The sequence below is a fragment of the Mobula hypostoma genome, chromosome 6 (assembly GCF_963921235.1).
Source record: "Mobula hypostoma chromosome 6, sMobHyp1.1, whole genome shotgun sequence".
NCBI classification, from domain to species: domain Eukaryota; kingdom Metazoa; phylum Chordata; class Chondrichthyes; order Myliobatiformes; family Myliobatidae; genus Mobula; species Mobula hypostoma.
In genome coordinates this window covers 155,759,982-155,820,929 of record NC_086102.1, presented here as the reverse complement: position 1 = coordinate 155,820,929, position 60,948 = coordinate 155,759,982, and the positions used below count along the sequence as shown (strand labels likewise).

General features: G+C 41.8%; 1 protein-coding gene and 1 long non-coding RNA gene across 3 annotated transcripts; both read left to right on the top strand.

Moving 5' to 3' along the window:
- The first annotated feature begins 1,115 nt into the window (after positions 1 to 1,115).
- Positions 1,116 to 55,487, top strand: fam171b (family with sequence similarity 171 member B). Of its 2 annotated transcripts, none has more exons than XM_063052027.1 (8): positions 1,116 to 1,431; positions 31,993 to 32,226; positions 33,130 to 33,222; positions 41,513 to 41,671; positions 44,527 to 44,697; positions 46,584 to 46,700; positions 50,689 to 50,809; positions 52,257 to 55,487. In XM_063052027.1, the coding sequence occupies exons 1-8, from the start codon at positions 1,260 to 1,262 to the stop codon at positions 53,635 to 53,637; spliced, it is 2,448 nt and encodes an 815-aa protein (XP_062908097.1). In that variant the 5' UTR covers positions 1,116 to 1,259; the 3' UTR covers positions 53,638 to 55,487. The 2 variants fall into 2 exon arrangements, with proteins under 2 accessions (XP_062908097.1, XP_062908096.1); XM_063052026.1 differs by having other exon boundaries at positions 1,116 to 1,506.
- A 565-nt stretch (positions 55,488 to 56,052) lies between these two features.
- LOC134347696 (uncharacterized) lies at positions 56,053 to 60,374 on the top strand. Its single transcript, XR_010018234.1, has 3 exons — positions 56,053 to 56,236; positions 58,901 to 58,990; positions 60,329 to 60,374. It is a non-coding gene; the product is annotated as an uncharacterized LOC134347696 (long non-coding RNA).
- Positions 60,375 to 60,948: the final 574 nt, after the last annotated feature.

Genomic DNA, 60,948 nt, shown 5'->3' with positions numbered 1-60,948 from the left:
AGTAGTCTTACTGCTGCAATCCAATTGAGAGTTGAATATGTATTTTGGTTAATTCCCTGAATTACTAAGCGATTACACTGATAATGCCTACACCATCATAAAATACCCCAAGCTACTTTAGCATTGTGTCTTCAAGTAATTTGATACTGAGCTAATAAGAAGGAGTTAGGAGAGATGACTATTTCTGTACAATGTATAAGATTTTAAGGAACATCTCAAAGGAAGAAAGGTTTTGGAAGGCAATTCCAGAACTTGATAGAGGCATATCTGCTGCAACTGAAGCAATTAACATTGGAATTTGCCCCAGCTGAGAATTGAATGTGTGCAAAAACCTGAGAGTTGTAGTACTACAGAGTGATAGAGAAAGGAAGGAACAAGGCAAGTGTTCTTTTTAAACCAGGGTGAGAATCTTAACATCCTTTTGTTGCTAGAACATGAGTGTAAGTTTTGGGAAGGAATGTACTGAGGAAGAACTTATTTTTCACAAAATGCGGTTATGACCTGTAACTCAATATTTGTATGGGCAGTGAAAGTAGAACCCATTGGATATGTATAAAAGGAAATGGAAACATACATAAAGGAGAATCATTTACAGGGCTATAGGGAAAACTGGAGGGTTAGTCCTGCTGAGCTTGTCATTTGAAGACTTGGTATTATTTGGATAATTTGTTTTGGACCTATTCCATAATACTTGAACAATTTAGTGAGATGCTTAAGCTGCTCTTTAGAGTAAATTACGACAGAGAAACTTTTTGAGGTGCTCAGGCGGGAGGCTGGATGGGATGCACTGGAATAAAGAAGTCTAGGGTGGGAATTTCAGTCACCCATAAGCAATATTACGGATTGGATGCGGTAATGGCAACATTTTGACGTCAATTTTCAATTCACAGAGCCAGTAAAGGAAGGAATGGAAGATGATGACAAATGCAGGTTTAGTCCCATCAGTGCAAGAGTTATTCATAGCGTCAGTTCTAGTAAAACGGTAATTATGACATTTGTTCAGCGCGCTGTTTTGGTCATTTTCGCTCCTGCGTAGGCTGCTCGGATGGACAGGTGTTATTGCACATCCGGGAGTTTCCTGTGGAGGGCGCCAGCTCCGCCGCCCCTCCAATCAGTTCCCTCCAGAGAAATTTCCATCCTACAGCAATGAGGATCGCACCGAGCAGCAGATAAACAAACATGGGAACGTACCGAGCCGCGCCGCTTCTGCTGCCTCCCTGATGCAAACACCTACCCCGTCCGACCGCCGCCCTTAAACCATGTCCGATTCGCTTGGTTACCTAGCCTTATTTGTCCTGCTTTGCTGCAATGGGCTGAACGGTTCCATCCGGAGTAAGCCGACTGCAAAGGCTGGCGTGGAGGCGCACAATAAAACGGGGAGACCGCACGCCCAGCATCAGCAGTCGTTGCAGCTGCCGGGCCAGAGTCCAGGTGAGGGTCGCAGCGATGTTTCTGACGGGGTTCATGCCGGACAGGCGCAGCTCCGGAGCCGGAGCCGGAGCCCAGGTAAGGGTCGTGCTGTGCGCTCCGGGCCGGTTCCGAGGATGCGAGGGACGGGGCTGGCGTTGAGGAAGCAGCGCCTGACTCCAGTGCTTGTTGCGATGACAACCTGTTATTCCGCTTCATATTGATACCTCCGGGATGGAGAGTGCTATTTCTGTATGATGGTTTTTTTAAAAAACCCACGAGTTAAAAAAAAACATTAGCCCTACAAAATGTATTTTTTTGTATCCCGCTCAACCAATAAAAGGCTTCCAATGATCCTGTGCTCTTTCCTGGGGGCCTGTAATCCAAACCATTTTTGTTTGGTTAAATCTTGTACCCTCGGTATCGGGTTTTGACGCTTTGCCTGTGTGAAATGTGCGAACCTGGCTGGAAAGTCGCTCAAATACTGTTTCACATGCATGATTCTAGTTTAGTGTTCCAATTACAATGACACGCAATGTTAGTATTAGAATTCGTGAAATATAAGTCCGGGCATGGTTTGATATTACAACAGAAAACCTCTTTTTATGTTTTTTTTTCGGGCTGAGTGCTGCCATTTCAGCAGTTGTATTTATTTGTTAATTTGCATGTGGTTTTGATTTAAAGGTGCATGTTAATTATTATGCAGGGATTTTAGTTTTGAATATTTGTGATTATAAGATGGAAATTATGAACAATCAAGTAGACAAGCATATGGAAAGGGAGTAGTAATTCTGACTTTTGGCGCAAGGTTTAATGTCTTGGGTTTACATACGGACAGAGACGTGGGCCACGGTGATGTTCATCCTGTAGTCTCGTCAGGGCCTGAATAATTAGTCAAATTATGTAAGGGTATCTTCTACAGCTTGCACAATTTTGCCAACTACTTTAATATTTGTAAAAGGATAAGTGGGGAAAACGGTTTTTTATTGATTAATTTGGAATTATTGATTGCCCATTTTTCCTGAATGCAGAAATATAAGGTAGATTTTAAAACGTTAACACACACAAAATGCTGGAGGAACTCAGGAGGTCAGGCAGCATCTAGGGAGCAGGATTAACAGTAAACAGTTCAGGCTGAGACCCTTCATCTTCAGGACTGGGTGAGTTGTGGCTAAAGGTTGTGGTCTCTGAACCCAGCAATGGCACTTTCAATAACTCCTCGCCCCAGAAATGGTAGAAGAGCCTTGGTTTAGCATCAGGTCTTACCTGAAGCTACAAATTTATCGGTGTCGGGAGAAAGATGCTTTCAATTGTGTAATTTCTTCCTCAAATTTCCCAAACTGCTTCATTTTGAATTGTAAGTATTTTTTGTTTTTGTGGGTGTAAAATGACTGCTGTACTTGACTACACAACTGGATCCCAAAAAACTGAAGTGAGATTTAATTGTCTTTTGCATTTATTTGGTGTAGTTTTAGAATTAAGTGTTCAACATTGTAAATTGTTGAACCAACTTTAGAAAAGCAGTTCCTTGATAGTGAAGCAAATTAAATTCTAATAAACTAAAATGAAGTGGTACCAAAGCCAGTAAGCAATATTTTAAAAGATATCAATATTCATTGTGCTTTTAAGATGTAGATAATTTGCGGCTAGGCATTGTATTTTTTTTTAGCCTTTGTGGTTTCAGATCTTTGTAAGAGCTTGGGCTTTTGCATATCAAGGTTTAGAAAAAAATGCAGTGACATCTGCTGCAATAATTATTCAGGATTATAACAGTATTGTACCGGATCTTTGAAAGTCAGGACAAAGACTTTGCTGAATGAATGATTTACCAAGCCGCATTTATCTACATGCATTTGTAGGAAGCTAGGAGTCAGTCTTCAAAGGAGCCTGCTAGCCTCCTGCATCTATTATACTGACTAGTGGCCATTTGGGGAGGAGGTGAAACAAATGGATAAGAATTTTTTTAAGATTAGGTATTGATTTCCTCAAGTAAAACTAGGAAGGATGTAAATAAACAGTAAATTAAGCATGTAGATACAGTGTACAAGGATATATGGCTGGAATATACAAATATGACTTTAGAGGGTATCTTTGTTTTTAATTTGAGGATGCTTGAGTGTGGTTTTACCCTCTTCTCATCCTGTTAAACCTGCAAGTTTGAAATTGTGACTTCTTTTTAAACTAAAATATCCTTATGGCTTTGATTATAAACATTTTACGCTATTAACTTTATTGTATGGTTATCACTTGCATATCCAGGAGCAGTAATGTAAGGAGGTTAAATGAAGAATAACCTGCCTGCTTGTGTTATAATGCTAATAATTCCATCAACAAGCTACAATCAGAAAGACACATTAAAAAAATTGATTATATTTAAACTTACTGATTTAATCAATGACATTTATGAGACTGGAATAATACCAGAAGAGATGAAAAAAAATCAGTATTTATCACTCTTCCTAAGAAACCTGGAGCAATAGAATGTGAATTACATAGGACCATAAGTTTAATGAGTCATATCACCAAGATACTTTGAAGTATTTTGATGACAAGAACTAAAAGTAAGTTACAAGCTGGAATAGGTAAAGAACAATGTGGTTTTGTGAAAGACAAAGGTACAAGAAACACAATATTGATGTCAAGGATACTATCAGAGCGAGCTATTCAAGTGCAAAAAGAATTGTTTGTTTTATCAATTACACAAAAAGCATTTGATAAAGTGAAGTATAATAAGTTATTTGAAATATTACAGAAAACTCTAGATCTAGATTCGAAAGATCTCCGCCTAAACAGAAATCTGTACTGGGAACAAACTGCCGCTGTAAGAATAGATGGAGAAGTGAGTCAGTTTACGAAAATCAAGAGAGGCGTTAGACAAGGGTGTGTTTTCTCCCCTGATTTATTTAATGTGTACAGTGAAAGAATATTACAAAAAATAGGAGACATTTTTGGAATCTTGGGAATTTTAATTCCACGTTCCATTCCCATTCTGACATGTCTATCCATGGCCTCCTCTACTGTAAAGATGAGCCACACTCAGGTTGGAGGAACAATGCCTTATATTCCATCTGGGTAGCCTCCAACCTGATGGCATGAACATTGACTTCTCAAACTTCCACTAATGCCCCACCTCCCCCTCATACCCTATCCATTATTTATTTATTTATTTATATACACCCATTTTTTTCTCTCTCTCTCTCCTTTTTCTCCCTCTGTCCCTCTCACTATACCCCCTGGCCATCCTCTGGGCGCCCCCCCCCCTTTTCTTTCTCCCTGGGTGTCCCGTCCCGTGATCCTCTCATATCCTTTTTGCCAATCAACTGTTCAGCTCTTGGCTCCATCCCTCCCCCTCCTGTCTTCTCCTCCTATCATTTCGGATCTCCCCCTCCCCCTCCCACTTTCAAATCTCTTACTAGCTCTTCTTTCAGTTAGTCCTGACGAAGGGTCTTGGCCAGAAAAGTTCGACTGTACCTCTTCCTAGAGATGCTGCCTGGTCTGTTGCGTTCACCACCAACTTTTATGTGTGTTTCTTGGCAATCAAAGTTGGCGGTGAAAGCATCAATAATTTCAGATATGCAGATGACACTGTCTTAATTGCAAGTACGGAGGAAGAACTACAAAACTTAATTGATATAATTGTTGAAGAAAGTGCAAAAATGGATCTATCTATCAATTGCAAAAAGACAGAATGTATGGTGATATCCAAAAAGAAGGAAAATCCTATCTGCAGGCTGAGAATAAACGGGGAAGACATGAAACAATTACAGAACTTTTGCTACTTAGGAAGCTGGGTGACATCAGATGGCAGGTGTGACATGGACATCAAAAGAAGATACGGGATGGCAAAAGACACCTTTACAAGAATGACGAGTATACTGACCAATACTAAACTAGGCATGACAAACAGCCTCAGGGTACTGAAATGTTACGTTTATCCAGTTATGTTATATGGCTCAGAATGTTGGACAATAGCTAGTAACATGAGGAAACGAATTGAAACAGCAGAGATGTGGTTTTTGAGGACGATGCAAAGAATATCATGGACGAAACAAATATCTAACGAGGATGTCATGAACAGAGCAAACGCAAAAAGAGAAATAATGTAAGATCATGAAAAGGCAACGTAACTTCATTGGACATGTGATCCGGAAAGAGGAGTTAGAATTATGGGAAAGATTGAAGGGGAGAAAGCAAGAGGAAGACAAAGACACATGATGATGGAGATGGCAGCCAGAGAACTGGAAATGAATACCAATGAATTGATCCACTTGACCCGAAACAGAAGTGTGTGGGCCATTGCAGTCAAAGCTCAAACTGGGCATGGCACCTGATGATGATGATGATAGTTAAACTGGCCAATGACACATGAGTGATTCTATCATGATTGCCACTTTAAATGTGGGTGAACATGTTGTAGATGTATACTGCACTCTGGTGGGTATCTGTTGATGTGAGACAGGAGGTTGTGGATTCTGCCACTTTCCAGAGAACGCAGTCATTTCAGGTTGACATTTCACAATAGTGAGGAAGTGCCTCAGTGTTGGAAGTTCTGTTTTCAGCTATTAAGTAGAGGCTTGATCTGCATGGTTAGGTTTATTTGAAGGACAGGGTGTAAGCCCACACCTTAAGCAACCAGCCTACCAAAAATTCAGTGGATAAATGGCCTATTATTTTCATTGGTGTTTTTAGATATAATGGTGTGAGAATTGGCTGTGAAACAGAAATTACAGCACCTGGATTCGGAGCCCTTTTAAAGTGGCTTCAAATTATGTGGCAGTTATGTTGGTTACCTTTTAAATTATGAGAGGCAACAGCTTTGGTTAACTTGTTAATTTTTGATTAATTCTGGTGCTCTCAAAAGTTTCAAAGGTTTATTTATTATCAAAGTACTGTATGTCTGCAGTATACAACTCTGAGATTTGTCTCCTCCAGACAGCCACGAAACAAAGAAAACCCTCCCTCTCCCCCCCCCCCCACACACACACACACATGCAGGAAAGCAAATTAGGAATTGTGATAGCATCAAACCCCAGGTCCCCTCTTTACACAAAAAAAGCTTACAAATTTAACTCGCAACCAAATGGAAAAGATTTTTATCGGAGTTTATAGAACAGTAATGAGATTCAGTGGGGCTTCGTGTCGTATCTCAGCCTATGCGATGTGGAAGCTGGGCAAAGCAGACAGAACGACAGATGCCCGTTGATGTCATCTTAAACACCCTATGGTCCAGTGTGACCAAGACTTGCATTTGTTGGCTGTCCTGTTTATGGTACGCAGTGAAGGCTGAGAGTAGTCCGGTTTGGGGTAAGCAAGTTGATGTAGGGTCAGTGAAGGAGTGTGGGCTTAGCAGCTACAAACACTGTTGGTGTTTTAAACCTAGAAAGGAGATGATTTTGGCACTTCCCAACATTACTGCCTGATAACAAGGGATGTGAAGAACAGACCAACTGAAAACTAGGTTCTGCTGGTCCAAGGTACAGTGGCCTGCGAGACTCATTAACATCAGGAGGCTTTATACTGGTGTTTGAACTGATGGTAGTGACACCTGAAGTTGTGGGATTGCAACTGTGGCATTCAGTGGCAGCAAAATGAGTGGGAGGATAGTGGATTGGCGATCAGAGATCATTATGTGGCCAAGGGAATGACTTCTAAAGCAGGGGTCCCCAACCTTTTTTGCACCGCGGACCGGTTTAATATTGACAATATTCTTGTGGACCAGCTGACCGGGTTGGGTGTTCAAGTAGGGTTAAACTCACCTCGACATGTCTTTTACAGTTAGGGTTGCCAACTTTCTCCCTCCCAAATAAGGGACAAAAGTAGCAGTCAAATCCTGGGACACTTTACCCCGGGAAAAGACTACCATGACTGTGAAGCTTTGCGCGGGCACCTGTGTGCGCATGCGCATAAGTGCTGATTTTTTTTTCCCCACAAGTCGGATTTACCTTCATCTTCCGGACTATACTATACATATATTATTTCTACTTTATATAGGCTGTGTTAGTTATCATATCATTCCTGCTTTTACTATATGTTAGTGTTATTTTAGGTTTTATGTATTATTTAGTATGAGTTTTTAGGTTATTTTTTGGGTTTGGGAACGCTCAAAAGTTTTTCCCATATAAATTAATGGTAATTGCTTCTTCGCTTTCCGCCATTTCGGCACGAAAGGTTTCATAGGAATGCTGTACCTTAGCAGGGGAAATGCGGGACAAGAGCAGTCCCGTATGGGACAAACCAATTTAGCCCCATATACGGGATGTCCCGGCAAATACGGGACAGTTGGCAACCCTATGTTTAAGTTCAACAGTGCGTGACAGGGAATGAGGAAAGGTGCAGATGACTCATATCGTTTCCTCGCAGCCCAATAGCACATGCTTTGCAGCCTGATGGTTGGGGACCGCTGTTCTAAAGAGTCAGAAGAATAGCAAGGAAAGTCCAGCATCTCCGTGTGGGCCTCGTGGGAAGAGTGTTGATTTTCTGTGTGTGAGGAGATCAGACTTTCGCTGGATAGAATTTATATTTTCAATCTTTTACCACATGGGATAGGGGATTATTTGCATCTAGAGCTCTTGGGATTTTTTTTTTGTTTTGTTGTGTGGTTTCAAATTTTTACTGAATCTACAAGTGTTTTAGAGCAGGAATCAGACAGACATGGTGCTTGATGTTTGTTCTTTAATTTCAGAAAGCTAATTTTTAAATGGGTGAGTGAGTAGGTTACAGGGTTGGAGTGGCCACTGACCCTTCCCGTGCGACCTCTACACAGGAATGTGGAACAACACCAGTTGGTTATGCCTAAAAATTCCATAGATTTGTGCAGCTGGAAAGCACCACTACGATTTAGGTGAAGCTGCTAATGCTTATACAGGTTGCAAGAGGAGTGTGTTAGTGGGGTGAAGCAGGCTTGGGGAGGTGGGGTTGGTTCTCTTGATCAGCCCACGAGGAAACCTAAATTTGCATTTTGGTTCTGAAACACACTAGCAGTTAGCAGTGTATGCATTTGCAGGCACTGCTCTTCACTGGGCAGTAAACCTGTGCCAACTCTAGCTGCTTTGTTTCTCTGTGATGCTATCTCACCATTCTGATGAAAGATACTTGACCCAAAACCTTTATTTTGTTTCACTTCAGTGACGCTGTCTGACCTGCCAAGTGTTTAACAGCACTTAAAAAAAAAATTAATTTCTTTACACAGTATCGCATCTGACTCATGTAGATCAATTTCCACACGGACCACTGTTTAATGTCCCAAGAGCATGACCATTTTCGCTATATTGAATGTTGTGGAATAAAAGAGATGCTTGCCACATGGAAGAAAAACTGACACCCACAACACGCTGGAGAAACTCAGCAGGTCGGGCAGCATCCATGGAAACGATCAGTCAACGTTCTGGCTCGAAACGTTGACCGATCTTTTCCACGGATGCTGTCCGACCTGCTGAGTTCCTCCAGCGTGTTGTGAGTGTTGCTTTGACCCCAGCATCTGCAGTGTATTTTGTGCTTGGAAGAAAAACTGGCTCCCTAATGGAGAACAGACAAGGGTTCGCGGTGACGAAGGGATGACTTTTCCCAGTCTGGAAGGAGCCTCCACTAAGTCGAAATTTTTTTTTTAAAAAAAAAAGCAATGCTGCATATACTGAGCAGGTGTTTAAATTGCAGGGAGGGATGGAAAGGGTAATGGGAATATCACTGACAAGGTGAGACCATATTGCAATGACATGTATGTATGAAGTTAATTAATAAAGCATGTCATAGGTGTTGCAGGATCCTGAAACCAAAAGAGAGATGCTGGAAATGCCCAACAGTTCGTGCGGTGTTGGTGGAGAGACAATATATAGACAGATAAAAAGTGAACTTGAGAGTTATTTGCAGTAATTAAATCTTGCCAGAAGGAAGGTGTAGTATTTTCCATCAAATTAATATTGGGCCTTGGTAGAAGGGGGCAGGGATTATGGACTGACAGACCAGAGTTGAAACACAACAGTGAATGAAACAGTGGCTATGAATTGCGTTACCCTTTTTTGGGGCAGCGTGGTCACATAGCACTTAAGAGTAACGCTTTATAATGCCACACTGATGCCAGTTCAATTTCTGCCGCTATCTGTAAGGAATACGAATGTATGTTCTCCCTGTGACCACGTAGGTTTCCAGTGGGTGCTCCAGTTTCCTCCCGTATTCCAAAGATGTACGGGTTAGCAGGTCAGTTGGTCACTTGGATGTGTTTGGGTGACATGGGCTCGGTGAACCAGAACGGCCTGTTACCATGTTATTAATGATAAAAATAAATATCTGTTACCTTTTTAATATGTTATGGACATGATTTATTAATCCACATTAAACTCTGTTTAACCTTGCCTCAGTTTGTGATCTCGCAAATTCTTGTTGTCCTCATTTTATTTTTCCCCTTTAAGGAGGTAGTCCCAGCACCCCCACAAAGGAAAGCTTGGGTCTTTGTAAAGCTGTCGACATGTGGGAGCTGCAGGAAACCACAGTTGCTTAAGTATCTCATTATTTTATCAGGCATCCATCTCACGTTTCAGTAATGTGTTTCCAGTCCAAGTCAGATGAGTCTTACAGATTGCTAGGATCTGATCAATGTCTTGTTGCAGTTCAGACTTGGTATTTTCTACTGCTTGGTGTTACTGGAATTTGCAAAAAGCAAAATTGATCTGTCTTTCAGGGACATTGTGGTGAATGATGTGCTGTTTAAAACCCCTCCCCCACCCCTCACCAATGTACAATCCTTAAACAGTGTTTTTTATGATTGTCCATGATTTGAGAACTAGGTTAAGTAGTGAAGAGATACTTCAGCCTTGGTAAATCAGTTCTGATTACAGTTAATTTACAATGTCATATTCCTTGGGATATGAAATCCCATGGATGTGTTTATGCTTTAATGCAGATTCCATGTAAAATCTATTTTACTACCTCCCTCTCAGCATCAGAATGATACCACAGAAGAATCTCTTTATGGGAGATCCTCCTTTAAAACCTGTTTAATAAGTGTTCAGATTTTCAGCTTGCTCCACTGTCTTGATAACATGGACTCTTTCTGCCACTCAAGCTATTAAAGATTTAACAGGCAGACGTGATCTGTAGTCGCACTGTCAAATGGATATGTGCCGAGTTCTGCTGTTTGGTTGAGAGAATAATTGTACAAGTGAATGTGAGCAAGACAGTGCCTGTTTAGAGCCAGTGATCTCAGCCCAGCGGCTACTGTATTGCTGTAGCCATAAAGTAATCAAGGCTCTGCATCTTTCAGTGATTTGCAAACTTACCTACAACCCGCCATAAAATATGCGTAACGTTCTTCAAAGATTGAAAGTTCTTTAATTCTTCCTGTGTTGGGTCAAAATCTAAATGAGTTGTTCTGCCCCTGATAGTTTACTGTGTAAATGTCACAGCTGTGCAGAGGTTCCAAGGTTAGACCTGCTGTGTATTCCAAAGCTACCATAAAATTGGCTTCCAGCCAGCATGTCTAGAGCAGCCCTTGGTGTCATCAAAATAACAGGGACAGATTTGCCACAGCCGATGTGTGAACGCATGTCCCCCGCCCCCCAATTGCTGCTAGTCTTCAGAACATTCTGACCTGAACTCAGCATCTGTGACTGCATTCTGACTTTGGAAGGCACTGCTCGTTTACTGATTCTACTCCATCACTGTTGCACTGTTCACTACTACCGTAGACGGATGCAAGTAGTAGATAGGCATAGTCATACTTTATTGATCCTGGGGGAAATTGGTTTTCATTACAGTTGCACCATAAATAATAAATAGTAATAAAACCATAAATAGTTAAATAGTAATATGTAAATGATACCAGGAAATAAGTCCAGGACCGGCCTATTGGCTCAGGGTTTCTGACCCTCCAAGGGAGAAGTTGTAAAGTTTGATAGCCACAGGCAGGAATGACTTCCTATGACGCTTTGTGTTGCATCTCGGTAAGTGAGGGAGAGCAGGAAGAGTAGGGAAGTGAGGGGAAGAGATTAAATAAGACCATAAGGTTTAGAAGCAGAACTCGGCTATTGAATCTGTTCTGCCATTCAGTCATGACTGACAGTTTTTTCTCTCTCAACCCCATTCTCCTGCTATCTCCCTGAAACCCTTAATCCCTTTACCAGACAAGAATGTATCCATCTCTGCCTTAAATACACGCAGTGACTTGGTCATCACACAAGGAGATCAACAAATTGGTCTCCATAACTTGGTTCTGGAACCATTAATATAGACTAGTAGGAGTCTGGTACATAAATATTGGCCAGTTCAGCTTTTGCAGTTGATATTTTCCTGTGTTGCATTTCCTAAATAAATGCCAAGATGGCACCGGTGAACCACGGTGACATGTTGTGGAATTGCTTACAAAACTTCTAAATATACCTCTTCTGAATTACTCTGACTGCAATCTGCAGCCTATACTTTCCTTTTAAGCAATGTACTTTTGAACCATCTTAATGAACTTGCGATTTCACTATTTTCTGAAGGACTTGGTGGACTTAACTCTCAAGCATGTAGGTACTGCTCCTTTAAGTAGACAAAGTTACATCGTCAACGCTGGAAGAGAGGGAGGAGGGGGAGGACTCTGCGTCAGACTGAAACCCAAAAAATGGAAGTTCCTTTAGCAAGTCACTGGAGAACAATATTGAGGGCCTAAGGGCAGGATAGTTGTATTGACGGAAGATGAAGAATTGCTACATTCTGTGTTTTATAGAGAGATGGCTCACTTTGGACACACTGGATATGTCAGTAAGACCTTAAGGCTTCTCAATACACGGTGTGGACTAGACTGCTGATTGAGACAAGGCAAATGGTGGGGGTTTGTCTTTCATGATAAGCTCTTTGTGGTGCTTTGATGTAGCGGTCGTGTTGCATTTTTATTCTCCCGACCTGGAACACCTAATGATTAGTTGCTAACCATTCTGCTTGTCAAGAGAGGTTTTTCAGCCTTTTCCCAACTAGAAATCCTGGATGAACCATGATATCTGCTGAGGGCCAGATTAGTGGTATTTAGATCTGGTGATCGAGTAAGATGCAAGAGTTTCAGGTATGATCTCCAGAAAGCCATCTTGCATGTGAAGTGGCATTTTCGAACGAAAATTTGAATTACTGAAGGATGGTTGAAAGCTGTGGCAGTGTTTGAATGCCATCACCTCGTACAGTGAAACCAAGTGACATAGGTAAGCTCATCCCAGATGAGCTCAGTGCCTTCTATGTCAAAACATGGAGGGATCTTCATGAACTTCCACAGCTCCCCATGACCCTGTGAATCTGAGGCTGGCATGAGAGCACCCTTCAGGAGGGTGAAAAGATCTGTGCTGATCAACTGGCTGAAGTGTGCACTGATATCTTTAACCTCACACTTTGGTAGTCTGATGTACCTACCTGCTTTAAGCAAGCTTCAAATATACCTGTGCCTAAGAAGGAAATGGTAACCTGCCTGAATGACTATTGTCTAGTCCCACTTACATCCACGGTGATGAAGTGCTTTGAGAGGTTGGTGATGAAACATATCAACTCCTGCTTGAGAAACAACTTTGATCCACTCCAATTTGCCTACTGTCACAACAGGTCCACAGCAAATGCTATTTCATTGTCTCTTCACTCAATGCAGGAACATCTGAACAGTAAAAATGCATACATCTGATGTCTTTGTTGGCTACAGCTCAGCATTCAATACTATCATCCCTCAAAACTAGTCAATAAGCTTGAAGACCCTGATCTCAATACCTCCTTGCAAATGGATCTTTGGTGTCCTCACTTGCTCACTGCAGTCAGTTCAGATTGGGAACAACATCTCCTCCAATATCTCCATCAGCACAGTGTAACTCAAGTTTATGTGCGTAGCCCCCTGCTCTACTCACTTTATTCTTAAGACTGTGGCGATGCACATCTCCAATGCTATATTCAAGTTTGTTGATGACGCCACTGTCGTTGGCCACATTAAAGGTGGTGACAAATCTGCAGATGAGAGGGAGATTAAAAATCTGGCTGCAACCACAACCTGTCACTCAATGTTAGCAAGACCTAGAAGCTGATTATTGACTTTAGGAGGAAGAATCCGGAGGTCCATAAACCAGTCCTTGCTGGGGGATTACAGGTGGGGAGGGTCAGCAACTTTAAATTCCTTGGTGTTTTCATTTCAGAGGATCTGTCCAAGGCCCTGCATGCAAGTGCCATTACGAAGAAATCTCGACAGTACTTCGGCTTGCTTTGAAGCTGGTGAATATGTCATGCCGAATCTAAAACTGGCAGACTTCTATAGATATGTGATGGGAGAGTATATTGACTGGTTGCATCATGGCTTGGTATGGAGACATAAGTGCCCTTGAATGAAAATTCCTACATGCTCTCTTCTCGCTGCTGCCACCTGGAAGATAGTACAGGAGTCTCTGGACCACACCATCTGGTTCAGGAATAGGTATTAATTACCCCTGAACCATCAGGCACTTGAATCAAAGGGGATAACCTCACTCAATTTCACTTGTCCCAGCAACTTATGGACTCTCTTTCAATGTCCTCTCATCTCATGTTCTTGATACTTATTTATTGCTTATATATTTATTGATTGTGTATTTGTCCATTTGTTGTCCGTCCTGTTGTTCTTTTATTGATTCTATTGTGTTTCTTGAATTTACTCTGTATGCCCTCAAGAAAATGGATCTCAGGGTTGTTTATACTTTATTGTTGCCAAACAATTGATACTAGAACTTACAATCATCACAGCGATATTTGATTCTGCACTCCCGCTCCCTGGATTACAAATCGATAGTGAATATTAAAAATTTAAATTATAAATCATAAATAGAAAATGGAAAGTAAGGCAGTGCAAAAAAACCGAGAGGCAGGTCCGGATATTTGGAGGGTACGGACCAGATCCGGGTCAGGATCCGATCAGCAGTCTTATCATAGTTGGAAAGAAGCTGTTTCCAAATCTGGCCGTATGAGTCTTCAAGCTCCTTAGCCTTCTCCCGGAGGGAAGAGGGATGAAAAGTGTGTTGGCTGGGTGGGTCGTGTCCTTGATTATCCTGGCAGCACTGCTCCGACAGCGTGCGGTGTAAAGTGAATCCGCGGACGGAAGATTGGTTTGTGTGACTGCTGCGCCGTGTTCACGATCTTCTGCAGTTTCTTCCGGTCTTGGACAGGACAACTTCCATACCAGGTTGTGATGCACCCTAGAAGAATGCTTTCTACGGTGCATCTATAAAAATTAGTGAGGGTTTTAGGGGACAGGCCAAATTTCTTTAGTTTTCTCAGGAAGTAAGGGCGCTGTTGGGCCTTCCTGGCAGTGGACTCTGCTTGGTTGGACCAAGTCAGGTCATTTGTGATATTGACCCCGGGGAACTTAAAGCTTTTGACCTGTTCCACTTGCGTACCACCGATGTAAATTGGGTCGTGCGGTCCGCTACTCCTTCTGAAGTCAACAACCAATTCCTCGGTCTTGCTGACGTTGAGGGATAGCTTATTGTCTTTGCACCATGCCACCAGGTTCTTAATTTCCTCTCTGTACTCAAACTCATCATTACCCGAGATACGGCCTACAATTGTTGTGTTATCAGCAAACTTATATATTGAGTTTGATGGAAACCTGGCTACACAATCATGGGTGTACAGTGAGTACAGCAGGGGGCTGAGTACACAGCCTTGTGGGGCACCGGTGCTCAGAGTGATTGTGGAGGAGAGCTTGTCCCCTATTTTTACAGCCTGGGTCCTGTCTGTGAGGAAATTGAAGATCCAGCTGCAGATCTGAGTGCTAAGGCCCAGGTTCCGGAGCTTAGGAATCAGTTTATTTGGAATGATGGTATTAAAGGCAGAGCTGTAGTCAATGAAAAGGAGCCTTACGTATGCATCTTTATTCTCCAGGTGTTCTGAGAAGGAATGTAGGGCCAGAGAGATGGCATCTGCCATTGACCTGTTGCTCCGGTAGGCGAATTGCAAAGCACTGAGGTTGACCGGTAGGCTGTGGTTGACGTGTGCCATAACCAATCGCTTGAGGCACTTCATAGCAATTGATGTCAGAGCAACAGGTCGATAATCATTCAGGCATGCCACCTTGCTCTTCTTCGGCACCGGGATTATTGTTGCCTTCTTAAAACACGAGAGGATCTTAGACTGAAGCAAGGAGCAGTTGAAGATGTCAGCAAACACTCCAGCTAGCTCGCTTGCACAGGCCCGGAGAACCCAACCCGGGATGCCATCTGGGCCTGTCGCCTTCCTTGGATTTATCTGCAGGACATGGTGACATATATATACTTTGATAATAAATTTATCTTGTGCTTTCTAATTCTATAATTCACTTCACCCAGTGATTTCCTTTCCTAGAGATTATTCATTACCTTCAGTTGGTTCTGACTCTAAATCCAGTGTCTCAGATCATTGATGACTGCATCATTGCTGCACTTAGCCTTCAGCTGAGTGTGATGTCAAACCCCCACCACCCCACCCTTTCAGAGCTCCAGAGGCTCCATGTAGTCTATAATTGTCAAGCTGAGCCTCTGAGCGATCGAACAACAAGGATAAACTGTGGGAATGGAATGGAGGAGCCCTCCCTGTCAGTAAGAGAGGTATTGCCAAGCTGGAAATCTGTGATGCTTCTCTTCTGGGAAGCAATTATTGAGATCTATTTACTCCGAAAGATTCTGCAACTCTTCTTGCGCTATGATTTTGGGGGAGGTTTAGGGTCAGGGGTCATGTGCTTGGCAATGACAAGTGCCCATCTGTCAGTTTTATTTCTACTCTAGTAATATCGGAATAGTACACAAGCTGAGTGGTGCTTCCCATTAAAGGCAGCAAATTTAGCAGGAGGAGCATGATAACGGTTGCAGCCAGTAAATATACTTAGGACATATTGGCGCTGTACGGTGAGCTAAGTGAATTCTAAATGCTTGTTTACATTATTGGAGGCCCAGGCAAGTAAAAGACCTGCAGCAGAAAACTTCAATGGCTCTGCTCAGAATAAGAGCAGAATTTAAATAAGCCTGGAGCATTGAGTAGTTTCCTCTGATTCTCTGGATTAATTGTTTGAAAGAAAGAGGCAGGACCATATAACATTTGACAGATTCTTAAAAAATATACCACATGGGTCATATTAAAGTAATTGGAAATAAAGTTGGGTAATTTTAATAGGCTGACTATGTATATTGCTGTGAAATACATCAAAGGGAGAGGTAGCTTGGGATATCTATTGAACAGAACAAAAACTGGTTTGCTGCCAGCACATGTCGGAAGGGTTTGTTACTTGAAGTCTCATTCAGTCTCCACATCTTTTGCGGCACATCCTCCACAGCTCCGTGTTTGCCCAGTTAGCACAGTTTCTGCAAACATTGCTTCTCGCTTTTAACAAATATTGACGCAGAAATTAAATTTTCAGTAACAGTTATTGTCCTTTTCCCGAGGGATGATGAGAGAGATCAGGTCTGCTCCTGGGATGTTGCTGCCTGCCCCCTAATATGTGGTATTTGATCAGTTTTTATTTTCTCAATGTCTTTATTTCATTTTGTTATCTATTGCTGGGTGCTGATATATATCCCACATGGATAGTTTGTATTAAATGCTAATCCCTACTCCCTCCATAGCCTTAAGCAATTCTGACAAGACATTCTTATTGTCTGCTCAGAATGATGATTTGATCTGTGTTTTTTTTTGTATTGTATTAGGTTGCACAGTGCTGCTTTCTGAATAACTTGGGACCAGTAATGAGTGCATTGGTCATATATTCATGGATAAGTCAGAAAATAAAACATGCCTTAGTGCTTCTTTAAGAACCCACAACTTGAGGGGTGGATATCCAAAATAATTGACTGTATTTAAGGTTTTTTAATACAAATCCAAAATGGTCAATCTTGCATTTCCTTTATTTTTGTTTTTTCTGGCTTTCCTCTAAACTTTGGCAGAGAACTTGATGCCTTCTCTGCAACTATAATTCCTCATTTTCTACTAACATTGATCCAGTTTTGCAGGATTCAGATTGTACTACAGAGCTAGTGAATATCCTGCCACTTTTGGTCGCTGCTGGATACACTTTGTTCACCATTATAGAAATGTTTCCTGTCGTGGTTTTCCAGCCCACTTCTTCCCTAAAATGCTCAGACTTCTGAAATGAACGTACAGTAGCACCTTCAAGTTTGACTAGTGACCCACAATCAATAAGAGAAAACAGTCATCACAGAATGTAACTGGTTTTAATTTGCTTCGATAGTTTTGAATGTGTAACAGAACCTAAATTCATTTACAAACAAAAATTATTTTATCTTAGAAGAAACTATTTTTGAATTTCTCTGTGGTCTTTCTGCCTTCTCTTGGTATTTAGCTACTGTTTAAAAGCTGGTGGATATTTTTTGAATATAATTTAATTTGTCTGTTCTGAATCTTGAAAAATGAAAGAAATGCACATCGCAATCAGCGTTTGTAAAATAAAAAACAGTAAACAGTTAACATCTTGAAGGTAATCCATCCTCAGCATGATGAATTGTTGGAGAGACAGGTCAAAGAAGATGCCTTGATTCGTGCTGGGAAGCAGATTTTCAGCCCATGTGTCAGTAAGATTGTCAAATCCTGAAGAAGATTGGGTAGGTATTCAAAGTGGTGAAAAGGATATAACGAGGGAAATAATATTTCTCAAGGAAGTATTGGTGCACTTCTATCTAATGTTTAAAAATTATTCGAGGGAGATGTTTTAAAAAAACAATAATAAGGATAAATGGCTCTGTTTGAAAACTTCGGAGGACAGAAAGTGGATTGATTGGGAGAGAAGACAGGCAGAAAGAAAAATAGTATTTGAGATGAAAGCCTAATCTTGCTGGGACTGTACAGTACATGTAAAAGGTAAATTACTGAAATACATACAGTATGCCACTATACAGCATACAACCATGAGATTCGTTTTCTTGTCGGCATATCCAGTAAATCCAAGAAACACAGTAGTATCAATAAAAGACTGCACCCAACAGGGTGGACGAACAACCAATGTGCAAAACACAGCAGAGTGTGCAAATACAAAAGAGGGAAAATAAAACTATGTATTGAGAACATGAGATGAGAAGTCTTTGAAAGTGAGTCCATAGGCTGTAGGAATAGTCCAGTGATGGGGCGAGTAAAATTATCCACAGTGGTTCAAGCATCTGATGGCTGAGGGTAATAACTGTTCCAGAACATTGTGATGTGGGTTCTGAGACTCCTGTACCACCACCTTGATGGTAACATCAAGAAGACAGCATGGCCTATATGTGTGTGTGTAGGGAGGAGGTGGTGGGTTTGGGTGTTCTTGATGATGGACGGTGCTTTCCTGCAACAGCGCTCAGTGTAAATGTGCTCAGTGGTGGGGAAGGCTTTACTCATGAAGGACTGGGCCATATCTACTACTTTTTGTCGGATTTTTCCATTCAAGGGCATGGGTGTTTCCATACCAGGCTGTAATGGAATGAGTCAATTTTCTCTCCACCACATACCTTTAGAAGTTTGTAAAAGTTTTAGATGTCACGTTAAACCTTCTCTAATTTTTAAGGAAGTAGAGGTGCTACGCTGCTTTCTTCATAATTGCACTTTATGCTGAACCCAGGACAGATCCATTGAAATGTTAACACTGAGGAATTTAAAGTTACTGACCCTTTCCACCTCTGATCCCCGATGAGTACCTCTGGTTTCCTCTCCTGGTCAATAATCAGCTCATTGGTCTTGCTGACATTGAGTAAGAGGTTGTTGTTATGACACCACTCAGGCAGATTTTCAATCTCTCTCCTATATGCTGATTTGCCACCATTTTTGATTTGGCCAATAACAGTGTGTCATCAGCAAACTTGAATATGTGTTTAATCTCCCAGTAATAAGTATAAAGCGAGTTGAGCAGGGGGTGAGTTACACAGCCTTGTGGTGTACCAGTGCTGATGGAGATTGTGGAGGAGATTTTGTTGCCAATCTGACTGACTCAAGTCTGCAAGTTTGGAGATCAAGGATCCAATTGCTCAAGGAGATATTGAGGTCATGGTCTTGAAGGTTATTGATTAGTTTTGAGGAAATAATTAGTATTGAGTACAGAGCAGTAGTCAAATGAACAGCATCCTGATGTATACATCTTGACTGTCCAGATGTTCCTGGGTTGAGTGACAAGCCAATGAGATGGCATCTGCTGTGGACCTGTTGTGCCAGTAGACAAATCTGAGTGAGGATCCAAGTTGCTCCTCAGGCTGGAGTTGATGTGTGTCATCACTAACCTCTCAAAGTACTTCATCTCACTGTATGTAAATGGTACTGGACGATAATCATTGAGGTAGATTACCACGATCTTCTTGGGTAGTGGTATAATTGAACCCTACTTGAAACAGATGGGTACTTCAGACTGCTGAAACGAGAGATCTGTGAACACTTCAACCAGTCGATCAGCACAGGTCTTTAGTAATCAACCAGGTACCCCGTCTGGGCCTGATGCTTTCTATGATTCACCCTTCTGAAGGATGCTCTTCTGTCAGTCTCAGAGACTGAAGTTACAGGGTCACTGGGGGCTATGGGAGTTCGTGAAGGTACCTCCATGTTTTGATGGTCAAAGTGAGCATAGAAGGCATTGAGCTCATCTGGGAGAGAAGCCTTGTCGCCTATGTTGTTTGTTTTCACTTTGTAGGAGGTGATAGCATTCAGGCTCTGCCATATCTGTTATGCATCCGTCAATGATTAAAATTTGATCCACTTGGCACGTGAAATGGCTTACCTTGATCTCTTGTATCTTACTTGGTTGCTGGATCTGAATGCCACTGATGTAGTCCTCAGCAGATTGTGGATCTCATAGTTCATCTAGGGCTTCTGGTTGGGGAAGACTGAATGATTTTGTGGGGACGCACTCATCTACAATTGTTTTTATAAAGTCCTTGACAACCATAGTGTATTCATTCAGATCCTTTGAGTTCTTGAACACAGTCCAGTCTACCAACTTGAAGCAATCCTGTAACCACTCCTCTGCCTCCTGTGACTACCTCTTTGTTGTTCTTATCTCTGGAGCTTTGCTCTTTAGGCTGTGCGTGTATGCAGGTAGGAGAAGTACAACCAAGTGATCAGATTTCCTGAAATGTGGTCTAGGCATGGAACGGTAGGATTTTCAAATCATAGTATAGCAGTTTTCCAGTGTGATACAGGTTGTAGGCTGATAATTGAGCAGAGATTTCTTCACAGAAACCTGACTGAAGTCCCCAATTATGACTTGTAATGAGTTGGGGTGAACTGTTTCTTGTTTGGTGATAGCAGCATTCACTATCTCAAGTACCTGATTTACATTGGCTTTTGGAAGCATGTGAACTATAGTCAGGCTCGCAGAGGAGAATTCTTTTGGTAAGTATAATGGTCGGCACTTAATTGTTAGATGTTCCAGATTGGTGGGAACAAAAGTACAACAAAGAGTTTATCATGAAATACAGACCCCTACCTTCTGCCTTCTCCGAAACTGCAGTTTGGCTCATCCTGTGTATTGAGAAGCCTTCGGGTCTTCCCCATGCATCTGGTGTGTCTGGAGTAAGCCATATCTCCTTGAAACAGAGAACACAGCAGTTTACATCAAAGTTGCTGGTGAACGTAGCAGGCCAAGCAGCATCTATAGGAAGAGGTGCAGTCGACGTTTCAGGCCGAGACCCTTCGTCAGGACTAACTGAAGGAAGAGTGAGTAAGGGATTTGAAAGCTGGAGGGGGAGGGGGAGATGCAAAATGATAGGAGAAGACAGGAGGGGGAGGGATAGAGCCGAGAGCTGGACAGGTGATAGGCAAAAGGGGATACGAGAGGATCATGGGACAGGAGGTCCGGGAAGAAAGACAAGGGGGGGTGGTTGACCCAGAGGATGGGCAAGAGGTATATTCAGAGGGACAGAGGGAGAAAAAGGAGAGTGAGAGAAAGAATGTGTGCATAAAAATGAGTAACAGATGGGGTACGAGGGGGAGGTGGGGCCTTTGTGGAAGTTAGAGAAGTCGATGTTCATGCCATCAGGTTGGAGGCTACCCAGACGGAATATAAGGTGTTGTTCCTCCAACCTGAGTGTGGCTTCATCTTTACAGTAGAGGAGGCCGTGGATAGACATGTCAGAATGGGAATGGGATGTGGAATTAAAATGTGTGGCCACTGGGAGATCCTGCTTTCTCTGGCGGACAGAGCGTAGATGTTCAGCAAAGCGGTCTCCCAGTCTGCGTCGGGTCTCACCAATATATAAAAGGCCACATCGGGAGCACCGGATGCAGTATATCACCCCAGTCGACTCACAGGTGAAGTGATGCCTTACCTGGAAGGACTGTTTGGGGCCCTGAATGGTGGTAAGGGAGGAAGTGTAAGGGCATGTGTAGCACTTGTTCCGCTTACACGGATAAGTGCCAGGAGGGAGATCAGTGGGGAGGGATGGGGGGGACGAATGGACAAGGGAGTTGTGTAGGGAGCGATCCCTGCGGAATGCAGAGAGAGGGGGGGAGGGAAAGATGTGCTTAGTGGTGGGATCCCGTTGGAGGTGGCGGAAGTTACGAAGAATAATATGTTGGACCCGGAGGCTGGTGGGGTGGTAGGTGAGGACCAGGGGAACCCTATTCCTAGTGGGGTGGTGGGAGGATGGAGTGAGAGCAGATGTATGTGAAATGGGGGAGATGCGTTTAAGAGCAGAGTTGATAGTGGAGGAAGGGAAGCCCCTTTCTTTTAAAAAAGGAAGACATCTCCCTCGTCCTAGAATGAAAAGCCTCATCCTGAGAGCAGATGCGGCGGAGACGGAGGAATTGCGAGAAGGGGATGGCGTTTTTGCAAGAGACAGGGTGAGAAGTCCAGATAGCTGTGAGAGTCAGTAGGCTTATAGTAGACATCAGTGGATAAGCTTTCTCCAGAGACGACAGAAAGATCTAGAAAGGGGAGGGATTTCCCGCCAATACAGCAATCTTGTCCTTAGATCCTCACACAAGTGACTGTACATTTATTCTCAAGATGCTGGGCAGAGTAATTCAGTTTCCTCTGTGTTTTAGCCTGTCTTGGAGTCCTCCCTTCCTCTCTCTCTTCCAGCCATGGCGATGTACCTTCATGTGCTGAAAGATGCCGTAACTGCATGCTTGAGAGTTAAATCTGCTGAGCCCTTCAGAAGATAGTAAAATTGCTAGTTCATTAAGACAGTTTACACTTCTTAAAGGGAAATTAGAGGCTGCGGGTTGTAGTGAGAGTAATTCAAGAGGTATATTTAGAAGTTTCTAATACTGTAGTATTAAAAACTTGCAATGAGTGGGAAAGCATTAACATTCATAATTGATCTGGAGTCAGTTCCCTGTGTCCTGATCTGTCTCTGGCAAGAATTTCCCATTTTATCTAGGCATTGGTTAATGGTCACTGCTGGTGCCAGCTGTTTTGACATGCAGCCAGCTTGATTGTACTCTATTTATTGATTGAATTTGTAGTTGATGCAACTGAACTTCCTTCATTGGGACACAGGAAGGTGTAAGCAGCAGCCTGTTCTGAATCACAGTCTGAACTGGAGGTGTAGCAAGTCATACTCCTCGCTGAGGGATCAGAAAATCAAATCAGAAACTGGGGGCTTTCCACTGTAAATTCCACATGCAGCAATCCCAGACATTGCTGATTTCCAGAATAATAAAACATTTGCCAATTGTTTTGCTCTTAATAGGATGGAAAATCTAGGATTTTACGTTTGTCCATTAATTCCATTTAAAATAAATATAAAGGGCAAGTTCCCATCATCCCACAATTTTTATTCACTCAAAGGCTTTAAAACTGAAACATCAAGAGGTTCTCGTCTGTCCTGTAGGCCAAAGTAAGCACCAAACAACCAGAAAACAATTGAAACATGAGGAAATCTGCAGATGCAGACCCTCCCCCTCCTGTCTTCTCCTATCATTTCTGATCTCCCCCTCCCCCTCCCACTTTCAAATCTCTTACTATCTCCTCAGTTAGTCCTGACCAAGGGTCTCGGCCGGAAACGTCGACTGTGCTTCTTCCTATGGATGCTGCCTGGCCTGCTGCGTTCACCAGCATATTTTTGTGAGAAAACAATAGATTTATTTTAGATTACTGACATTGATATTGGGGCTGACTTAAAAAGGGTCGAGGTGCTGCTCTAACAGGTCTCCAAAGATCAAGAAATATATAGTTATAGTGAGGACTGCGAGAGAATAGCGTAGAGGAGGCAGGGTAACCCGGAGAGCATTTGGCAAACTGGGTGCGGATCTTGTAGGGGGCAGCTCAAACTGACATGAAAGGGAAACAGTAGGATTGAGATAGAGTGGATATGAAAGAGTCCAAGTACACTGAGTAGGATGAACCAGCCAGGGACGGACAGAGCGGAGGGGCGACTAGAAGCAGGCTGGTTAACGTGAAGAGATGCAGGCTGATGAGCTAGTGCATCTGCTGAGGTGAAGTATGAACAGACTGAAAAGGTGAGGTGAGAAGATGGCAAACAATGGAGGGTTTGCTGGTGGCATAGAGAAAGTGGCAGAATAACACAGAATTCATCTGGCAAAGTGGGTGTGGAGCTGGCTGAATGGAGACACCAGACTGCAGATGAAGCCAATCTGAAAAGGAGGAGGCAGGGTGGAGCTGCGGGAGATACACCAGAGTGTAATGCTGGCAGTGGCCTAGCAATCCTGAAGGAAATACAGCAAGGTTCAGCACAAGTGGACATGAAAGGAAGATGGCAGAATGTTGATGTAGACGGAGTGAATGTGAAAGATACAGGGTGAACCAGGAGCAGGGATAGACAGAGTGAAGGAAAGCGCAACATTGGTTGAAGCAGGTAAAGCAGGGTGTTTCAACATGGTCTGTGAGCTGAGAAGGCGATGTGGAGGCAGCAAGGTGAAGCAGAAAGAGAAACTATGTAGGTAAATACAGACAGTGCATATAGGTAGAGGGTTGTCATAAACATGGGCTGATGGGCCTGTTTCTCACTATATCAAACCTGAATGATACCAATCTACTGAAATGGGGCATAGATGGCTACAGACAGATAGCAAACAATATTTCATAGACAGGTAAAGCATTTTCACTGAAAGTATGAGGAGAAGCAATGTAGCCTTTGTAACCCTCAGGTTCGGCTAGCGGCTTAATCTTGGGGAAGACAGCCTTTGGCACGGCCAAACTTGAGAAGTCTTGTTTGGGTGGATGCTGTGTGATGCGTTCTCCTGTTATAAATCAGTACCACAAAATTCCAAGCAGTACACAATATGCAATTAAACAATTGAGCTTTATAATTCTTTATTTGACTATAGGTTAGTAGAGAAACAAAATGAAAGGGGCCCATTCTCATGAAACAGTTGAATGCGCAATGTTGGAGCTCACTGTTTTCCTGTCTGTTCTCCATCAATTTCCCCCAGGCATCGTCGACTCCCGACCCCATTCCAAGTCCACTCCACTCCTGCAGTCTACGGTTTCCCCGTTCTGGCACCTTCTCCCTGTATCTTTCGCCGAACACAAGACTGCAAAACCTCTCAGGCACACAGAAAAGAAAAACACCTTTCTTCATTGGACAGCGCACATACCAAAGCCCCCGTTATCTCGTCTTATATAACCCAAACACTGTGCTACAGAGAAACCATTACATTAGTAGTGAAACCTTTCCCAGGTTGTTACACCTTAATGACTCAGTTCTAAGCATGTGGTGGTGGGGTGGTGGTGATTCATGGAAACATTAACTAATATGGCAGCGCATAATAGGAGTGGTTAGCAAAATTTATGGAATCTTGGGCTCCTTAAATAAAGTTAATGGATATAGTAATGCTGATCAAAGAGAAAAATCTATAGATGCTGTGATGTGAAATAAAATACAAAATGCAAGGAAGAGCACATTAGCTCCAGGAGCAGCATTAGAGAGGGAAATAAAATTGGAGTAATTGATTCTTTATGCTGAACTTTCAAGCTGTAGTTGGGCCACTTGCAGTGTTTGGTCAGTTGGTAATAGTTTTCTAGAGCAGTATTTATTCAGCTATTGCACCTGGACATTAATGCTGAGACCTGTGCGCATATATATGCGTGTTCGACTGTTTCATGAGAATGGGCCCTTTTTTTTGTTTCTCTACTAACCTATAGTCAAATAAAGAATTATAAAGCTCAATCGTTTAATTTCATATTGTGTACTGCTTGGTATTTCGTGGTACTGATTTATAACAGGAGAACACATCACACAGCATCCACCCAAACTGGAATGAATATATATATATATATATATATAGCTTTGAGGGATTTAGGTCAAACTTGGGCAAGTAGGACTGGCTGAGTTGAGCCAAAGGGCCTGTATCTGTTCTGTGAGACTGAGAGGAGGAATGTGAACGGGATTACCAATGAAGTATAGGTTTACCATGCACCTGCATTTACAGTGGGGCTGTACAGACTATTGGATGGAGTCTGTGAACAGGTTTGAAATGAAGGTGCACAAGAAACCATAAATGCTGCTGACTGGCCACAGTAAATTCTGTCAAATTTAAAGCTGGAACAGGTTTGTGATTTTTTTTTTCTGTACTGTACAAATTGTGGTCCTTGCAGTGAAAACACTCCTGTTATTAAGTGAGGAATCCAGCCATGTCTTCTCTGTAATTAAGAATTTTTATGATTGAATTGGGATATCTGCTAATATTTCAGATTTGTGAAAAGATTGATAATTTACAGTACATTTTATCCAGAGATGATAAAAATTATGGGTATAATAATAACTATTTGTAAAATGGTATTGGTTGAATGCAATGCTATGTAAAAATGTAGATGAGGTAACTTGCAGTATTAAAGAGAGTCCATGGGAACAGATAATTCCAGAAGCCGCCAAGAAGCAGTAAACTGGTTGTTACACATTAATGCAAATCTGTGAATGAAACAGAAATAAAGAAAGTAACTATATAGGCAGGAGAAATCTCAGCTACAAAGCCTTTGAATGCAAATAAAATGTACTTTTGCTGGAAGTTTGGTGTCTCTGCTTGGTGTTAAAATTTCAGTGCAAATCTGCTTTCAGGGTCTCATCTGACTCCAAAGAAAGGAGATGGCAGACTCCCTTGACGAGGAAGTCTATCATTGCTGCCATTTCACATCTCACATCTCACAGAGAGGGTGTGGTTCCAGTGAGATTTTCATTCTGGCTTTAAGAAGTCCCCCAGGGTACCTTGGAGTGTTAGGCATTTCAAACATTCAATTAATTAAACTGTGCAGGGTCTGCTGCCTGTGGTGTTTAAATGTTTAAAATGCAATGCTTGGAGAGGGATTCCATCTTGGATGGAGAAATTGGAGGCTGTTAATATATACTTAAGATGGTAATCTAAGATCAGTTGCTGTATGCTTTTACGTTGTGGTCCCTCCTGCCACCTTGCCTCGAGCTTCCTCCACTCTTTTGCCCCACCACATGCTTGCAATGTCAACAATTATGTTAACACTTATAAAAAATATATTTTCTTCATAATGTACATTGTGAATGCAATCAGGACATGCATTTTTGTAGTTCAATGCATTCTCTTATAATTTGTTGAAGCCACTCATATTTCTTAATGCACCCATGAAGCATTTTGAAAGGCTGTTACTTCCTAAACTGTGGCCATTCCCTCCAATGTCTTGATGGTGGCTGCAGTGAGCTTCAGTACATCCCTCGACACTTACACCTGCACCTTGGAATGTGCCTCTTGCTTGTGGACACCTCATTGCAGTGGAAGGCTAACACATTTTCAAGCAGGCACAAGGGCCGATTTCACCACATTGATGCCCTAGCAGCAGCTGTTTTTTCTCTGTATTCACTGCCAAGGACCATCTGTAGACCACAGAGTTCAGAATCCAGGGTAAACTTTGACAAGAACTGCTGCTTCCTATTCCAGACTTTTGCAAACGTACAGTCTGGAAGATGGTGGATGATCATCTCATTTGTACTAGAGCCATCTAGTACATGCAGTGGGGAATTGAATGATCTGATGGGGAGCCCCGTTCAATATCAACCAAGTGAGGTCTTAGATATTGTTTCTAATGCTTCCCTCCTAACTATTCAACCATATCCTTCTCTCCTGGGGGCTCAAAGCTGGTCTATTCTGACCACTACCTGATGGACTTGTGGTTGAAGGTAATTTTTTGCAGAAACCTTTCTATGAAGGGTGTATAGTCTATCAAGGTCTAACTGGATGGAAAATTTCCATGGCAGCGTGATGGGTCCATCCTTTGCAACACAGGAGATAGTAGAACCTCAGCACGTGGTACACTTGGTGTCTGTCTATTTCAGTCCTACACACTGCTTGGTGCAGGCACATAGAGGTGGTGATTAGGACAAGGGTAACATAGGGGCATGTCTCTTGCTGGAGACCTGCACATCACAACCTAGTGGATGCGATCCATCCTGACCTCCACATGAAATGGCTCAGGTGACTGGCCCAGCAGAAATGCGGTGTATGGACCACGCCTGTGCCATAGACAAGGGTCTTGTTTGTCAAGAAGGAGCACCATTCTCCCATTCCCAATTTCTGTTTTCACCTTGACTATCTTGTCACATGCATGCCCCACCTCCTCCAAATCAAATTCCTGACTCCTACGGGTAGCTGATCAAATGGGCCATTTGCCAAAGAATGTAATCCTTGCCTGTGCTGCATTTGACCAGCTGCAGATGGCTGTCTGACTGTGGGCCCAAGCAGAAGCCAGTGACCTGAGTCAAAGCTTACTTGGCTTGCAGCAAGACGGTATCGACAGAAAATCGTGGAGACACACAGAGGGTCAGGCATTATCTACAGAGGACAAAATAGAAGTCAATGAAACATACTATTCTGATGAATGATCAGTTGCTGGCTATTTCTCGCATTCTCTTTTTCAGGTTATCAGCATGTACAGTTGTGTGCTTGCATTGCAGTCAAACAGTTTTGCAAGGTTTTCCCTGAGCAACATACAAAGGCTCAATAGTCTCCATTCTTTTTCACCCCTTGTCCTGCTCTCACTCTGTCCTTTCTAACATTGGTTCCCTACTGTTACACCTATCCTGCCTCTAGCAGCAAGCTCTCAGTGGGTAATGCCTCCTGTTTGCATGACAAACTGTGACCAGAGAGCCAGTTCTAAATTCCAACATACTCGCCAAAATATATTTTAAAGTAATTACAGGTTGTTCACGGGGTGTAGGTAGGAGTGCGGCTCCTCAAAGTGCCACTTCGCAGTTTGTGCACACCGTACAATTGAACACCTGACACAAGGGCTGAATTGATTAAACAAATGATGATGCACTAAAAATATTCATGCATGGGTATAAAGTTTTTGCTTACATTTGTTGCATGTAAGTTGTTGAAATTTATGTTGAATTTGATATGATCCAAAATTTGGACCTTTGTTCATTGAAAGCCTGGAATACACATTTGGCCATGGAAGTTGGTACATCAATTAATTACCGTTCAGTGCCCTGAATCAGGGCTATTATTTCATCTTGGGGGATCTAATATAGACCAATGTTTACTGCCTTGTTTGTGTGTGTGTGTGTGTGTGTGTATATGTATATATATATGTGTGTATCTATATCTATATCTATATCTATATCTATCTAGGTAGGAAGTTAAGTTAAGCTCTTCAAACATCACCCGAGCCAGAAGCTTTCTTCAGGGTTTTTAATAAGGAAAAACTTGTGGAAAGACATTGCTGTTTCAAGGGCAAATAAAGAGTGGATGGAGATGGATGTCTTTCTACTGTGTGTGCTTCAGGTCGAAATCCAAATTAACCATGCACGAAAGTATGTAAAAGGCAGAGTATGTACTGGAATTGCTGTTCATACAAAATGAACAGTGCCTTTAGAGGCCAGGACACTATGCAATATATGAACATGGTGTGCGAAAACTGCATTAATTCAAAATTTGTCATTAGTATCATAAGTATTGAATCATAATGCAAAGCAAGTACAATTGGGTCTTTCTTCAGTCTGTGTTAGTGATTTTTGCTTTAGTAAGTCCATACTTTTTCCCTTTTTTCCCCTTTAAACAGGTTACTTTTTTTCTAAGAACAAGTAAAAGAGTAGTACATTTAAGTTTTGGTGTTTCATGGAATTTAAGTTTAGTTGAAACTTTTGAAAGTATTTTTAATACTTTTTCGTTTCTCTGAGCATCCCCATGTGGTGGAATTTTCTTTGAGTGCTAAAACAGATGCAATAAAATATTTGACAAAAAGTTTGAGTACTGAGTATTAGTGTTTTACTCTAATTGTTCATGAAAAAAAGAATCATTTGTCAATTTTGTTTTTGTTGTTGAGTATGCTCCTTAACGCAGTAAAATGGAATAGAATGGTCAGAAATTTCATGCTGCTGGTATTGATACTGAGTCATAGAAAAGTACAGCACAGAAAAAGGCTCTTTGGCCATCAAGTCTATGCCAAACCATTTAAACTGCCTTGTTCCATTGACATACCCGTGCCATAGCTGTCCATATCCCTCCCATCCATGGACCTATCCAGACTTTTCTTAAATGTTGAAATAGAGCTTGCATGTACCACTTGCGCTGGCAGCTTATTCTACACTCTCATGACCCTCTACTCTCTGAGTGAAGAAGTTTCTCCTCATGTTCCCCTTAAACATTTCACCTTTTACCCTTAACCCATGACATCTAATTGTAGTTGTACCCAACCTCAGTGGAAAAAGACTGCTTGCATTTACTGTATCTCTACCCCTCATAGTTTTGTATACCTCTATATAACCTTCCCTCAATCTTCTACATTCTAAGGAATAAAGTCTAAACTATTCAATCTTTCCTTGTAACTGAGGTTCTCCAGTCCTGGCAACATCCTTGTAGATTTTCTCTATACTCTTTCAACTTTATTTACATCTTTCTTGCAGGTAGGTGACCAAAACTGCGCACAATACTGCAAATTTGTCCTCACCAATGTCTAATGCAACCTCAACATAACATCTCATCTCTAGTACTCACACTTGGATTTATGAAGGCCAGTGTACCAAAAGTTTTCTTTACAATCCTATCTATCTGTGCTGCCACTTTCAGTCGATTATGGACCTACATTCCCAGATCCCTTTGTTCTACCACACCTCTCAGTGCCCTGCCACTTATTGTGTAAGACCTACCCTCGTTAGTCCTACTGAAGTGCAAGGTATTGCACTTGTCTGCATTAAATTCCACTTGCCATTTTCCTAGCTGGTCCAAATCCCACTGCATGTTCTAATTGTCTTCCTCACTGTCCACTACACACTGACTTTGTATCATCTGCAAATTTGCTGATCCAGTTAACCACATTATCATCCAGATTGTTGATATAGATGTCAAACAACAATGGACTCAGCACCAATCCCATCGGCATTCCACTAGCCTATAGTCAGAAAGGCAGCCATCTACTACCACTCTCTGGCTTCTCCCACAGAGCCAATGTCTAATCCAGTTTACTATCTCATCCTGAATGCCAAGTGACAGAACCTTCTTGACCATCCTCCCAGGTGGGCTGTTGTCAAATGCCTTACTAAAGTCCATGTAGACAACATCTACTATAGCTTTCTCGGTAACTTCCTCAAATCTCTATTAGATTGGATCGACATGACTTACCACGCACCAAGTCATGCTATCTTGAATCAGTCCCTGTCTATCTAAATGCTTATACATCCAGTCCCTTAGAACACATTCCAATAACTTTACCACTACTGATGTCAGGCTCACTGGCTTATAATTTCTTGGCTTATTCTTAGATCCTTTCCTAAACAGCAGAACAACATTGGCTATTGTCCAGTCTTCCAATACCTCACCTGTCACTAATGGTGATTTAAATATCTCTGCCAGAGCCCATGCAATTTTTGCACCTGCCTCCCATTTAAACCAAGGAAACACCTTGTCAGACCATTGGGCTTAATCCACCTAATTTGCCTCAAGATTGCTAACATTCTTCCTCTAGTCTGTATAGGGTTCATGACCTCACTGTCACTTTGCCTCACTTCTAAGGACTCTGTGTCCATCTCCTGAGTAAATACAGAAGCAAAAAATCCATTTAAGGTCTCTCCCTTTTCTTTTGGCTCCACCATAGACCATAGATTTAGGAGCAGGAGTAGGCCATTCGGTCCATCGAGTCTGCTCCGCCATTCAATCATGGACTGATCCATTCATCCCCACTCCCCTGCTTTTACCCCATACCCTTTGATGCCCTGGCTATGGATTACCATTCTGATCTTCCAGAGGACCAATTTGTCCCTTGCATTTCTTTTGCTCTTAACATATCTGTGGAATCCCTTTAGGATTCTCCTTCACCTTTCCTGCTAGGGCAACCTCGTGCCTTCTTTTAGCCCTCCTGATTTCTTTCTTTAAGTTGTTCCCTTACCTTTCTTATCTCAATAGGTACCTCATTTGTTCCTACCTGTCTACACCTACTATGTACCTCCTTTTTTTTCTTAACCAGGGTCTTAACATCTCTTGAAAATCAAAGTTATCTAAACATGTTATCTTTACCTTTATTCTCACAACAGAAGACTCCATTAAGCTGTTTGAAGTGTATGGCTGGGCTGAAGAACTATGCACTGTAACTCTGACTCTTAAGTGGTAATTGTGCCAAAGACGACCATCATCCAGAAAATAGTTAACTATTGCATGTCATACCTATCTACAGCTTCCTCAAAAGCAAACTTTTTTTGTCCGGTGTACTTCATTGAAACTATTAAGCATCAATCATTTCTGTTGTTTCAGGGTCTTTATTCACTTTGAAGGTGCAGGTAAACAATGTGGTCACTCGACATTACCTGGACAAGGCCACTGTTGATGTCTTTGTTAACTTCACTAAGACTAACTCTGCCCTTACCGAGGAGGATGGAGGAGTGGTTTTCAAAGTACCTTACACGCTGGGCCTCACTCTGACTGTCACGGCACGCAAAGGAGGTTACCTGCTGGCATCTTTGCCCTGGAAAACCCAAAGAGTGCCAGGTAAACACTCAATTATAATTGTCTCCAGTGTTCTTTCCTCTTTTCTAGGTTCTGCTGCACCCAAAATCTTCTGGAACTGAATGGTGAGCAGACAACTATAGCCAGCCCTCCAGGCATTCCTCAGTTGACTTCCCCATCTGATCCATCTGTGCTGTCTATACTGCAGTTGTAAAATGCCCCGCCACCTGTAGAGGTTTTGGATGTCTGTAGACGGACATGAAAGGTGCTATATAAATGACAGACTTCTTATTCAAGGCAGCTCAGGTTTGGACCTACAATCAAGAAAAATAATTTCACTAGGTCATACCTTGAAAGGAAAATTCTTATTATTTTGGGGTTGTTTTAGACTGAAATATTTAGGTTTACTTTCAATTGATTTCATTTCAAAAGTGCAAGAAGGAAAATAATACTGTAAACTGCCAAGTGAGGCTTCTGGCTAATTCCAGTTTGCTAATGTGATGGTGTTAGAAATAAACTTGTGCTTTCAAGGTAGTTCATCATTCAAAATAGTTTTGTATGCAGGAACAGAACATGAACTTGTCAGGTACCTCAGCTGCCTCAGTTAAATGTTCTCCCTGTACTGCAGTAGTCATGAGATTGTTCACACTGATTCTGAAGTAATTCAGCGGAATACTATGTGTAATATTGTTTAATGCTTTAAATCACTTTTGGTTGCAACCTCTTTCTGGAACCCTCATCAATTGTTTAATGCTTGGGCTTTTGTTTGAGGACTTCTGTTACTTGCTTCCACATTCGGGTTGTGGAGGAGAAACTCCGCAGAGGACCTTCAGTCAAATAATGTTTAATAAGCAGCTCAGTTAGGAATTTGGAATGAGTCATTGAAACCCTGCATGTTTGCTTTTCCTTGGTTATTCTGCCATGTTTTTTGTTTCTACTCTCCAGTTTTTGCAGCTGTAACACTTTCAATGATTCCACAAAGCCGAGCAAATCTCTGGTTATTTGAAGATACTATCTTAATAACAGGAGGAAAAAATGGTAAGTAGAGTAAGTAACTGCTTGAGCTGTTTGCTATTCCTCAGTGTATTTCCTGACAAACATGATAGTTGGGTTGGTACTACTAAGCTTGTAGGTTTAGGCTTCAGCAGCTAAATATACGTAAAATTATGAAGTATCTTTATTTTCCTGTGTGGACTTTTCTGCATCTAGAAGGCAGCTCTTAATGCCTTGTGTGTTCCTGGGGCTAAGCAGTAACGTGCCTTGGAGTGGCAGGTTCTCCAACAACGTAACTGAATCTAGAGGGTGGACAGGACAAGCCTGGTCTGCAAAGTCCCATCCTCAGCCTTGCTGCTTGTTAAACCTGCCAAACTCAAGATTGTGCAAGTGCTAGAAATATCGAGCAACATGCACAAAATGTTGGTGGAGCTCAGCAAGTCAAGCAGCATCTGGGAGGGGAATAACAGTCCTTGCATGGAAGTCCTTTACTGCTAATAAGTTAGAAACAATTAAGTGTTCCTGAATCTCAGCAAAATCCTTGTCATAGTAATGACAGTTATAATAAATCTCCACTGAACATGTAGATCTGATTTGTATGTACCCCCTTGTGTTTGCTGGCTTTATTCTTTCCCTTAAGAATTCTAAATTTCTTCTTTTCAATGGGGCAGAAACTGAATTTAGCAATAGAAAATAATGGAAAACCCAGGAATGAGTAGTCGTATCCCCTTGAGGTTTGGGTCTTCTTCTTGTGTGTTTGTTCAATTCCTCGAAATGTGTTTGTATCTAACACAGGAGTGGAGTTTGGTTCAGATGATCAATAGAGTTTATTTAAACACTGGAGCAGCCAGTGCTGCAGTTCTAATCGGAACCTCTTGGCTTCATTTAGTAAAAGTGCTGGAAATGATGCAGCTCCCGCTCTACCGGGATCATCCTTGAAGTGGCAGGGCCCAGGCTTGAGAATGAAAAATGAACTGATGTCTGGCTGATTTAAACGCCGAGGCAGATTTAAAAAAATTAGGCTTCAAGGCTGGGGGAGAAGGATGAACCAATGTTCAGTCCACTACTCAGTGAGCTTTGCTCGCCTCAGCATTGAACTGACTTTGTAGCCATCAGCACTTGCCTTAACGCTGAACTGATTCCGTGGCTGTGAACTCACTTTCGGGGACTCTGTGATTCCTGTTCTGTGTATTATTTGTTTACTTGTTTTAACTGTTTGCACAATTTGTTCTTTTCTCGCTCATTGGATGATTGATGGTCCTTGTCATGTGGAGTATTCTGTGGGTTCTATTGTGTTTCTTTGTTTTGTGGCTGCCTGCAAAAAGATGAATCTCAAGGTTGTACAAGGTTCATACTTTGATAATAAATATACTTTGAACTTTGAATTTCCCCTCATCAATTCTCACAGTAGGAGGCAGAGCCCCTTCTTCCCACTGATTCCTGATTACAGCAACTTGCTGTCCATTGAGTCCAATCCTGTGCCCAAATTGCAGAAACTGTTGGATTCAAATACATAAAATTCTTCTTGTGGGGATGAATGGTAGCTGGAATACTGGATATGCTTCCTTGTTCATATTCCATCTGAATTAGAATATACCATTAACAGGCCATCACTTTTGTTATTCTGTTACTCGGCAACCAAGTTGAGCTTGGTCATGGGTTAGTACCCTAACAAAGAATCCTGGCATGTCAGCATTTCATACAAAACCTCCCTCAACTTACATTATCATCATCACCATGACCAAGAGAAAATCACCATGTTTATTTTCTTTATTTTGTCATCCAAGTTATGTATAATTTATGTTAATTTTAGTTACGTCATTTATGTTTGTCATATTCGTAATGTACTGTGGTGCTGCTGCGAAAAGATTTTTTCATAACATTTATACCTGGAGTTACAAAACTAAAGGTGTAAAAAGCTGTTGTCCTCAGCAGTTTCCTGTGTGGATGTGAAACCTGGACCCTATACACAGATGAACAAATAGTCGACGTTTTGGGCCGACACCCTTCATGAGGACTGCAAAGGAAGGGGGCGGTGCTGGATTAGGGTGGCGGGGGGAGGGGAATGAGTATAAACCAGGTGATGGGTGGTACCAGTTGGGTTGGGGAGGAGGAGGTGACAAGTTCTCAGGAAGGATCCGTGCCTGCGATAGCATACCTCAAACAGACTTCGCAGTGGAGCAGCAAATCCAAAACACAAGAGATTCTGCAGATGCTGGAAATCCAGAGCAAAACACATGACAAATGCTGGAGGAATTCAGCAGGTCAGGCTGGATCTGTGGAAAGGAACAGATTGTCGATGTTTTGGGCTGAGGCCCTTCATTAGGACCGAAAAGGAACGGGAAAGATGCCTGAATAAGTTGGAGGGAGGGCAAGGAAGGCTATTTAGAAGATGATGGGTGAAAACAGGTGGGTGGGGGGGTGGTGATAGTTCCAGGAAGGATATGTGGCTGTAGTAGTGAGTCTGGGTGAACACATTAATCTATGGGAACGAATAAACCTCTCTCCCCACCTTATTCTGCCTTCTTCCCTCTTCATTTGCAGTCCTGATGAAGTTTCAGCCCAAAACATCAACTGTTTATTCATTGCCATAGATGCTGCCTGACCTACTGAGTTCCTCCAGCATTTTATGTGTTTTGCTATGGATGTTGAGCATCTGCAGAATCTCTTGTGTTTACCATATACAGAAGACACCTCAAAATGCTGGAGGACTTGCACATGCAAAGTGCAAGGCTGATTCTTGGCACTCGTTGGCAGGACCGAGTCACAGACCTAGAGGTCCTCGACAAGGCTGAAACCACGTGCGTTGAAGCCATGATTGCAAAAACACAACTTTGATGGAGAGGGCATGTCATACATGTGAAGGATACCCAAATCTTCCATACAGCTAATTTATGGCAGGGTTTTGCTGGGCAAGAGAAATTGGACAGGCCCCATAAAAGTTTCAAAGACTGTGTGAAGGCTAATATTGTACATGCTAAACTTGTTTCCAAATGGCTGCAGCAGTGTACGCAAGACAGGAGTGGTTGGCAAGCCTTGGTTACAATCACTGACATCATCATACGCCAAAGCAGAGCTACTCACTGTCGGACGAAGTAGGAAAGCCGTAGAAGTGGCTGCACTGCCAGATTCATGTCCTTGCTACGGATATTAATGTTGCTCACAACTTGGACTGATCGACCACCTAATGCACAGTAAAAGAACTGCACGAGTCTAAATGTCTTCATCGGATGTGATGGACAACCGGCTCATGTATGCCAATGACAATGAACTTGAACTCAGGAGATCTCTACAAAAATGCCCTTTTCAACAAGCATCTGCTGCAGATGTGCTGGGCTCCCTTGGGTCCCATCATCTCAATTACAAAGCTAAGACAAGCTTTGGTGTGGGAAATCACGGCTGTGCTTAGGCCATCCACAGGAGGGCAGTGTACACTATCAGAGGATATAATCTTTTAACACACACACACACACACACACACACACACACACACACACACACACACACACACACACACACAGTGCTGGAGGAACTCAGCAGGCTAGGCAGCACCTGCAGAAAAGAGTACAGTTTCGGGCCAAGACTCTTTGGCAGGACTGGAGAAAAGAAGATGAGGGAGTAGATTTAAAAGGTGGGGGGGGGGGGAGGAGAGAGAAACAAAAGGTGATGGGTGAAACTGGGAGGGAGAGGGTTGAAGTAAATAGCTGGGTGAAAGCTGGCAGCGAAGACATGTTCCCAGGAAGGATGCATGGCTGTAGTAGTGGGTCTGGGTAATCTCATGGTCAAAGAGTCAGAGAGCAGCAGGGATCACCGAGGGGGAGCAGTGAGAGAGGGTTTCACTGAACTCCCATGGAAGGGGAGTTTTAAACTTCCCAGGGTAGGTAGGCATACCTAGAAGAGACTTTGCTGTGTGGTAATCAAATCACAAACAAGGGAGAATCTGCAGATGCTAGAAATCCAAGTAACACACAAAATGCTGGAGGAACTCAGCAGGCCAGGCAAAATCTATGGAAAAAAAGTACAGTCGATGTTTCAGGCCGAGATCCCTTTCTCACTGCTCCCCCTCTGTGATCCCTGCTGCTTTCCAACTCTTCGTCCATGTGATTACCCAGACCTGCTACTACAGGCCTGTATTCATCCCGGGAACATGTCTTCGGCACAGCTTGTACCCAGCCATTTACTTCATCCTTCTCTCTCCTGATTTCACCTATCACCCTGTGATTTTTTTTCTCTCCCCTTGCCCCAACTTTTAAATCTATTCTCATTTTTTTTCTCTCTCCAGCACTGGCGAATGGTCTCGGCCCGAAACATCAACTGTACTTTTTTTCCTTAGATGCTGCCTGGCCTGCTGAGTACCTCAGCATTTTCTATGTGTTGCTTGGATTTCCAGCATCTGTAGATTCTTGTTTGTAATATAATCTTTTACCCTGTTTAATGCATGTAGAGAACGGATTTTTTTACTTAACACTGTTGTTTTAATGTGCTTTTCCTCATAATTTACAGGTATCTCGCAGTCATACTGCAAAGGAGATGTGCCACCCTCAGCAGTGCAAATATGCATGAGATCATCGAAGGAGACTGGGGGAGGAGTGGGAAATGTATTAACAGTGAGGTCATCAAGTGAAACCCATCCACGTCTCATTAACATTTTCAGTGCGTGTGTGAACTCGAGGTGTAATTGGAATCTGAAATAGCTGAAAGCAGCAGTGCCTGCGCCTTAACAGATGGTGTTGTTACTGGTCTAATATTTTCGTTGTGTCACCAAGTAATCAAATGATGTGGCCAGCAGATACCACCAAATGCTGTTAACTTAGTAAATGAGCCATCTCCAAAGGGATCCTGTCCCAAAGACATCTCTTCCTCCCCGCCCCAGCCCCCAACTCCACTTTCCGCAGGGATCACTGCCACTGTGGTTCCTTTGTCCGTTCATCCCTCCCCACTAATCTCCCTCCGGGCACTTATCTGTACAAGCAGCCAAAATGCTACACCTGCCCATTCACCTTTTCCTATGCCTCCATTCAGGACCCCAAACAGTCCTTCTCTGTGAGGCAACACTTCACCTGCAACACGCACAAAATGCTGGAGGAACTCAGCAGACCAGGCAGCATCTATGGAAAAGAGTACAGTCGATGTTTCGGGCCGAGGACCTGCAAATCTGCTCAAGTTGTCTATTGTGCCCGGTGGTCCCAATGCGGCCTCCTCTACATTGGTGAGGCCTGCCATGTATTGGAGGACTGCTTCGTTGAGCACCTCCCTTCCATCTGCCAATATCAGAATTTAACAGTGGCCAATCATTTAAATCTGTTTCCCATTCCTGTTTCAACATGTTGGTCCATGGCCTGCTCAGGGTGGAGGAGCAACACCTTATATTCCATCTGGGTAGCTCCAACCTGATGTCATGAATATTCATATCTACTTCTAGTTTTTAAAAAATTGCTCCACCCTCCCCTCTTCTTCTATTCCCCACTCTGGCATCTTACCTCTTCTTACCTGCCTATCACTACCTCTTTCCCCTTCCCCTACGGTCCCCTCTCCTATCAGATTCCTTCCTCTCCAGCCCTTTACCTTTCCTACCCCCTTGGCTTCAGGTATCACCTTCTAGCTAGTCTTCCTTCCTCTCCCACCCACCTTTTTACTCTGGCATCTTCCTCCTTCCTTTCCAGTACTGAAGAAGGGTCTTAACCTGAAACGTCAATTCTTTATTCATTCCCATAGATGCAGCCTGACCTGCTGAGTACCTCCAGCATTTGTTTTGTATGTGTGTTGCTCTGGGTTTCCAGAATCTGCAGAATTTATTGTGTTTAAAGTGACCATAAAGCTGTCTCACAACCCTTATCTTTGTGAATGATGGTAATGTGGCCCCACTCTTGTTGCTTTATTAATGAACAGAACATAGTCTTATTCTCTTTATTTGAAGTTCAAAGAAGTAAATCCACACTATTAGCAAGATTTCTCTCATCCTGTCTACAGACCCTTTCCTCAGCCATGTCTGTTCCTGGGGAGAAACCCAAAAGGCAAAGGCCAATAATGGAGGGAGGGCAGTGGAGAGGCGGGGGGGGGGGGGGGTGGAATTGGTGGAGAATCGTGAAAAATTTCTCTCCCAGTGTAATCAACACTAATCACCATTCCAAGAGATTGCATTGAGCAGAGTGAATGATATTGTTCACAGGCATAGAAAGGTAGAAACCTAATGTGGACAAATGGATTGATCTCGACAGGCAAAATACAGTGACACTTTATTAGGTATACCTGTACACCTGCTCGTGGAATGATTACTCGTGTCTCACGCAGTGATTTGAGTATCTCAGAAACTGCTGCTCTCCTGGGATTTTCACACGCAGCAATCTCTAGAGTTTACAGAGAATGGTGTGAAAAACAGAAAAAGAAATATCCAGTGTGTGGCAGTTCTGTTGGTGAAAATGACTCACAGGAGAATCAGCTGGTTCAAGCTGATTGGAAGGCAACAGTAACTCCAGTAACTTGTAACAGTGATGTGTAGAAGAGCATCTGTGAATGCACAAAATATCAAACCTTTAGATGGATGGGCTACAGCATCAGAAGACCATTGAAATACACTCAGTGGCCACTTTATAAGGTACAGGAGTTACTTAGTGGAGTGATGATTGAGTATAGACAGAATAGACATGGTGGCTGAAGGTCTTTGTGACTCTGTTTCCTGTGAACTTGTTGTGGGATCTGAGTGTCATTTCCTCCAGTCTAATATTCGGGGGTCCCAACAAGATAAGCAGCCTTGTGTGGCTTTCCTGATATTATAGGAAAGATATTAGCATGGATAGGAGATTGGCTGACTGCTCGGAGGCAAAGATTCAGAATAAAGGCGTCCTTTTTGATTGGCTGTCAGTGACCAGTGGTGTTCATCAGGGTCCATATTGGAACTGTTTCTTTTCATGTTATGTGTCAATGATTTGGATGAGAGAATTGATGGTTTTGTGGACGACACAAAGATAGGTGGAGGGGCCTATCTTGATTAGTCAGGGTGTCAAAGGTTAGAGGGAGAAGGCAGGAGTATGGGGTAGAGAAGGATAGTAAATCTACCATGATGGAATGGTGGAGCAGACATGATGAGCCAAATGGTCTAATTCTGCTTATACGCCTTATGGTCTCTTAAAACTTACACAGTAGTTCAAGTTTGATAGATGAACAGCACCAGATCCATCAGTAAAACACAGCATGATCTAGCCCAGGTCTTAAATTGTAGGCTGTATTATAGATGAGGCTTGTGCATTTACAAGAAGTGAACAAATCGCTACGAACACGATCTTGCTGTTTGCAGGAAAGAGGCCTGTTAATTTGTTCCTTCCCTTGTAACATTACGTATTATTTTCTATGTAAACAAAATTCAAAGTTCAAAAATTCATTTATTATCGAAGGATATATACTGTATACAACCTTGAGATTTGTCTCCTTAAATGCAGCTACTAAACAGAGAAACCTAATAGAACCCAAAAAAAAACCATTAAACACCCAAACACCCAATGTGCAGGGAAAAAAATGGTGCAAACAATAAAAGTAATTAAATAACATTCAGAATTGAAGTTCATGAAAGTGAGTCCACTGTCATGAAGCCAATCACAGCTGATCCAGGAGCCCATTAATTGCAGGCCACAGAGATGAGTAAATCTTGTGAGGAGCAAGCTGAACACTGGCCCATCCATCGCCTTCGGCTCTGATACCCTGACGTTTTCAACCTGGCAAGGCTCTTAAGTTGGTCAAACTTCAGCTTGTTCCTTGCCCTTGGACCGGGGCACTGCTGTTCCGATTTACTCTCGATCCCGGGACCTTGCTGCCTCAATTTGGGCCTTACCTGACCTTTCCAATCTGGTCCGGTGCCTAAATTGGTCAAACCATAGCTTGTTCCTCTCGGGCTTGGGCACCACTGCCTCGACTCTGCTGTTTCAAATCACCACCAAGCTGCTCCAGAAATAGCTAAACATTGGCTCGTTTCTCACTGTTGAGTCCGGGCCTTGCCACCTCAATACAGCCTGTACATGCCACACTGCAACCGCCTTGCACCTTCGAGACTTCAGCTCACCCTGCTAAAATGCCAGCTCATACAGGCGGTTCAAAAGCTCAGCTCCAAAAAGAAAGTTACAGGCTATTGATTGCGGTGATCGTTTTTGAGAAAAAAATGTGATTTATAAAGTAGTTGGTAGTTTTGTTTGCTACCGGCAGTGGCATCTTAAAGAGTGGTACTAGTTAGCCAATTCTGTACGTTAGCCAATTCTGTACTAGAGAACTATTGTGTTGTTATTAGTTGGATCCTTAAGTTTTCTTTTCTGTCCTTCCTAATCAAAGATGTTGTGATTTATTTTAGATGACGGATCATATCCTAGTGTCCAGTTCTCAAAGGGATTACTGAAACTACCGAAGAACACATACGTTTCTAATCTAACAGCCTATCTCACAGCTCCACAGCTTCCCTGGCGAGCAGACAACTTTATCCATACAATGGGGACCTTAATGAACAAATCAAGTAAAGCCTTAATCATTTCTTCGGAACACAGCTTTCTCACCTTGTCATTCTAGATTTAATTGTGATGTTATTTCTATAATAGCTCGGATATCTTGTTACATCTGGTAATCCTCAGGACTGGAGTAGGACAGGTTGTCTTCATGGTTTGCTTCTCTATCTTCACACATTGAGAGAAAATGTGCTGCTATTCTTTCCTTGCAATGAACAGAGGTTATTGGTATGTGATACTGGATGCAGGATTGGCACATATTTGAAGCAGGAAGTTTAAAGAAGCTTCCTAAAACTAAAACATTTTATAGGGTCATTTCTGTAGTCCGTCTTCCTAAAGAGAAATGTCAAATATAGAATGACTCAGTCAAGAAAAGGAGCTAACAATGTGCAAAACTGCTCAATTTTTACCATGTATTTCCCACTGCTGAACCACTTTCTGTGATAATTTTGCACTCTTTAAAATGGCTGGAATGTGGAGTTCACATGATAAGCTTATCACTGCAAATAGAGTCACTGTGAGTGAATTGGACTTTCTTTGTGTTTGTTTTCCACTCAAATTTATCAACCTAAGGATCTCATCCTTTTTTTCATAATTCATATATTGTGTTGAGTTTTTTCAATTTTTTTTTTGTTTGCTCTTCTACTTATTCCTGTGAAGAACGGATTAAGTTGCTTTTCCTGATGGATGTTCCTCTCCCTTTCTCTGGAACCAGATCATGTAAAACCCCACAGTAACTTCAAAAATAAGTGGCCAAATAATTAGTTTTATTGATACTGGCTGAGGGATATGTCTTGGCCAGACATCAGAATAAATAAACCTGTTCATTAGTTAGCTCTATAGATTTTCTTTAGCTTCCACCAGAGTGGGTAGATGAGATTTTAGTCTGATGTCCTTTATGAAAGCCAGCATGCCTGCAGTGTAATGTTCTGTTGGTACTACACAAAACTCTTGGCTAATTTATAATTTAAGTGTTATTAGTGGGAATTCAGCTACTAACTTTAGATTTGGAGATGTGATCCAGCTTTAACATTTTAATCTTTGCATTAACTTAATGGCCTTTCATTAATCATTACATTAGAAAGTAATTGAGACCAAAATTGATCAATTTAAAAGGGTTTGTCAAGAGATTCTGGATCTCCACAATAATTCCAACAAATCTGCATCTCTTTTTCAGATACTTGAAACAAATATAATTGCATAATTAAATAATCTGGTGAGAAAATGAATTATGTTAAGAATTTTATCAGGACAACTATTTATCAATTGTGGCAAACAAATGGGTTGTTGCTATGATTCTGTGGTCATTGTGGATATCCTTTGTAGAATGATAAATACACATGCTCTGAAGAGGCTTGTAAACAAAGGCTTATTAGACTGACACCAGGCCTGTGCAGAAAGATTAAAGCAGGTGGTCCTGGGCTCTAGAAAAGAAGAATGAGCATGACCTGATAGAAGGCTTTGAGAGAGTTATTGTGGAAAAGGCATTTTCACTTGTTGTCAAGGGCAGAACACAAGTAGTGCAAAAATGGAAATAGAAAGTAGTGAAATAGTGTTCATGGGTTCAATGTCCATTCAGAAATCTGGTGGCAGGCGGAAAGACGCTGTTCCTAAATCGTTGAGTGTGTGCTTTTCTGCCCCTCCCTGATGGTAACAATGAGAACAAGGCATGACCCGGGTGATGGGGGTCCGTAATGATGGACAACGCTGTTTTTGAGGCATCGCTCCTTGAAGAGTCCTGGATACTACGGAGGCTGATGCTCATGACCGAGCTGAGTACGGTTACAACTGTGCAGCTAACTTCAATCCTGTGCAGTAGCCCCTCCTCCCATACCAGACGGTGATGCAGCCAGTTAGAATGCTCTGCACAGTACATCCGTAGAAATTTTCCAGTGTTTTTGGAGACATACCAAATCTTCTCAAACTCCTAATGAAATATAGCCGCTGTCGTGCCTTCTTTGTTGGGTACAGGTTAGATACTCCAAGAGATTGACAACCGGGAACTTGAAATTGCTCACCCTTTCCACTTCGGATCCATCTATGAGGACCAGTGTGTGTTCCCTCATCCTCCGCTTTCTGAAGTCCACTTCAGGTCTTTGGTCTTACTGATATTGAGTGCAAGGTTGTGGCTACAACACCTCTCAACTAACTGGTCACTGATAAGTCCAGCAGGCAATTCCTTATTTGAAGTGTAAATAGAGTATAGAAGTGGGGGGAGCAAATAGAATATCTAAAGGAGAATCAGGTAAGGACCTGAGTGGAAAAGGATTAATGGCGCATGTTGATGAGCTTGGTTAAAAATAGTAGGTTGAGACATAGACAAAATGGCTTTACCTATGCTGTAATTTATTTGCTTTGGAGACTTGGCAGAGGTTGTTCATTCATTAAAACTGAAATATTTTGGACTCAAATACAATGTAAAATTCAGTTTTCCCACAAGAAACTGCAGAAAACAAATTAACAAATTCAGGGCATCATGAAATTCTCCTTCTGTATACAGATAGTTATAAATTAATCATTCATGTAATAATGCGTCTGACTGGTTTGATTATCTTTGTAATATTTCGGACAATTCCCTGTCCCTCCCAATTCCCCCAACTCTCACAAGCTCCTCCACTAGTTTCTTGTGTTACCTGATACACTGCTTTGTGGATATGTATAGATGTTTATGTAACAGGAGACAAGTTCTGCATTATCTATATGGCATCTCCACTTCTTGGGGGTTTTGGGAATAAATATATTGATATCTGTCTTTAAATGATGAACTCACATGTTGCAGATTGTACAAATGTCATTTCATGTTGTTGTGGATGTGTTTCAATTTTTATTTGTAATGATGTATTTAACAAAAGAAATGTCTTTACAGGGCTGAAGAGCATCAAACTGACGCCACTGGCTGCCATTAATGTTGAATTGTTTGCTGCTGGGAAGTACGTAAAGGTGGCGGGATCCATCCACATTACGTTACCCCTTGGACCAACTGATCTGGTGACGCATGCAGAAACTCTTCGAGCCTGGACGTTTGACCTGAAAATTGGTACACGAACAAGTTTCATTTGTTGTCCTGATTATCTTAGATGAATATGGGGGCAAATACCTTATTGATACAGTGACACTTGAATTGGCTTGTTAAAATGCAGAGGATTTCATACAATAGGAAGGAGAGAAGCTTTGGTGGTGCTATATTTCTATAGTCCCCATGATTTGAAAGGATACCATTCATTTTAGTTTGGTAAATCTAAATGAGAAAATCCATTATGTCATTGAACCTCATGAGGCTATTGCCCATTGGTCTACCCTCCATTCTACGCCCACTCTAAAACTAAATTGGTCTTAAAATGACCAAGGGCTTGGATTTGGCCCTTGTGTATTCATCATTTTCATTGTGTAAAACTAAGAACAACTTAGAGATTTCCTTACTTGGAGTAACTCATTGTGTAAATTCCTATAGTTTCTGTCTGATTCAGCATTTAGAAACCATAACCATAGAAACTACAGCACAGAAACAGGCCTTTTGGCCCTTCTTGGCTGTGCCAAACCATTTTCTGCCTAGTCCCACTGACCTGCACACGGACCATATCCCTCCATACACCTCCCATTTATTCTTAAATGTTAAAAAAGAACCCACATTTACCACCTCGTCTGGCAGCTCATTCCATACTCCCACCACTCTCTGTGTGAAGAAGCCCCCCCTAATGTTCCCTTCAAACTTTTCCCCCCTCACCCTTAACCCATGTCCTCTGGTTTTTTTCTCTCCTTGCCTCAGTGGAAAAAGCCTGCTTGCATTCACTCTATCTGTACCCATCATAATTTTATATACCTCTATTAAATCTCCCCTCATTCTTCTACGCTCCAGGGAATAAAGTCTTAACCTATTCAACCTTTCTCTGTAACTGAGTTTCTCAAGTCCCGGCAACGTCCTTGTAAACCTTCTCTGCACTCTTTCAACCTTATTTATATCCTTCCTGTAATTTGGTGACTAAAACTGAACACAATACTCCAGATTCAGCCTCACCAATGCCTTATACAACCTCATCTTGCCTCCTCTGCCATTTTGAAGCTTTCTTCTTTGCAATCATTTTCTGTGAAATTTACGTGCAATAAACTACAATTACTGCTTAATAATCACTCTGTGCCACAGAAGTAATAATTTCATGTATACTGATTTTAATCACTTCGGAAGCTTCTACTTTGTTGGGTGTAAATTCTTGTCTTTTATGTCTGTAAAATGCTGGAACTTGTTCATTCTGGTTTTCAGTCCACGAGGATTCTTAAATATTATTACTCAGCAAGTTTGATAACACGATGCCTGTGCAACATTAGCCATCTCTGGAACTGATTCCTGATGCGCGACCAATATCAGAACGGGGAAGTTCATGTAACTAGAGATTGCTGTATCTTTCTGGCCCACTTGTCATGCTTACTATGCTAATAACTGCAAAATCCAGGGGAAGATATTTTCTTCCCCCATGCCCATGATAACTGTGTTACATTTAGCCCATGTGCTGACTCCCAGCAGAGCAGATCATCAGACCAATTCTGTCTGAATCCCTACAACCCATTCTTTCCAGAATACCCATTATTTAACCCTCTTTTGCCACTCATGTAAAATAGATGTAATGTATATAGCATCCAATTAACCTCCCATAATGTCTGTGCGATACAGGAGCAAATCAGGGCATCTAGGGAAAGCCACGCAGTTACACACTCCGGATAGACAGCACTCGAGGCTAGGTCCTTGGAGATGTGAAGCAGCTTCGTAACTGCACGACCACCTATTTTACTAAAGAGGAGCATCAATAAATTTTTTTTAAAGAATTTTAAGATTTTTTTCTCTCTATGATATTGGTTACTTTATTGCAGCACCTTAAATTTAATTTGCCTTTGATAAATGCCTATCTCCTAAATATTCTTTCATCAAAGGTGCCTGGGTAAACCGAGGACGCGGAACGGTTAGGAGAGAAGGTGACCAGCTTGTCTGGACCTACGTAGCCCCTCATTTGGGTCACTGGATAGCTGCCCCTTTACCATTAACCACAGGTGAATGAGTACATTTTGCATTTATTTTTTCCATCTTCCTGCTGAATTCTACCTGTTGGTTTTAGCTTTGGTATTTTACTGGGAGTATAAAAGTTGTAGTGATTGGACTGGGACATTGTTTGGGTAATTCACTTGATTCTGCACTTTGGTACAAGGGGACTTTATTTCTATGTGTATTGTTTTATTTGTGGACCATTCATTGTCGTATTATCATGATAATTATCTTCTTATCCATGGGTGCTGGATGCATGCAGACCAACAAAAACACTGTCATTTTTCTTGACTGACGATTGAATTAGCTTCATTAAAGCACGAGAGACACTTGAGATCAGTGGTAGTTACAGGTTAATTATTCATAATTATAGAATTAAATGTGCAGATTCCATTTGATAATACTCCTGCGAAAGCATGTTGGTGCATTTGGAATGATTACATTTTGCTCAGCTGTTTTCGGTATGTTTAAAGATGCTCAGCTGATTTTATTTTCTTTTCGAAGGAGACGTTAACCTTGTCTGACAGTATCAACAGCATTTTACTCCTATTCGGTCTAAGCTGCCATCACACAGCTTATTGCGTTACAGTAATTGCATTGTCACAGACAACTAGTTCTTGTTTATAATTTTATGCTGATCACCGAGGTGTTCAAATTGAGTTTTATATTCTCATGACTGAAAAATTAAAGTAGTCAGTTGAGATGCAAAGTTTGTGACAACTTGGATACACAAGGGCATTCAGCATAGAAACAGACATTTCAGTCCTTCCAAGTCCATGCCAACTATAATTTATTCATTTGTACTAACCCCATGTTATCCTTTTTTAAAATTCTCCTGATGTTTTTATCATAACCACCCCCACCCTGCCTGATTCTTCAAGTTATCATGATTCTTGATTACTCAAGAGGCAACTTGCAGTGTCACATAACCTACCAGCCCACCATCCTCAGGGTATGGAGGGAAACCAGGGCACTCAAAGGAAACCAATGCAGTCATGGGGAATATGCAGGTCCCACACAAACAGCATTAAAGGTCAGGCTTCAACCAGGGTCACTGGAGCTGAGGCAGCAGCTGTGCTTCTTATGAAAATGTAGATTATTTTTAATTTCCCCCCTTTATTGTTTTTCTATTTCACCTGAAACAGTCAGATCTTATTTTGATCTCCCTCTAACTATGCTGGTAGGGAACAAATTTCCATGTAATCAGCAGTAGTGAATAGACAGGGCAATTTCTCACTTATCATTCCGTTTGTCTTGCCTTCCTGTAGATGTGCAGACGGGTTAACAGAGATAACCTCCCAACATTGTTGATTCATTATAAACACTGATTTTAACTAAGACCATAAGATATAGGAGCAGAATTAGGCCATTTGGCCCATTGTGTCTGCTCCACTCTTTCATCATGGCTGATCCAATTTTCCTCTCAGCCCCAATCTCCTGCCTGCCCCCTTCACCATATCCCTTCGTGTCCTGACCAATCAAGAATGTATCAACCTCTGCCTTAAATATTCATAAGGACTTGGCCTCCACAGCTGCCTGTGGCAACAAATTGCACAGATTCACCACTCGCTGGCTAAAGAAATTCCTCCTCATCTCTGTTCTAAAAGGCCATCCGTCTATTCTGAGGCTATATCCTCTAGTCCTGGTCATTCCCACCGTTGGAAACATCCTCTCTACATCCATTCTATCAAGGCCTTTCACCATTTGATAGGTTTCAATTAGGTTACCCCTTGTTCTTCTGAATTCCAGTGAATACAGGCCCAGAGCCATCAAATGCTCTTTATTTGAGAAGCCATTTAATCTTGGAATCATTTTCATTAACATCTTTTGAACCCTCTCCAATTTCAGCACATTCATTCTAGGATAAGGGGCCTAAAACTGCTCACAATACTCCAAGTGAGGCTCACCAATGCTTTAGAAACATAGAAAAAATACAACACAATGCAGGCCCTTTGGCCCACAAAGCTGTGCCAAACATTTCCCTACCTTAGAACTACCTCGGCTTTACCCATAGCCCTCTATTTTTCTAAGCTCCATGTAGCCATCCAGGAGTCTGTTAAAGACCCTATCGTTTCCGCCTCCACCACCGCTGCCGGTCGCCCATTCCACGGACTCACCACTCTCTGCGTTTCTAAAAAAAACACACAAACAAACAAACATCTCCTCTATACCTACTTCCAAACACCTTAAAACTATGCCCTCTCATGCTAGCCAATTCAGTCCTGAGTTAAAGCCTCTGACTATCCACACGATCAATGCCTCTTATTATCTTGTACACCTCTATCAAGTCACCTCTCATCCTCCATCACTCCAAGGAGAAAAGGCGGAGTTCATTCAACCTATTCTCATAAGGCATGATCCCCAGTCCAGGCAACATCCTTGTAAATCTCCTCTACACCCTTTCTATAGATTACACATCCTTACTGTAGTGAGGTGACCAGAACTGAGCACAGTACTCCAAGTAGGGTCTGACCAGGGTCCTTTACAGAGCCTCAACATTACATCCTTGCTTTTATATTTATGTCCTCTTGAAATGAATGCTAACATCACATTTGACTTCCTCACACAGACTCAACCTGCAAATTAACCTTTAGGGAATCCTGCACAAGGACTCCCACATCCCTTTGCACTTCAATTTTTTGTGTTTTCTTTCTATTTAGAAAGTGGTCAACCCTCTCATTTCTTCTACCAAAGTGCACACTTCCTGACACTGTATAAGTGGATCATCCTGCAGTAAATTTTCATAACTCTTATTCATTCTAAATGTCAATAAATAAGGACCAATGTAATTTGTTGGTAGGTTAATTTCTCCCACTTTGAGACTGTCCAGTGATTTCAGTTTCACATGAGTCATGTTATCAATCAGAATGGGTTAAACATTGATTATTGTTATTTCGAAAATTTCTTTACAACAGCACGTATATTTATATAACACTTTTAACTGAGTAAATCGATCTTTAAGGTAATGTTATCAAATAAGATTTGGCATCCTGTACGCAAGGTGGAATAAGGACAAAAACGCAAAAACGTAGTAAGGGGACTGGGGAAAAAGTTCTATTCAAAAAGTTCAAAGGAACATCTAAACAAGCCTGATGCATTTTGGAAACAAGTCCTGTGGACTGATGAAGTTAAAATAGAACTTATTGGCCGCAATGAGCAAAGGTATGTTTAGAGAAAAAAGGGCGCAGAATTTCATGAAAAGAACACCTCTCCAACTGTTAAGCACGGGGGTGGATCGATCATGCTTTGGGCTTGTGTTGCAGCCAGTGGCACGGGGAACATTTCATTGGTAGAGGGAAGAATGAATTCAATTAAATACCAGCAAATTCTGGAAGCAAATATCACACCATCTGTAAAAAAAAAAGCTGAAGATGAAAAGAGGATGGCTTCTACAACAGGTTAATGATCCTAAGCACACCTCAAAATCCACAATGGACTACCTCAAGAGGCGCAAGCTGAAGGTTTTGCCATGGCCCTCACAGTCCCCCGACCTAAACATCATTAAGAATCTCACAGAACTAGAAGCCTTTTTCAAGGAAGAATGGGCGAAAATCCCCCAAACAAGAATTGAAAGTCTCTTAGCTGGCTAGAGAAAGCGTTTACAAGCTGTGATACTTGCCAAAGAGGGTGTTAATAAGTACTAACCATGCAGGGTGCCCAAACTTTTGCTTCAGGCCCTTTTCCTTTTTTGTTATTTTGAACTGTAAAAGATGGAAATAAAAAAGTTTTCTTGCTTAAAATATTAAAGAAATGTGTCATCTTTAACTTTCTGCCTTTTGGAAATCAGTTCATCTTTTACTTGCTTAGCTATTCACAGTAACAGAAATTTTGACCAGGGGTGCCCAAACTTTTGCATACCACTGTATGTTTTCTGCTATGTGTTTGGTACAAACATGTCAAAGTATGGATTTGATACATAAGTGTGCTGATTTTGAATCACAATGGAGAGCACCACAAATATAATGTATTATTAAGACTTTGTTTTCTTTAATCCAGGTACAATTGGTCGTATTGCAAAGGACATAAGCAGCTACCATACAGTGCTACTGGTGGCTATATTAGGAGGCACTGCAGTGATTCTTGCTGGTTTTGTGGTTGTGCTTTTCTGTTTCTGCAGGTAGGTAGTTGGATTTCTCCATAAGTTAATGCCCATGTAGACGTACATATGAGAAAATATATAGAATTACAGTGTAGGAGTCCATATGCCCACTCAGAATTCCCATCATTGGCACATCTCTACTTACAAACGTTTGTATTTCCCAGTAAACTATTTTCCCTTCTGCCCAGAACTTCCCTCAAATCTGACTCACGTCTTCACTGGGGGGGCGGGGGGTGCAATCCACAAAACCCAAAATACTGACTGTCAGCATGTTTTTGAGATGTTGGGAAACATGAGTTATAAGTAGGAAACCCACATACTGTAGTCACAAGCTGAAGGTGCGAGACAGCATCCTAGATCAGGACTGAATCTGGGTCCCTGGAGATCTGAGACAGCAGCACTAACTGCTGCATCAAGGTGTCTTATAATATCGATAAATAATTACTTGTGTGTATTACTATACAACTAAAGTTATTGAGGAAATTTGACACTGATTTTTATCATGAGCAGAACTTTAATACAACTATCTCTTTTACACTGGTAAGAGTAGAGTTGAAGTGTACTGTTCTGGATATCCTGGGAGGCTTTGATCTGTATGGAATTCCAGTTGACATAATGCTTGATTGTCATTTGAAATGAGGGTCCCTTGTTTTACTTTCTATCATTCGTTATTATGCTTAATTTTCCAGAAGAAAATCCTATCTTTTTTTAAAACAAAGATTAGTTCATAGTAACTGGGGCATGTGGCCAAGTGGTTAAGACGTTCATCTAGTGATCTGAAGGTCGCTAGTTCGAGCCTTAGCTGTGGCAACGTGTTTGTGTCCTTGAGCAAGGCACTTAACCACACATTGCTCTAGTGTCTGTGTGAGGAGTGGCGCCCCACACAGACTTCCAACCTGCGCCTTGTAAGGATCTTTGCTTAATAGGTGCCCTAATCAAAATTCTCTGTACCTCAATGAGATGTGAATGATTTCCCACTCGGTTTTGTATATTTATGGTGAGAAAAATCAGCGATCACAGCATAGTATGCATTGAATTGTACAGTATTGATGGTGGGCACTGAGTTGATTATTCTGTTGAGAAGATGTCAACTTAGTCCCCCTTGGCCACTCTTTCTCCATAGACCTGAAAGTTGCCCATGATTAAATTTGTTTCTAACCCTCCAAGACTGGGGAGAATGACATTCCCTGATAATTGAATCATAACATCGTAGAGCACAGATACAGAGCCCTTCAGTTCGCCTTGTCTATGCAGCCTGTTATGCCTGTCATGGCTAATCCCATTTGCCTCCACTAGGTCTGTATCTCTCTGTACCTTTCCTATCCAATTAGCTGTCAAAGTGCCCTTTAAACCGTGTTATTGTATCTACTTCTTTCACCTCATTTTGCGATTTGTTACTGATAACTACCACCCTCTAAGTGTAAAACTTGCCCCTCAGATCTCCTCTGAATTTTGTTTTATACAGAGGACGGTACAGTCATCCGCACAAAAAAACGCAAGTCAAGACTAAAATGGACACCTCAAAGAAAGACCAGACCACATCAACCAACCAAGTGAACTTGGCTCCTGGGACCAAAGAAAGCTCAAGACCCGACGAAAAGCCTGCTGTGCAGCACCCTCCTGCCAACTCCTGTAGTCCACAAAGGGAGACGCCCCAAAAAGAAATGAAGGAATTCTGTAAACAGGTGAATAAATCTACAGAGAGACTAAACAACGAGAGCTGCAAAATCTATGTTGAGAATTTCACTGTCCGATCTCGGAAAAAATGCGGGGACAAAATTTATCAACAGGCAGTCAGCCACCCGGACAATGTCCCCAAGAATGCATTGCAGATGAGACATATAAAAATGCTTGCACGGAGGAAGGAAATGGTCGATGAGCAGTACAAAATGCAGTACACTGTAAATGAAGAAATGTACCAGTTACCTCTTATTTCGAACAAATTATTGCCTATTTATAACCCAGCTGTGGCTATCATGCAAGCCCAAGATCATTATGGTACTCCAGAGCAGGTTTCTAGGTCAGCTACCTTGCCCAGAAACAGGCAGATGGTCTATAGCCCATTGGCTGAGCCACTTACCAAGGACAGTTACACACAGACACTTCCTAAGATGCCTTTACACTCTCAGCAGCAATCAGAGTCCCAGAGACAACAGCAGGTTCTTCAAGTGCAACAGGGCTATGTGAACGCAAAGCAGGTGCTGGATCCCAAGCTCTCTGCCAACTGGGGAAGGTTCAGTAACAACCTGCTGGAGTCTGTGTCTGTTCCTGGCACCCTGAACGAAACAGTAGGAGTGACACCATTTGCCACTGAACTGCAGGGTATCTCCGAGCAGACGTTGCTAGAGTTGACCAAAGGCAAGCCTTCGGCGCACCCTAGAGCGTGGTTTGTATCCCTGGAGGGGAAGCCGATACCGCCGATCAGACATTCCTGTGTGCTCGTTCAGAAACCAAAAAAAGCGCATAGCAACGACACGAGCCTTGATTCAGGTGTTGATATGAACGAGCACCACACCGGTAAGAGGCCAGAAAAGGAAAAGACTTGTGCCAGAGCTGCAGCTGCCTCGAAGAACCTTTACCCAGAAGATGTAGAGCTGAGCGGGAGTGAAAGTGGGACCACAGTATGCACCCCTGAGGACCTCTCCTTCAGGCAAGGCCCGGATATGGGCAGTGGCCAGTTGGGCGAGGTCGAAGAAGAGCAGAGTGACCAGAGTTTACAGGACGAGGAGATCATTGTGACCCCTCCCCACAGACAAGGGCGAATGAGTACTGAAGGCGAGGGGGACAATAGTAAAAAAAGCATTTGGCAAAAGAGAGAGGAGCGACCTCTGATCTCTATAAACTAGTTGAGTTGCTTTACTTCCAGACCTTCACAATGGAACAAAAGCATGTTTTTGGTTCAGTGGTTATGCAGGTTTTTATGCACTCCATTTTATTGTTGATTACAATTCATTGTACTGAATAAACTCTTTGTATGTGTATCTTCTAGATCTTTCATTAACTTGAATATACTGTAAATACACACAGTTATCAAGCACCAAGTATACATAATTTGTGTCCTTTAGACTTTGGCCCCAGAACCTATACATAAATTAATTTAATAAGATTATCTGAACAGCTTCTAGTATATTTTTACAACTAAACCTTTGTGTCTTTTTTCACAAAGCAATTTACCCTGATCTCTCACCTCTGCCACGATGGATTTTAAGTAAGAAAGAAAGCAATTGAATCCTCCTTTGATGTTTGTTAATATCTTGTTGTCAGAAAGTAGTTATGGTTAAGTTTGATTTGGGTCTATAAGGAATAACTTGTGTGGTGCCCACAGGGAAACTGATCTAAGAATTTAATTAAATTCACACTGAAGACAACAGGCTTAATTTAAAACTACATTGATAAAGGGATGTACAATCTTGCCTTCAGGCACTTGTCTTGATTTAAACATGACATTTCATTTCATAACGTATCCCCTTTAAATTTATTTCCAAAGCTTGGTGCAAATATAGTTTCAGATGATTTTATAAGATGTTAAACCATGTACATGTTTCTTTTTAAAGTCTAATCTAAAAAGCACAAATCTTGCAAAATTGCTAATGGTTGTGATACTTTGCATGTGACTTTGGGAGTAGGAATTCACACTGCAATATTTAGAAAACAGAGCAGATGTTTGATGTTGCATTCTGTGAGGCTAAGGCTCATCTATAAATAGAAGAGTTACCTAGCTTACAGTTAAATCTGATAAGGCTAAATACGAAGCACTTTTTTTGAGTCAAGTTAAAATGTAGAAAGCACAATAAAAAGACTAAATCATCACTGAGTTCTAAATCCAGTCATAACAGGTATCTCAATTTTTATTCTGTGACAGAGGTGGGCAGAAAACATTGAAACAAATTGGCTTCAGAGCTTTGACAACAAACCACATCAAAACATAGAGTGTACTTGTTCTATTTTATGTTGATTCCCCAGCCATTTTGTGGCATCTATCTTGTTTCATTTTAATGCCAATTTGCAATTGATGTCTGTTAAGATCTTGAGAAATCACTAGGCATTTTAGGCTGAAGAAAAGCTGCAATTTGAAGTAGTTCTTACTGAAATCTTTGTTTTTAATCTGTACTCATTTGCCACAATCTAGGCAAATCCTGAGTGAAATATACTTTCATTAAATTGTTCAAATAATTCCGCTTATCTTGGCAACTACGTGTTCAAAAGGTTGGTCTCATTATTCTTGGAGCATATCTTGATGAGCTGCTTGAGTTTTCACTTCATTCATGACGATGCAGGAACTAAAGCAAGAGCTTGCTATTTCGTGAGACATTGGGAAGTATTTTATTGTATTATATGTTTTGAAGAAAGTGTTTGCTAATTCCGCGTGGTGTTTAGCATGGTTGCATGTTCATAATTTGTTCATTACCCAAGCCAGTTTTGCCATAAGACTCTTGTATTTTGTGTGATATTTCCAAGGAGTAGTGAATTACATTCGGAATTGTTTTATTGCATTGTTGAAAACCCAATAAAACTGAACTAAGTTTTGTTTACATTGGTGTTTGAGTGAATGCTGCTTCATAGCACCATCAACTGCCCCCTCAATCACTAGTGATTGATAGTGGATGTTGGGATAATTAGTCAGATTGGATTTTGTCCTGCCTGTTGTGGGCTGGACATTCCCAGACAATTTTCCACATTCCCTGGTGGTGTCACTGCTTTGGAACAGCTGAGCTAGAGGTCAATTCTCAAGCACAGCTTGTCATCACTGTAACTGGGTTACTGTCCAGTTCCATGACCTTAACTACATCCAGTGTGTTCATCATTTTCTTGCTATTGCATGGGTAAAAATGGCAGCTGAACTTCAGTGATAATGAGGGAGAGAAAGCCAAGATGGATTGTCCATGTTGCTCTTCTGGCTGCAGATGGCTGCAAATGCTTTGCAATTTCTGGCATTCAACTTTTGGGCTCCATCTTATGAGGATGGGGTGTTCACAGAGCACCAACTTGTTGGCCAAATTGCTAACCCCATCCATGTGGGTATGATGTAGTTGCAGAACTTTGATCTAGCCTGGTGATTGTGAGATTGCTGAGCTCTATTTCATTTTGCTTCTACCATTTAGCAAACACTTGGTTAGGTTAACATGTCACGTTTAGGTATGCCTGATGCTGCTCCTCGCATGTTCTGCCTGCCCCCTTCATTTGAATTGGCATTATATGAGTTAAGTGATTAATTTCATTTATATTGGATATGTCATTGGCCTGAAGAAACCAAGTTAACATTGTGTAAGCGAAGGAGAATGTTTGTTTGATGAAATGTTATGTTCCAGGTTGCACATTGAGAAAGAGTGACAGACAGTTTAAACAGTCACTGAAAATGGGATAAATACTTAAAGCTTCCAAGAGTGGTGCGATGGTCATTCCTACCAATACTCCAGAACAGACATGTATGCAGCAAGTAGGCTGGTAAGGATGATAAGAATTGGTTTTCCTCCATCTTCTGCAGACTCATCCTGGTGGTGATGTCCTTCGTGACTTGGCCAGTCAGTCTGTGTGATGGTGCTGCAGAGCCGCTGCTGATGTTGGACGTTAAAGTCCGCCACCCTTCAGTATGTTCTATGTCCTTACCACTAGAGAAAGCACTGATCTATTCTCATACCTGGAAAGATCAATAAAACAAATGGGATGAAAAAGATTTATGCTGTCTATAAACGCTTTTGAGTTACTGTCACCAACAGTTAAGTGAGCTGCTAATGAAGAGGAAGATGTGCTCAGTTTGTCTATTAATGAGAGCAAGAATTTGGGCTGATAGTCATAAAGTCACTACAGTCTTCACACAACAACACAATGTAGAAGTTTCTACCCTGTTGATCCTATTACCGCTATAAAATTCAACTGATGAGTGAAAGACCTTTAGTACAACTTAATCTTTATAAGCTCTTGAGTTTTAAACATGGATATGTACCACTGATTTCAAATAACTTTGTGTTTCATATAGTGAGGGAGTCGAGGACCAGAGGGCACAACCTCAGAATAGAGGGATGTCCATTTAGAACAGAGATGAGGAATTTCTTTAGCCAGAGGATGGTGGATCTGGAATTTGTTGCCAGGTTATTGAGTGTGTATATTTTTGACAAGTCAGTGCATGAAAAGGTTACAGGGAGAATGGGATTGAGAGGGAAACTGATCAGCCATGATCAAATGGCTTACTTTTCTCTAATATCTTATGGACTCAAATGCTATTTGTGTGAGATAATCTGGCCAGGCTCACTCCAGGGCTGGTCTTCCTCTCAGCATTCTGAACTGGGCCTCTCCTCCTTGCTATGGTTGTACCCAGGGTGGTCACTCTTTGTGTCTCAGAATGACCTTTTATACAGCTTCCCTCTAACTTTCTAAAGGTTTCATTCTGTTCTTATCCCAGCCTAGGATTCTCATGTTTCTGAAGTCCATTATTTCAGGTTATCACTCATTGAAAGCTTGGGTAAACAAAACACACCATTAGTTGTCAGTGTGTCTGTTCATGTGTCCCCTTCATAGGGAGGTAGTTCCCAGACACCCTTATTGTTTGGCTGTCCTTCTCGTTGTCATATCACACAGCTACAAAGCAGTCTCAGCTATGCTCTTGTGTTGATACTGACAAGCTATCCCATCAAGGACCTCCCTTCATTGTGCTGATTAGTTCTCTGTGGGTACGTGTGTATGCACACATACACCTGTACACGCACACGACCACGCTGTCTTTCATGCACTTGCAGCTGTGAAATCTTGCTGTTAGCTGCAACTTCTAAAAGTTGTCACTTGCATTATAAAGTGAACATTTCCACACGGCCCTCAGCAGCCCTCTCCCAATTCACTTGCAAATAATCATTGGTATTTGGGATAGGTTTCCCCTGGCCAATCTAGCATTTCAGGTTTTGCTTGAATACAAATGCTTGCTGTCACTGGATCACCGGTAGCAAAGTAATCTTGGATCTTAAACTCTGGAAATCCTTCCCTTTTAAACTACTTTTCTCCTCTTTAAAATGCATCTTAAAATCCCACCATCAATCCTAATAAGCCTTTCTGTGGAACAGGGTATAAAAAAAAAAGCGCAAATTCTGTTTGCCCCTCTAATTATCCATAATTTTATTGATAATAGAATTGCTAATTCTAGAATAGTATTCCACAGTCTAAAGATGTACTGCTTAGTAGATTGATTGGTCATTGTAAGTTGTCCCGTGACTAGGCTAGGGTTAAATCAGTGGGGTGCTGGGCGACGCGGCTCAAAGGGCCAGAAGAGCCTGTTCTGCGTTACATCTAAATAAAATAAATAATCAAGTTATGAGCATAAAATTAATATTCTATTAGTGTAATAGTATTCACTCACTCTACATTTTCTTGCTCCTTGCCCTATTACTTCCACAGTTCTGAAATTGGACTGGTTGCATGGTTACTTTTCGCATTCACAGGTGCCAGATGTCCAAACTCCCTCACTGCAGTTACCAGCTTACATTTTCAACAGCTTGTCATGAAGCAACATGTTAGAACAGTCCAATGAGTGCCAGATGCAGTGTGTGCCCTGTTACATCATATTCCATATATAGAGAATGAGCTTTCAGTATCAGTGCTGGAGTGTTCATCAGCTTCACCTGCAAGTATTTTGCATCCCAAGCTATCTTTCAGCTCAGAGGCACAGAAGGTTTTTGGTTCTCTAATGGTCCAGAATTTGCCATTAAAATCCATGTCCTTTGATTCTTAAATTTTAAATAGAAACAGGATATAGGTTAATTCCGTGATCCTGTTCGATTTTATTTCAGTAAAATGCTTTTGCTGAGGAAATCAGAGTGGAGAGTAAGTACTGTTGGCTTCTGAACATCTGGCTAATGCAGAATAACCATCTGCTTCAGCTTTGGCCCCACATCCCACAGCACACACCAAAATTGTTACCCCTTGGCACCCCACCTTTTGATCACCCCTGCAATCAGCTACCCCAGATGGAGTTCTAGAGGCAGTAGTTGGTTTGTATGCAATTACTTGGCCGCTGAACTACTCACAGTTGCAATATCTTTGTCAGTCATAATGTATGGACAATAAACCAAGTTGGTACTGTGTGAAGTGCTTGATATCTTTTTCAATGTGTTCTATTTCCAGACTTCAATGTATTCTGAGTATGACTGCAAAACAGAAGGGACTGATGAAGGTTGAAGCTTTGCTGGAGAAACTTCGCAGCCAGACTCCTTGGTAATACCTCTTTGCCTAATGCAAGGTGGGGCTTAACTCTCCGGTATTCATCTTCTCCTGAATTAAACCCCATACTATTCGTCACAGTGCTTTATTTTGCCACAGAACTTTTAGGTTCATTTGGACTCTTAAGTATTTTGTGTCAGTCTTCTCTGTGGAAGATGCCAGCAATATGCCAGAAATTCAAGTGATTTGGGGTAGAAGTCAGTGTAGTTGCTATTATTAAGGAGAAGGTGTTTGGGAAGCTGAAAGGTCTGAAGGTAGATAAGTCACCTGGACCAGATGGATTACACCACAGAGTTCTGAAAGAGGTGGCTGAAGAAATTGTGGAGACATTAGTAATGATCTTTCAAGAATCAATTCATTATGGAATGGTTCCAGAGGACTGGAAAATTGTAAGTGACATCCCACGCTTTGAGGAGGGAGGGAGGCAAAAGACAGGAAATTATAGGCCAGTTAGCCTGGCTTCAGTGGTTGGTAAGATATTGGAGTCCATTATTAAGGATGAGGTTTTTGGGTACTTGGAGACACATAAAATTGGCCAAAGTCAGCATAGTTTCCTTAAGGAGAAATCTTGCCTTGCAAATCTGTTTAAAAGTCTTTGAGGAAATAACAAACAGGATAGACAAAGGAGAATCAAGGTGGGGCTTAACTCTCCGGTATTCATCTCCTCCTGAGTTTAAACCCCATACTATTCATCACAGTGCTTTATTTTGCAACAGAATTTTTAGGTTCATTTGAACTCATTAAGTATTTTGTGTCAGTCTTCTCTGTGGAAGATGCCAGCAATACGCCATAAAGGATGTTGTTTACTTGGATTTTCAGAAAGCCTTTAACAAGTTGCCACACTTGAGGCTCCTAAACATGATAAGAGCCTCTGGTATTAGAGGAAGTATACTAGCATGGATAGAAAACTGACTGACTGGCAGGAGGCAAAGAGTGGGAATAAAGGGGGGACTTCTCTGGTTGACTGTCGGTGACTAGTGGTTGATGTTGTGACCTCTTTTTTCACCTTATAAGTCTATGACCTGGACGACAGAATTGATGGCTTTGTGGCCAAGTTTGCGGACAATAGGGAGATAGGTGAAGGGGCAGGTAGTGCTGAGGAAGCAGAATCTGCAAAAGGACTTGGACAGATTTAGGAGAATGAGCAAAGAAGTGCCTGACGGAGACAGTGTAGCGATGTGAATGGTTCTGCACTGGTGGAATCAATATACTGTGTGAGGGAGAATGGGGTTGACCAGGATAATAAATCAGTCACGGTGGGATGGTAGAGCAGACTTCTTGATGGTCCAAAGGGCCTAATTCTGCTCCTGTGTTTTATGGTCTTATTTACAGGTCATTCACATAATTCTCAAGATCTTGCACTTGCTAAACAAAGATAGCCAAATATGATTGGCTGTTCATAAAAAATTGCTGGTGAACACAGCAGGCCAAGCAGCATCTATAGGAAGAGGTACAGTCGATATTTCGGGCTGAGACCCTTCGTCAGGACTAACTGAAAGGATAGTAAGAGATTTGATCCCTCTTTTACGGATCGCGCTTTTCAAACTTGGAAGACTAAGGGTATTTTACGGTTTTTGGATTTATTTTTAGATGGTTCCCTTATGTCTTTTGAACAATTATCTAATAAATATAACTTATCAAGAATACATTTTTTTAGATATTTACAAGTTAGAAATTTCCTAAGTACTATACTTTCTTCCTTTCCAATGCTTCCTCCTATATATATTTTAGATTCGATAATTAACCTTAATCCATGTCAGAAAGGTGCATCGGCTATGATTTATAATATTATTATGAAACTTAGGAAAGCTCCATTTGATAAGATTAGGGTAGATTGGGAACAGGAATTGGGGCTTACCATTTCTGTGGATGATTGGGGGCAGATTTTACAATTAGTTAATACTTCCTCTATTTGTGCTAAACATTCCCTAATTCAATTTAAAGTGGTTCAT

Coding starts and splice junctions, on each gene's coding strand:
- fam171b (XM_063052026.1), top strand. CDS start 1,260: ATGTCCGATTCGCTTGGTTACCTAGCCTTATTTGTCCTGCTTTGCTGC. Junction 33,223..41,512: donor AATAACAGGAGGAAAAAATG/GTAAGTAGAGTA, acceptor GATTTATTTTAG/ATGACGGATCATATCCTAGT. Junction 46,701..50,688: donor CCCTTTACCATTAACCACAG/GTGAATGAGTAC, acceptor TCTTTAATCCAG/GTACAATTGGTCGTATTGCA.